This window comes from Malania oleifera, chromosome 10, assembly GCF_029873635.1.
Source record: "Malania oleifera isolate guangnan ecotype guangnan chromosome 10, ASM2987363v1, whole genome shotgun sequence".
Taxonomy (NCBI): domain Eukaryota; kingdom Viridiplantae; phylum Streptophyta; class Magnoliopsida; order Santalales; family Ximeniaceae; genus Malania; species Malania oleifera.
The window spans coordinates 31,445,504-31,517,592 of NC_080426.1; the positions used below are offsets into that span (position 1 = coordinate 31,445,504).

The following is a 72,089-nucleotide window of genomic DNA, read 5'->3' on the forward strand; positions in this document are numbered from 1 at the left end:
AAGCTCACTTCTTGATGTCTCATGAGTAGTGTTCATCATATGGGCCAATTATAAACTTTTTTTCTCAATTACAGATAATAATTTTCATTATTTATTTCTATTTTTCTAGTTAACCGACAATTAGGTTTGATTATTGAATTAACAAAATTACACCTTTATATTTTTTAGGGTGTTTTACCATGAGCAGATTGTATCCATTGGGCAAATATAGGTTCGATCAAGATTTGTTTCTTCGGAGTCCCAAAGGCAAGCATGACATCATTATGAACATAAAGTCCCAAGGTATGGAACCCCTGAAAGAGACCTAAAAGAATTGAGGAGACCATTCGGGAACATTAGGTTTAGTTATTGAATTAACAGAAACATACCTTTATAACTTTCTCGATTTCCAAAATTTCTATAAAAAAAATTTAAAACAATTTACAACTCTTCAAGAAACAATAAAGAAGACCACAAAATTAGATGAGGGAAGATGGTCTCTTATTCTTCATAAAAAAACAAACAAATAAATAAGTAAAACAAGCCAAGCCAAATATTGTGTAATTGGAGACTTGAAGATTCTATGTATATGTAAGACAAGGCAAGGAAATGTATTGGATACTTTCCACCAGTTTCAAACTCACATAATTGAGCACTGTAGGCAAGAGAATAGGTCAACTGTTGGCAACTTGGCATAGGGATGTGGTTTTAATTTTTTTTCCAAAAAAAATAAATATTAATTAACTCATGTGGAAAAATTGGGTTGTGCAATAGAAACCAAGAGACTGGATGGATGGTTGAAGTCAAGGGAGGCTTGGTTATAATTAATCTAAAATTGTCTGGGCATGCCTAATCATTCTTAATGACTCAGCAGAAATGGACATTCCCAATTGACAAGTCATTCACCATTTATTTATGGCATAATAAAAATATAAACCATGACACAACCATTGGAGTAGTACTGCATCACACTCTCATATTAATTTAATTATCTCATTTCTCTCTCTCTCTCTCTCTCTCTCTCTCTCTTGTTGGATAGGTCATAGGAGATTAAATTACTCCATGTCCTAGGATGATGCATTTTTAGTATGGATTTTTTTTTTTTTCCTGCATGTGGGTTGGGAGGGGTGTGTGGTTCTGTTGCAATGCATTATCAAGAAATTATTTCTCATATTTTTCTAATGCACCTCCCATCCCAGCTTACTTTGATATGTCAATATGGTGTGAGTCATGATTTTGAACCATTTATGACTTGACATGTTGATACATGAATAAGCATAAATTATTTTTTTTTATGATCTAAAACTCCTATTTAAACCGATCCTCCGAATCCATCTAGGTAATATTAAACTGGGCAATGAAATCACTCTTATTGTACAAATCACAAATGGGAAATCAAACTTAGAACCTTGGGATCTTTAAGGTCCATCTTCGTCCTTACCATGTAAGTTATAGTTTTTAATCATTCTTATTTTGACACAATGATATATGCGAGTTGTTTTTCAGTTGCTGTTTTTCAGTTGTTGTTTGTATCTTAGGTAAAAGATAAATTAGTAAGCCTTACAATCAAAAAAATCATATGTGGGCTACCAAGAAATTTCTAGTGTATGTATGCCTAATTGACTTAACTAATGTGATTACTTCAAAGAATTTTTTTGAATCACTTCGCTGTCATGTTGTCATAAATAACTTGTGATTTTTTTGTTCTTTTATTGATTAGTATCTTCAATCTTTTACTAAGAAAAAGTACTCTAAAAATAAACTTCTGTAGAACTTTTTTAGAGATAAATTGTTCGGTGCTAAATATTGATGGGAAAAGTTATATAGGAGACATGTCCCTCTATAAACAGGTCCCTCTACGTGTTTGTGTCTGCTTCCTAAACTCTAAACATGTTGAAAATGAATCTCTTTTTACATGTCTGATATTAATGAATGTAAAATCAATTTGTCACATATTTAATAAGTAAACTACAAGTACACGGATTTGGAGGTCACCGATTCAAGGCGTGGAAATAATCTTTTATAAAAATATAAGGTAAGGTTGTGTACTATAAACCTATTGTGGTTCGTCCCTTTCTTGGACTCCACATATGTAGGAATTTTGTACATCGGGCTACTCTTTATTTTTTCTTTTACAAGTACACGGACACATAAAAGGATAGTCCCCTATATAATTTGTTCAAAGAGGAAGGAGAGAGAGAGAGAGAGTTCAACTTTTGACAATTATTTCTAAACCTTGCAGTATTTGGATAGAAAGGCAAAAGACACTTCTCATTGATTTTTTTTTTAGCCAAAGAAAGAAATGCTGATGGGCCTAAAAAAGGAAGTGTAATTTATTGGAGCATTAGGGTGGCTCAAACCAAGGACCTCCTAAAAAGGGGTGTGTGTGTTTAAGCAAATCCTACTCGGCCATGGTAGCGAAAAAGCAGCCAACCACAGGGGCAAAAACCCTAATAAACCCTCGCAAAGCTCCAAAATTCTATATTTTATCGTCAGCATCATTTAGATATTTTTGGAGCATTTAGGCTTGTTTAGAACTCGGAACATAGTAGGGAAAAATGTAATATATTTATATTTGGTTACCAAGAAAAGTGAGAGAGAAAATAAATAATACATAAGATCTATAAATAAAATTTTGATTTTACACATCATTAACATTTAGTTTTTCTTAATTTTTAGTCATGACAAACTTTTATTTTTGATGATATTTAATAAAGAAGGAAAATATAAGGAAAAATAAATTTCTTCTTTATTTTTCTTTCCTTTTTTTTTTTTTTTTTATTACATAGACACTCTAGCCATGAACGAGCCCTTCGGACCCCTTGGTACGGTACCAAACTTACAGATCAACGTCCTCCGCCCCCAGATCTCGCTGATCAAGGTAAAGTCCGGATGCGGACACAACTTCTGTGCATCAGTTGGACGTTCGGCCAACTCGACTCTCGGGACACATTTTCATCACCATCCACAGTTCCCGCTAGCTCACAGAAAACTCTCATCATCCACGGTCTCCGCTAGCTCACAAAGCGAACTCTCACCATCCATGGCCCCGTTAGCTCACAAAATAAACTCTCACCATCTATAAGTACCGCTGACTTCATAAGTGTATCTACCTGGAATTAAACCCCCGATACTCCTTCTTACTTACTGATGCCTTTCTGCCGCGCCATGCTGTGGGGGATTTTCTTTTCTTTTCTTTTCTTTTCCTTTCCTTTCCTTGAGTAAAATTTTTTATCCAAACAGATCGTTAAGGAAATTGCTTGCAACTACTAGAAAAAATAGTTATATGATAAAGTACTTGTCTAAAATTGTATGGATTACTTTTTGTAAGTACTATTTTTTTCTTAGAAAAAATATTTTTTACAAGATATTTTTTTAAAATAATAATAATAATTTATAAAATTACTTTTTAAACTATGTACTTATTTTATTGTAAACCAAACACTTGTTTTTGACACAAGGCTTCTAAGAATGTATTTTTCTGAAAAAAAAAATATTTATTTTTTTAAAACATTCTAAACAAGGATTAGAACTTGAAAAAATTGAGAAAGGAAAAAAGAAAATATGAAACATTTTATTTTTTTCATGTTTAGTTAAGAAAATGAAAATAAAAATATACTAAATTAATGAATAAAAATTTAATTTTACATTTAACATTTTATTTTATTTTTAATTACATAAAAATATTTCTATATTTAATAATATTTGATATAGAGAAGAAACACAATATAAAATAAGTTTTTTTTCCTTTTCTTTCTTACCTTGTCTTTTTTTTCCAAACTAAATCTTTAATTCTTACAAACTTTTAACTATAGAGCATTCTTTATTCGCTTGCTAAGTAAGAAGCAAAGTGTTTCAAAAATCAAATGCTTTGAAGGATGTATATAATTTTTAAAATTTTAACAAAGATTTGTGAGTTTGTAACAAAACTCAGATTCGATTTTGAAGAAAATTAGTTTCTTTTACCTTTATGAAGTTCTAAATTTCACTTTATAACCTTAGGAATACATCCAAAATCCAAATGCAATAACAAAAAACAAAAGACTTTCAATCTTGATAGAACCCTTATTTCTTTTTACCCAAATAGCATTTTTTTTTAAAGCAAAAAAAAAAATTTAATTTCTCCACATCCCATCTCTTGTTCCTACTAATGAAACCACCACTTGGGGTTGGGAGGCTAATCAATAGTATTTTAAATATTAGATCTAAAGATTTGAAGATTGGTTTATTTTAAACTGAACTTAAGACTAAAAAATTATACTTTTTGAGAAGGGATTTTAGCTAATAGGCGTGTTATCATGTTAAAAGGTTATGAGATGTCCTTTCTCGGCCAATCTTAATTAAGTCAAAACGAAAAAATTTTAATAGAACGCAAATGGTTGAGGGAAACTTGGGTTGTTTTTCAATTTCCCCTCGAACATCGTCTCCTTTGTAACTGAGATTTTTCGCAAGGCTTTTTTTAGACAATCTCTTCTAATTGTTTTCGAACAACCTTTTTTTTTTGTTTTTTTCTCACTTCTTTGTGGCTTTACCAAGTTTTTTTTTTTTCTCTTTTTTAAAAAATTACAAGGGAAGAGTAGAGAGAAAATTATCTTAAAATTAGAGTATTGTTTTTTATTAAGGATATTTTAATCTTTTAAATGACTAATATGTAATTATCAACTCTTAACAGATAACAACTCGAGGATAGGATAAGAGTACCCTTTGTGCTATGCCTGCTAAGCCTCCAAGATACGTAGCCCTAACAATTTAAAATTTCCTCCAAGACTTTCAATTGAATTTCTATTTGTTGTATTATTTAAATTTTATTAAAAAAATAAAAATAAAATAAGGGAAAAAATGTTGGAATCCCAGTTGTCTTACCCCTCCAATATATAGAAGGAAATGAGACAGGAAGAGAGGGCCATTTCTTTTTTGGACTAGCTAGTAATATTCTTTTTAATCAAATAATTATTGCTTTCTAACAATTCTCAAAACTATAATTTTAACATTATAATTCTATTGTTGAATATTATTTGTAAAGCAACAATAATCATTAACAAAAAATGTTAAATAAGAGATGACGTGAAAATATAATGAGACATTAAAGTCCTCAAAATGAAGTCCAATACTTAAAAGTTCGGGGTTTTCATCCATATTAGAGATGTCGGAGAATTCAACAGCAGGAAGTGTTTTCACGCCATCAATCGGCATCGACTCATCCCAATCTACCTAAGTTTTGAGAGAAATGAGAGTAGAAAATGAAAAGGATAACTCCTATATTGTTTGTAAGACCCTCAATTGATTAAAAATAATAAGAAAACAAGATAAAAACAAGCCAAGTCCAGACAAGTCAAACTTAAACATGCTCAAACTTATTTATTAATTTTTTAACTAAGCCTGAACTCAAGTTGAGTTGAAACCACGCTTAAATAAACTTACATCTATCGAGTCTTTAACCAAACCAGCTACTAATGGTTTGATCCTTTCAAAAATCTCTCGCTATAAGAAAACCGTAAGTTTTTAGAGTCTTGCTTAAGAGAAGATGAAAATGAACTCTTACTCATATTGTCAAGCCAACCTATTGCACATTAACTCTATTCCTAAGTTATGAAATTTATGTTAAGCAAGCTGAAGCCCAGATAATCCTTACTTTTAAGCTGACTACAATCTACGAAACCTAATTCAACTGTGCTAAACAAGCTCTGAAATGAATCTAACACAACTCATCAAACAAGTTAAAATATTCAAATTTACGCTGAAAATCGCTGGTTTATATATAAACATCTTGGTTTGTTTGCAACCTTTATCATGGACCCTAAATTTTTCAGTTGAAAAAATTAGCTGTCAAGACCATTTGCATTTGGAGACATGCCAATTTGAAACTCTAAAATATATATATTGGAAACTATAAATAATAAAGCTACTTTCTCTAGCCTGATTATGAAAGTGAAAAATAAAATAAAATTGATATGCATAATAAATTAATAAGCAAAACTTTAATTTAATACATCATTAACATTAGCTTTTAATTTTTAATCATATTGGTAAATTACAATACTTCTACATATAATATTATTTGACAGGGATTAAAAAGCAATAAAAAAAAATTTCTTACCTTCCTCGTCATCCTCTCTCCTCAACACAGCCTAAAACCAATTTGAAATCTAAACAGGAATAAAGATCCACATTTTATATTCAACCAGCTACATAAGAATCAAAGAGAAGAAAAAACTCTGGAATTTTTCATAATTTAAATGTAAATCAGAAACTTCCTGGAAAATTTCATTCATAAATTCAACACGCCCAACACAGCCTAAAACCAATTTGAAATCTAAACAGGAATAAAGATACACATTTTATATTCAACCAGCTACCATAAGAATCAAAGAGAAGAAAAAACTCTGGAATTTTTCATAATTTAAATGTAAATCAGAAACTTCCTGGAAAATTTCATTCATAAATTCAACACCCCCCACCCCCCCCCCCCAAAAAAAAAAAATCCCTCTTCCAGTAGGAGTTATATAGCGAAAAATCCAAGAATTCAATGATCAAATCATATTAATGGGTCATTCATTTGAACAGAGACTTCGGACCAAACAGAGCCTTCGGTCTTCTGAGTTGCGAATCTGAGAAGTTTTTTATGAACAAACAGTCGAACCTCTGCGAATCTTTGGCAAGAAAAATGGCCCAAGACTTGTTATTCAGCAACCATCATAGCAACATCCATGTGACTGCCAATCAACTGGCTCTAATTATCCATCTTAGCTGCCAAAACCATGAGTACATAATCCCGATTGCGCAATAGATAGAAATAAACATTAGGGGTACAAAGGGCAGCCTGTCGCCAAGAAGGAAGGGGTGCAGAACCTGACCCCATATCTCAACCACCAAAAGACCCAACAAATAGCTCTTCCCAACCCAACCAAGAACAAACCTTTCTTCCGTGTTAGCGGCAGCAGAACTTTCTTTCAATCCCAACGTATTACCCCTTTTCTGCAGAGGTGTATTTTCTTTAACTGCTGACCTGCTGCAGAAATATGCCGAGAAACCAAACCACATTAGAGTGGAGTGTAACAGCAGCAACAGCACTTTTATTGGATATTCCTGGGCTTCAAATAGAAGCGGGAAGAGCGAATAGCAAGACACTGCATGAGAAAACACAAGATAAACAGTCAAAATGCAACCATGAAAAAAATAACTTCATTTCATTCAATTCCCAAAATGGGATTGTGCATGCTTCGATAACAAAATGCTCCTAATCTTAGGGTGCCCAACACCCATGCTTGAATTGCTCAGTTGGAAGAAAAATCCTTGCTACTATAAATCATAATGTTGAGACAGATACAAGGATTATTCCTATAAAAATATGTTATTTGGGAGCTGCAAACGTGCCATAGCATAATAATACAACCTAGGCACAAATTCATCATATCAAGTTATCAACTCTATCTGCGATGACTTCTTCTATGCTAAATGGTTTTTCCGATATGCAGTGGCACATATTTAGAATGTACAAATATCTTACAACTATCTCCTGCACATATACAGCTAGAATACAGTGTTCTAGACCCTCCAGCATTTCTAACATTGTTGCCCCTATTACTGTTTTAGTTAGGAGTAAACTCTGTATGTTAGGTGGAGGAGGCTGTTAATCTTGAGGCTTAAAAAATAAAGTACCTAGAGTTTGTTGTTCCAAAAAATTACACATTTTGGCACCCCCATTTGGGAACTGCTTCCCACATAATACATTATTTAAGAAAATTTTGGAAGAAAAAAAACCTGAAAATCAGCTTCCATTTGCGAGAATTAGAATTAAAATATTGTCAAGAGTTTTCTTCCGCTTGTCGTTTGTATGATACTGCATTTTCTCAATTGAATAATTGATCCTTCCATTTGAAAGGAAGGACTACACCCTCATCAATCATGGTCCAGGAGACTGGGGGGATTAACCTCGATCATCTGATAGGGAATAGTAACAGGAACGAAGAAATCAGCAATATCCAACAATGGTATCGGCTTCCTCAATGTATGCTGTACAAATAAGGATGCAAAAGCATAGCAAAGATTATGTTTCAAATTCTTCTAGGATCTTTCCAACCAAAACATCTCTAGCATCTTCACAACAACGAACTTTACCAGAAAGGAAACATTCCCGCTATGTTTGGATCACCAATAGATAAGAAAACAAATGATGGTTTCTTTTCATAAGGAAAAAAAAGGAGAGAGAGTTTTCCCTCCTTTTGTTTAGATAATTAGAAAGAAACAAAGAAAAAGGAGTGATTCCTCGCCTACGATATTTGGATAACAGAAGAGAAGATTATTTGAGCATTGCTGTGCTAAATTGACCTTTTTATTTTGTTCTCTCCCCTCTTTGCTTGAAATATTTGATGGGGTATATTGGTAATTTTAAAAAATCATTATAAGCTAGTCTTTTTTTCCTCCAAATGTATCCACTCTCACAGAGATTCAAAAAGCGTGTTATGAAGAGTTATAATTTCCTTCCGCTTCTCCTTGATTCTATCCATTTATTTTATGAAATCTAAAACATCGGGTTGGAGGGGAAAATTTTGATTTCTTTTTCTTCCCTCCAAAGCACCCAATCCAAACAAAATCAGTGTTGGTAGACCAAACTCCATTCTGAAGAAGATTCCATCCTCATGCTTCAGCTTCACCAACAACTCAGATTTCAAAGAATTATGAACAGCAGGCCTTCCAAATTGCTACAATAGTTTCACATTCTGACAAATGCTGCAGAGAGTAAATTCCTTGAGATAGAAGCATGGTGATAAAACTATTGTTCCATTTGGTCCAGATATCATAAAGTGCAGCAGTAAAAGCAGATCTACTACTCAGACTAGTTTAGTTCGTAGCAATTATACATCAAGTACTTTAACCCCTATTAGGAAGGACATCTCTGTTGAGCTGGGGCCTGAACGAAGTTTTCCAACTCCATCATCAACAAAAGCTATCAAATTAGAGAGCAGTGTTCAGGAAGATTTTGAAAATATAGCCATTAAGAAGCTGCTCTCCAAATGCCATATCATCAGCTATCTACATTAATTAAACACAAAATAACAAAACTACTTCTCCACTAAATTATTCTTCTTTCACTTTTCAAACAGTTCCAGTGCAATATTTTTGTTTAAAGTATTCAATAAAAAGATAAAAGATTTTAACCATTTACTCCATTAAGTTTAAATAAAGGTTTTATGAAGGCTGTCCATCTTGGAAATCTTCCTCCATTCTTTGATTTGGAGCTGGCAGTGTTAAAATAAAAAAAAGTTTTAACAACAAAGGAGCTAAGTGACACCAAGCATTATGATATATTTATATATATATATATATATATATATATATCATAGCTTAATTGAGGAAACAAAACATTATAACTAAGGAAAAGATTCAAAAATGGTAGAAAGGGGGTTACTAAGATTGTTTCACATCTATAATTCATTGGTGCTGATTTGACTTGAGTTGACAAGTTAAAAATAGGAATTCTGCTCAAAAAATACTGAGTTAGAAATTCAGGCCATCTTGTTGAAAACTAAATTAACCCAAGCAATTGACAAAGAATTGGAAATGGACCAATAAAAGAAAATTGCACATAATAAGCAGGAAGAAACTTAAGGCAACAAAAAATTGGGGGAAAAGTTTTAGCAGTGCAATATCCTAAATAAGACCAAGAGAGTAGGTGGTAACCCATATAGCTATTTTAAAATATGACATAGATGGGAATAAATTTACCTATTGACACCAAAAGGTAATGCTTTGCATCCTCCAAACTGTGCATCGCAACAATTGCAAGGGGGATCACAAAGTGGAGTGATGCCTTCTCGTGAACATGCCACCCAAATAAAAAACCACATGTGTAAGCATAGGCTATCCATCTAGTGAACATCTCAGGTTGCGGATTCCTCCAAGCTTTACTAAGACAAGGAGATATGGCAAGCAGGACCATCACGAAGGTTGTCAATGGCGTAACCTGCCATTTCATCATTTAAACCATATAGTATTTAGCTTTCTCCCAATTTTTTCCTGAATAAAAAAAATCGAGAAATTTTGGCAGTGGGTTTTATCAATCAATAAGCAACCCACTCCGTTATAGTACAATCCATGAACTCATTCACCTATAACCTTCAGCACAGTAACTAAACTCCAAATCAAGCATGGCCCAAAAAGACACATACTGTACATATAATTTTTGTCACAGCACTACATCATAGCACCATGCTTGACACCATACAGCTGGTTTGAAGCTGGCTTATGAATCATCCAAAGTGCATCGTGAACCTATTGGGAACACTGTCGATCAATAAGCAGCTTAGCTTGATCAATGCTGTTGGAAATAGGTTAATAAAAGGGCCACAGTAATCAGGTTCATCATGCAACATTGACAAATTCATCAGATTGATTACCTGAGGAAGTATGGCAAAAGGAGAGGAATCACCGACTAGTCCACCAGTGAATGAAGCTGCTGGTGCCTGAATGCCAAAACCTAGGGTTCTAAGCAAGACTGCAATCCCTTTATCCAATACAATATAAAATACCCAAAAATTTGGAGCCCAATATGCATGGCAAAGTCCCCTGCCAAAAGGAAACATGCGACGGATGACAACTTGTATCTGCAAAAGTGAAATTGAATTTTAATGCACAATACAACAGATATAACTGACAGCAAGATTGAACTATTGATATGGAATGGCCAGAGTAGAGAGAACAAGAAGGGAGGAAAAAGAACGAGCAAAGATGGGGTGCATAAGAGAGAGAAAGACTGGGGAAACCATAGTTTCTCCATTTGATTCCAAAATAACCTAACTGATTAATACTTTAATAGTAACACATTAAACTAATTTATAGACAAAACTAGAATTAAGAAAATCACACTAAACTAGTCCCTTGCTGATTAAATTAAAAACTTCTAGGACTCACAAATTAAAAATAACTCCCAATATTAAAAAATCCTAACTAATTCCCTAAAAATAGACCAAACGGGCTTAGAGCCCAACAAACCCTTGACAACATCTTCAAAATCAGTCCCCCAAATCCATTGTCCAGTCAAACTTCTCATCCTACAACTAATCTCCCATAATTTAAAATAAAAAATAAAAAAACCAACCACATGTTTTGAAGTGAGAGAGTCTAAGAAAGCATGAGCAATTGAACTTGGGCTCTTCAAAATATGACATTCTGTTGATGCAACAAACATTTTCCCTTTGAAGCAATAAAGACATAAAAGATCTCAACTGGAAGTCTGGTAGTTGGCAACAGAACACATCAAAACATCGAATTCAATAATAGGAATGCCCTAGAGACTTTCAATGTCCTTGATCGCATGTAAATCCTTGATCCTTGCCTGTAGTTTGTTGAAGTTAGAAAATTTTCATTCTTCAACTTACTTCGACGACTCCTCTAGCATGTGGGGCACGATGTAGCTCTTAGCAACCTTGACCATCAGTTTGGCAAATCAGAGGATGGAGAGTATGATGTCAGCAGAGAGCAACTAACACCAGCAAAATGCACAATCAAGAGTGGGCAAAAGCATTTTCCAGGTGGTGCATAACTGTATGTGAGGTATTTGCCAGTGGTGAGCTTCACAGTCCCAGCCGATTGGTGGTTTCAACTTTTGATGGTGGTGGCAACTTGCATGATGGTAGCTTGGAAGTGTGGAAAAGGAAAATGGGGATTGCAAGTTGAGATTTTCACAGTTTTTGAAAAAATAAAAACAAAAATCTGAACCCTGTAAGTAGTTATGGTGAAATGGCCCTGCAGAGACTCTTAGCAGTTAGCACAGTGGAGGGTGGGAAATTACAAGAAAAGATAGTAAGTCTAATTCATATGAGGGGAAGATTGGATGGGAGTTTGTGTTTGATGGTAATAACTCTGATAAAATTGTTTACAACTCAGTGATAAGAAGAAAAACAGGGAAAAGACGAACCAGTGAAGAGGAAGATGGAAGGGAATAAAGGTGTTCTAAAATTTACATAGAATGGCTATAGAGGGAGAAGAAGAGGAAAAAGAACAATGAGAAAAGACAGGATGTATGCGAGAGAGCAAGAGAGAGAGGAAATAAAAACCTATCCCTTATAATTAAATAAAAACACCTAGTACTCAAAAATTTAGAAATGAACTCCCACATAAACATAACTGACTAATTAATTAAGCATGATCATAAAGGGTTTAGAACTCAACAAACTCTTGATACATCCAAAGATGGTCAAATCAATACATCAATTTCTGGCTTCCCCTCCTATATCAATTATAGGTGTCACCAAGTGCATGTGGCATAAAAAATAATCCCACATATATTCTGCATTAATATAAGAGCATGGATACGAATGCATGTTTAAGACATGGAAACAAGATTTTCACATTGTAACTCCTCATAATATGAAAGGGGTGCAGTTATATATGTCTTTTTTAACAAATTAATTATGTTCACATTTATCTTAACCAGATATAACTATGTATGCATGCAATAGAACTGTTTTGAAGAAATGGCTTCTAGTTCACGCACTGTTGAATTGTGGAAAAGTGACATATTCAATCAGTAGGAGAGGGGGCTTTAGACTTTGGGAGGAACTCCAAGAATGTGCAGGCTGGTGTTCACCATTTGAAGGAAGCTGCAGGCTTTGAAAATGCTGTATTTGACAAAGGGACTTCGGCAATTATCCCATACAGATTATGCATATAATGAGTTTGACATCAATTCTCATTGAGTCTTGGGAAAATCTCACTTCGCATTTGTACAGACAGCTGAAGGGGTTTCTAAGCCTTTGAAAGGCATTAATCCTATTCCAGGCAGTGAGCCTAAATTACTGAGTATATCTCTGTGCCTGAAAGAGAGCTAATTGGGAAGAAGGTATTACCAATTTGTCCTTTAGGGATGAGATAGACAGATTCTCAAGCCCTCTTGAATAGGATTGGTATCACATTGGGTGGTCAATGGTTCACTGAATGACAGGTTTCTTTTCTTTTTTACCAGCGCTGCTTGAAGCTTGGGAGAGAACAGCTTTGGTTTAGACCAGTTTTTAGGTTCCAATTTTGAGAGGAGTTGGGTGCTGTGTATGGGTTGTGTTATCCTAGGCAAATGGAGGAGACTTCAAAGTAGTTAGGTTTCAGGGGGAGGGATGGGAGATTTCTTCAAGCATGCAATTGTTTTATATGATAGGTACACTGATGCCACTAAGGATATGTACAATAGGGTAATGACTAACGTTAGGGCTGCAAGTGGAAACTCCCACAATTTTCAAATCACAATAGGAGAACCTCAAGGATCTGCCTTGAGCCCTTATCTTTTTGCATTAGTGATGAATGAACACTTGCATATCCAAAATGAGGTTCCATAGTGTATATTGCTTGCATATGATTCCTCATGGTAGGAGGAATATTGAAGAGAAGATTAAACTTGATGATCAAGAAAATATAGCACCAATAAATACCTTAGATGTACTATGCAAGTTGAAGGAAAAATTGAAAAAATGTAATATATAAAGTATTAGGTAAAATGAAGAAGTGCTTTAGACGTGTCACGTGATCCTATAGAGTACCCTTAAAATTAAAAGAAAAATTCTATTGGATGGCTCTAACCAGCTATGAAATATGGATCAAAATGTTAGGCAATTGAGAACATCATATCCAAAAAGTAAAAGTTGTCGAGAAAATGCTAAGGTGGATGAGTGGTATAACGTCAAAAGATGAATTAAGAAATGAATATATTTGTAGTAAGTTAGGTATAGCATCCATACAAGATAAGACAAGGCAGAGGCGGATAAGATGGGCACCAGCCTCGTAGGCCAAATGGTGCACCTACAAGGAGGAGCAAGCTAGTTACTGTAAAATGGCAGTAGAAGGCGCAAGGGTAGACCTAAAATAACTTGGGATGAGATGGTAAGGATCTCACAACCCTCAAATTGCCAAAGAAAATTGCCCAAAAGCATGTAAATTAGCAAAAAATGATTCATGTAGCCAACCCCACCTAGTGGGTCTTAAGGCACGTTTTTTTTGTGTTTGTTGAATGTATTTTTTTAATAGATTCATTAGAGAGTGAGAGCTGTGATTATCCTTTGCAAAATGATATGTTCACTTGGTCAATAGAGGGGGAATAGGCGGTGGCTAGTCAATTAGATTACTTGGCAAGGAGTGGGACAATGAGTTCCCTGATCTCAGTCAAAAGTTCAAGCCAAACCTGTTTTCAGATCAATTCCTGTTTGGTTGGAGACTAGAAAGGTTAATTTGGGCTCATACTCTGTTTTAGACACAAAAGAGGTAGAATACGAGCTTCAAGTAAAGGACAGAGCTAAGCGAACTTGTTTACAGATTGAATTGTAGAGTGTTATATTGAAAGGGATCAGGAGTTGGAAGCAGAAAACCATGTTTAATTTTTTCATGGGGTGGCTAATAGGCAAACAAGACGTAATTATATAAGATTGAAATGGAGTTAATAAAATAGGAGGCTCTGATTTTCAGAAAATCTGTATGGTGAGGAGGATTTAGATAGGCCAATGATCGAGAGGTTGGACTGGACTCCTATTTCTACATCACAGACATCTCAGTTGGACAGGCTTCTTCAAGTGGAGGTCAGGACAGTGGTGTTTAGTTTAGAACTTTAGAGAGGTATGAAGCTCCAGAGTTGGATGGATTTAGCATTGATTTTTTTTCAGGAGTGCTTGGGATGTGATGAAGGAGGACTTCATGAGGGTTTCTATGAGTTTTATGGAAATGGAAAGGTGGATTCTGGAGTGGTAACTATTTCAGTTGCTAATGAGGTGCTGGAGGATGTTTATCATAGAAAGCAGAAAAGCATTGTACTCGAATTGGACTTTGAGAAAGCTTTTATGATTGAGTGAGTTGAGAGTTTTTGGACAATGTGCTCAGAAAAGGGTTTGGGTTTAGGTGGAGGATTTGGATAAGAGGGTCTTTATCTAATGCTTATTTATCAGCAATAATCAATGGACAGCCAAAAAGTGGTTTAGGTTGAATAACAGAAGAGGCAGGGAAGTGGGTGGTGTTAAGGCAAGGGGATCCTCCATCCCTATTGTCCTTGTGCGGATGCATTGAGTAGGATGATAGGACTGTAGACAGGATAGTGAGGGGCATTAAGGTGTGGACGGAGGAGGTGGTAGTTTCTCATTTGCAGTTCACTGATGACACCATTATTTTTCTAGATGACCATGTTGAGTATGTTGTAAACGCTCTCACTATCGCACAGATTTTTATTAGAATTAAATTGGGAAATAGTGGAACTGGGGCTATTAATTTTTAGCTCCAATTGGGTTTTGGAGCTGACCACCTTAGTTGCTACTGGTGTTTTAGAGTGGTAATTGCATATATAGGAGTTCCCTTTGAGAGGGAAGCCTCGCTCTTAGCTTTTTGTGGAATCCTACGGTTACTAAGATAGCTACACGGTTGGATGGGTGGAAAAGTGCTTCACTCTCACACACCATTCCTTTTATATTTTTTTATCTTTATTTAGGATTCCAGAAGGGGTAATTCAAATGCTTGGGAGGATTATGAAGGAATTTTCTTTGGTCAAGTGTAGGGGAGAGGAGAGGTCATTTGGTTAAGGGGGAGGTGGCGTGAGGCCTAAGGAGGAGGGAGGCTGCATCTTGATAATTTATGCCTTTTTGGCTAAATGGTGGTGGCAGTCTCCCTTTTAGGTAAATTCCCTTTGCCAGAGTTACAACAATAAGTTTGGTTTACAGGAGAATGGGCAGGATCTAATTTGGATCTTAGATGTTCTTTAGAGAGTCCTTGGGGGTTCATTTCATAGGTTTACCCTTTATTTATTCATCTATCAAGTTTAAATTGTGTAGGAGTAACCATATTCAGTTTCAAGAAGATGTCTGGGTAGGGGGTGTTGCATCGTCTTTTCCTTTGCTTGTTCATATCATCTTTCTTCTCGTCATATAATGTGATTTCGCCATTTCTTATTCATGATGGTTTCTCTTTTTCTTGGGATTTCATTTTAGAAGGGATTTGAATGATAAAGAGTTGGAGGAATTTTATTCTTTGCTTATTGTGTTGTGGCCTGGAGGATGGTTACATCTCCCGTAAGAGTGATGGTTGACATTGGTGTCTGAAGTTTGGATTTCTCAGGTGATTATTCATGTAAGTATTTTTTTCCCCTTCATCTGGTTAAGGCTAATGTGTCTTTTCCACTTTATCAGTGCACATATGAGGCCAAAGTCTCTTTTAAGATAAAGGCATTTATTTGGCTGCTGGCCCTTAATAGAGTTAACACCAACAATCTGCTGCAGAGTAGGAGGCCCCCTAAGGTTTTCTCACCAGAGATGTGTCTAATGTGTGAGAGTAGCTCAGAGGGTGCTCCTCATTTGTTTTTTTCCTATACTTCCATTTGCTTGAGCTTCGTGGAATACACTATTTGGACTTCTTGGTAAAGTGGAGGCATGTCCCAAGTCGGGGGAGGAGCTCAAGTATTTCTTTTGTTGGTTTTGGAAAAGTAAGGATGTTGGGATGTTGTGCGTGCTCTTCATGCTGTTTATTGTTTACTGGGGAATTTGGTTGGGACAGTCATCGGACTTCTTTGGGAAAGGATGCAGTATTTGGGTTCTCTTTGAGCTTATAATGCAGGCTGTCTTAATGGCTGTTGTTTTGAGGATGTTAACTGTGACTGGGTGGCATTATTGAGATTATGCTGGTTTTTCATTTTTTTTTTTATCTCTCTCTTTATGTTTGAGAACTCCTTGTTCTCCTTTCCTTTCATATTTTTCTCCTTGCTATCTTGGATAAAGTTTCTTTTTCTATCCCAAAAAAAAGGGAAAAATATAACTGTTTTGGAAGCTCCAATAATAAATATATGACAAGTTCTTTTAACAAAAAGTATAATATTCTTAGACTACTGCAAACCTTTTAAACAAACAACGGCAATCAACTCATGTTTGACAAAACAAGTGGAAATGTACCCATATACAGTAAACATGATGCACGCTATAATTCTCTTCGGATAAGTCCTGAGCTAAAGAACACTACTACTAAGGCAATCGAAGCAAAATATGCAGTAAGCTTCAGATAAGCTCACAGTTTAGAGAACTACGTGCAATTACCTAACAAGAAACATATTCATCAATCATGAAACAAATGAAAAACTCTCCCAGCAGATATAAACCTTCAATAAAACTAGAAGATGCGTACATTACCTGCCCATGATACACAAATGGTCCAAATGCCACTGCAAGAACTGCCACTACCACTGATCCCATCATCAAAACCCGCCCAAAACCCCTACATAATCCTTCCTTCCAACAATAATGTCTCAACAAATACACAAAATACACTGGTGCTGCCACTGCAAACAAATGCTTGAAACACAACAAGACTGCAAAAACAAACCCCCCCATCAAGTCCCTCCCTCCCTCCAAACACGATATTGAAATCAACAAAAAACCTAAAAGGAATCCATTATATTGGAAATGCATGTGGTCAACAATCATGAGGGCTGGGGACCAGACAACCAAAACCCATATCATAAATCGCTTTCTGAAGTTCAAATTTTTTGTCAAACAATAAACACCACAAAAGAGAATGAGATCTGAGACAATAACACTTATTCTTTGGAAGTATACAACTGTGCTTGAGTTATAGTTGAGTCCCTTGTGAAGATCAACTATCTGGGGGTCAATGAAACTAGCAAAAATGGAAAGGAAGCGTTCAAAATAAGCAAAGAATGGAGGGTAGTCAAGGGTCCATGGGCTGGTCTCATCAAGGTACCAGTGGGAGAGAGGGAGGGAATGGGTCAGAGCAAGCCAATTGCGATGCACTTCAAAGTCTGTGCTATGATAGGAGGGGATGAGAAGGAGCTTGATGCATGTGGCTAGGAGGGCAAACCAAGCAAGCTCTAATATTGGTTTAGGGTTATGAGGGGTTTCTTTGAGTTTGTCTTTGGTTTCCTCCATGAAGTTAAAAGAATATGGAGCAAATGTCATTAAATTAGATGGCGCTCTTTTGGAATTTTTGTGAACATTGCAGAGAGGGAAATATCTACACCAGTACAAGATAGCCGCCACATCAGTCTAAAATAGGAAATTCCACGACTTTTGACTTCCTAATCTTGAAACCACCACTAGCCACTATGTTTCTATTGCCAATGACCGAGGAGTTCTTCCCTTGGAGCAAGAAAGTAGTTGCAATTTTTTCGACCAGATGATATCATAGACTCCAACATTGAAAAAAGGCATAACAAAGCTGTTAGTAAGAAAAAGACAAATGTCAGTCTTTATCTCAAATCCAAATCCACCCTCCAATGAGGTTGTCTACAATACTTATAAAAATATAAATAAATAAATAAATAAAAGGTACTCTCCCATTCAAATTTGGTACACGTGAAGAAAAAAGACAAAACAGATAAAAAATTGTCACAGGATGAGTTTTCGTTGTGGGTTGCATGTGGAGAAGCAAGCCTAAAACCCATAAATAATTTTTCAAACATCAAGCCCAAATAGACCTTTCAATAAGCTTGTCTACAGTAGCATAAAATAAAATTAAATAAATAAAGGTCTCCTCCCAGTGCAAACTTTATGCACATGGAGAAGCAAGAGTAAATACCATAAAAATTGCAGCAGGTTGTAAGCCCAAACCCACTAAATATAAATATTCTTTTTTGAATCTAAAGCAAAATCCACCTTCTAATGAGCTTATCTACAATAGCATAAAAAGAAAATTAAATACAAAGGTATCTTCCCAATGCAAATTTGATTCGTCTAGAGAAGCAAGACAAAATACCATAAAATTTGTGATAGGATGTGCTCTCTGTGTACATTGAGATTGGCAAATAAATTGTATTAGAATACCACTTTACCTAAAAGCTTAAGCTATTAGGTTGTGAACCAACAATGTATATCAAAATCTAACACTCCCCTGCACGTGCAGCCTGACAGCACGCGGAGAGATAAACATATGATAGGGAACACAACAATTTTTGTAAGCACCACACAATAACAGGCAATAAGACTAGAATCCAGGATCTCCTGGTAACCAGCTCTGATACCATGTTAGAATACCACTTTACCTAAAAGCTTAAGCTATTAGATTGTGGGCCAATAATGTATATCAAGCTTTAACAGAGAGCATTAAAGATTTCACTTGTTTTTTGTATATTGATTTGCCATCAGCTTGCCATTTTCTCCAAGCCTACTACATGAACTCTTATTGGAAAGCTACTTCATAAAAAGAATTTAAATTATCTTTAGAGCATATTAGAAAATAAAAAACAAAACAAAAAAGAAAAGGCTAGCCAACATTAAATTAATTTAATATTTTTAAGACAATCAACTGAACTGCAAAATGCATGATCTTGTGCATAGTATAATTGTGCTTTTTCTTTCCTCTGTTGTCTTTTGAGGTAGCCAAGAGTGACTATCAAAGTTAGCAACAATAGTTTAACCAGTTATTCATAAAATTACACCCAGTTACAAAGGGCTTTTCTATTTCACATCAGCGGTGTTATTTATCAACAAGTTGCTTTCAGTTAACTGAATTATGGTAACCTTCAATTAAATGGCAAAAAAAAAAAAACATTTTTTTCATTCGTGAAAGCAAAATTACATAAATTTACATAACTAAATGTTCTCATAAATTTATGAACTGTAGAAAAGGCTATCCTAGAGCAAGTCAACAACAAGAACCAAGCCTTAAGTCTCACAATTTGAGATCAACTAAATGAATCCTTGTGTAGCATCACAATTTAGGACAATATCCTTAGAAAGTTTGATTGTTGTTTCTCATCTCAAACTAAGTTATGCTAGGCCTACCCCTTCCTCTCCTACAGCCTCCAATAAGAACCAAATCAACCCTCCTCACTTCATCATTATCTGGTCTATGTTTCAAACCCCAAACCATTTACTTGCCGTTCCCTTATCTTGTACAAGCGCTATGCCTACCCAACCACAAATGTGTTCATCCCACACATCTTTTAGGATCACAACAATCATCTATCTTAGCATTTTCATTTCTGCAACATTTATTCTTATTAAGGAAGAAGAGAAGAGTTACAAACTAATGGAGGACAATAAGTCCTCCGGAAAAAAAAATAAAGAAAAAATAATTTAAAACTAGCATAAACTAATTAAGAAATCCCCCCTTTAATCCTAGCCATCATAATTCACAGATCGCCGAATAGTAGTCAATTCCCACTGGCTTTATTTACATTCCTGGCACCACCATCCAAATGATCTCCACTTCCTCCAGGACCAGACAGCCATAACCCCATTTAAGCCAAAAGATATTTAGCTTTTACATCCTTCCAGTCCACTTTCTCCACAGAAAAAGGCAAAACACCATTCTGCTGCTCTTTTCCCAGACCAATTTCCTGAAAAAGAGGAATTCCCTCTCTAACTCCTCCACCAAAGATGGGGGCACAAACTGGTCACCAAGTATATCAGATGAACCAGAAAAATACCCTTCTTGTTCCCGAATTTCATCCATGATAACAGATCATCAATGGAAACTCACTAGCCACATCACTTTTATCATCCAACATATCCCCCCATTGCATTTTCTCCTTACCATTAAAAATATTTTCTTGAATCCCTATCCTAACCACTAACATCCACTTGCCCCTACCTACAATTATTAATTCCCTCATCTCTACTTTGGTCCCAACAATATTAAGATCAATCTAGGCATCATCTCCACAGCCTGTCTTAGCCTTCATGCACACACCTTCGGCAACATTAGGCGAGAGGATAATCAGGGGTCACTCTCCCAACACTCCCACTTATAACACCCACTATAGAATCAGAAACATCATCCGAATTCAGCGAACTACCGCATCCATTCCTGCCTTTTACCAAGACTTGCCTTATGTTACCCACGGTTCCATTAACTTGCAATGAAGATGTAGCCACCCCTCCTCCAATTGCAATTCAACCGTTCCAGGAAGATTTGAGACACTCTTCATTTGGGAAGCTTGAGGAGCCCGCCCATTAGAGAGGCTGCATCTCCACCCATTTACATTTTTATCCAGAAAATGGGCCTGAATATTTTGAGAGGTAATAGGCTGCAAGAACTTTGGGCCATTGTGCTTCAGGCAAGCCGAAGAAAGCCCATTACCTACATCAATGTCCCTTTAATACCCAAGATGTGGCCCAAATGCAGAGTCATATTATGATGCCTGGAATAATCAATTTTAAGCCCACACCATTTCCATTTAACTCCTCAAGCTGACTATTCACAAGGCCCAGCCCCTTCCATCCATCTTCTTCACACCCCCATTCTCAGAAAACCTAGTCACCTCTGGCATCAATTCCCTACACCCTGAAATGCTGATGCTGCATTTGGGAGCTCGGATTTCAAGCCTTGAATTTGGATTGTGTGGATTTGAGCAAAATACAGTAGAAAAAAATATTGAGTTTCATCCAAATCAACACAACGCCAAACCCAAGGCTTGAAATCTATGCTCCCAAACACTACCTAAGGATCAACAAGATGAATGTCCAGGCATCACGATATGCCTCACATTCCACAACGATCATAAATTTGATTCCTTCCTGTTGTTACAACCTTGTTCCAAGAACAAGCATTCCTCTGAACCCCCTCACCAACCTCGCCTTTACCATAATCAGTTGCTATTGCTGGAAATTCCTTTGCCCCCACTCCATTCCCAAATAAATTCCTCCCCGTCCCTCCCTTTAGCCCCACCAGAAACCAAAATTGAAAATATTTTCCCCTTCCATCCCAACTCTCATCTCCCAAACTTCCCAATTTTTCCAAACAAATATATAGCCAATACTTGACACTTCCAACCCTCATGCTTCAAGAACCTCTTCCCAATCTTCTCAAAAACTGACTAAATTCTCTCCAAAAAACCTCTAACCATTTGACCTAGTAGGCTAAATTTTTCATTATGCATATGAACTTTATTTTTTCTTAAATGCCTGGTTGTAATCACATGCGACTCAAGAATCATAGTAACAGCTGGCAATCAGAACCCAGATTATCTTTTTATTGTTTTGGTGGAGGAAATTACCTGCTCCTCAAAGCAATTCACTATTGATGATCAAGCAAAACATCAAGTCCTAATGGAGATAAAATACCAAAAAAACCAAAAAGGTTTTGCTCCGAAAAGCACAAAGTATATTGTACAAGTGCTAACTAAATGACAAATGAAATGAAGAATGGTCACTTTAGGATTAAAATAGAGATCCTTGTTAAAATAGGCGTGTTAGAGCAGTACTCTACAATATACACACAATAGACTTTTGCAAAAGTTTAGACCCATAGGCATAAACTTCATACTTTTTCACTTTGTGCATTTAATTTTTATTTCATTATCATCACTGCAGGTATTGATTGGAGAAGAATAATATGGACGATTTGCATGATAAAATTACGGTTTTTTTTTTTGGGAAGTAAAAGTAATAGCATTAGATATGTGAAGGCTAAAGCCAAATGCCTTAACTACATGGTACATGGTATAATGCTCCTTTGAGGCATTCTTACTGTGCTTGAGGTTTATGAAGAAGACTTACACAAGTTAATACAATGTACGACTTTTCTATATGGATTTTTCTATGTAGTTTTTCTATCAACAGTGCATAGTACAAAAGTACAAGCATTATGTGCATAAAGTGCATCATGTACATAGAGTGGAGTTGCTGTAATGGGTTTTTGCATATTATTAACAGTTGAATAAGCTAACAAAGCCTCAATCTCTTGTCTGTCCATTGATAGGTATGGATGGTACACAAGCAAACCAAGGACACTTCAATGTTCTTCTGCAAAAATAGCTAAATTTCAGAAAGTTTTGTACTATCATTGCTTTCAAGATATTGGAATGCATCATGTCCAAGTTATTGTAGTTAAAAGCGCGCCTCCTAGGTGCAAGGCGCAGTGAGGCGAAGAGGCTTGCGCCTCATACCAGGTGGGGCGAGGCAACCTGCAAGAGGCGACCCTAGGTGAGACAAGGCGCAGTGGGGCGCCAGGCGCAGTGAGGGGCGCCTTGTGAATTTTTAGTCATTTAAAGGAGAGAAATAGCCCAAGCCAGACCCGTATCCCTCATTCGACTAGAACGAACAGAGCCCTAGCCCCTTTCGACCCTTCGAAGCCCTTCGTGAGATCGTTTGCGAGCCTTTGAACCAGCCGGAAGCCTTCGCGACTTCGTCTTCAAGCTTCGAACCAGGAACGTGAGTTCATCTTTGACATTTTGAAGAAGCACGACCCTGCGCGACTTCGCTTCAAACCAGCCAGAGCCCTCGTGAGTTCGTATGCCTGCCTTCAAAGGAGCTGTGAGTTCGTCTGACTGCCTTCGAACACAACGTGAGTTCATCACGTCGTCTTCGACATTTCGAACCAGCTGCGAGATCGTCTTTAAGCCTTCGAACCTTTGTAAGTCTTCTTCTTCTTCTGCTGCTTGTGTCCTGCTGCCTGCTGCTTCTCTTCTTCTTCTTCTTCTTCTTCTTCTGCTGCCGCTGCTGCTGCTTGCGTCCTGCTGCCTGCTGCTTCTCTTCTTCTTCTTCTTCTTCTTCTTCCTGCTGCCTGCTTGCTGCATGCTGCTGACTGCTGCCTGCTCTTCTTCTTCTTCTTCTTCTTCTTCTTTATATGTAAGCTTATAAATTAAATATTTAGTTTAATTAATGTAAGCTTATAAATTATAACTAATACATAATATTTATTCTTTTTACTGAAATTTAGCTACTGTTTTTTAATTTGTAATATTTAGTTTAATTAATGTAAGTTCATAAATTATAACTAATACATAATAATGATAATATTTATTCTTTTTATTGAAATTTAGCTACTGTTTTTTAATTTGTTTGGAAATGCATTATATAAGTCTTAAATTTTAAATGGGTTATTGTCTAGATTAGGCTATTAGCTACTAATACAAAATGAGTTATTGCCTAATTTGCCGGAAATATATGATGCATTGTTTTTTCAGTTAGGAACCTACGATACGGGATACCAAGTCGAAAATCTTAAATGGATTCTAGTTCTGGATGTGAGGCCTCGCAAAGAAAGATCCCGCATGGAAGTATGCACATTTGGAGGATCAGAAAAATGGAAATAATTTGACTTGCAAGTTTTGTGGTAAAGTCACAAGGGGAGGAATATTTCAGGCAAAACAACACATTGACGGAGGATTTCGAAATGTGAAAGAATGCTCTAAGTGCCCTGCTCATGTACGTGAGGAGATTAAAGAGTATATGTTGAAGAAAGATATGGAAAAGGAGGAAAATGAGTTATTGCCCGACTTTGATAGTATAGATCATTACGGTGAAGATGAAGAAGATGAAGTTCAAGAAATTGACATTCGTGGCAAGAGAGTGCTTACTGGTGATGGAAGTAAAAGATCATACCAATCCAACTTGAAGAAACCAAAACAGAAGGGGCCTATAGACTTGTTTTTTACTCCCGATCCAAAGAAAGCGATTCAAGCTAAGAAAGAAGGGAAGATGAAGCAAACATCAATAAATGAGGCGTGCAAGAAAGAACTAAGAAAAAAGGCAATGGGAGATTTTGCTAGGTGGATGTATGATGCTGGAATACCATTTAATGTTGTACGTCTGAGCAGCTTTCCAGTCGCACTTGAATCGATTGGACAATATGATCCTGGAATAAAGCCACTTAGCTATCATGAGTGAGAGTTCCTTACCTAAAGGAGGAAGTTAGTCGAATGAAAGAGTTGTTGAAGGTCCATAACGAGGAATGGGCAAAATATGGCTGCTCAATTATGTCTGATGGTTGGAGAGATTCGGTTGCTAATAAGGACATAATAAACTTCTTAGTGAACTCTCCAAGGGGATCAGTATTCATCAAGTCTATTGATGTTTCTAATCTTGTCAAGAATGCAGATAGAATGTACAGATTACTTGATGAGATGGTAGAGGAAATTGGAGAATCAAATGTGATTCAAGTAGTAACTGACAATGCATCAAACTATGTTACAGCAGGTAAGAACTTATTTCTGGAACTACTTTCTATAGTGTATATATTGTTTATTTTAATATTTTAATGGCTTCATTCCTTGATTTTTGAACAGGGAGATTGTTGGAAGCAAAGAGGCCACATTTATATTGGACACCGTGTGCTGCTCATTGCATTGATTTAATTTTGGAGGATATTGGGAAAATGCCTTCAATTCATGCAACTATGAAAAGGGCAATTTTTTTGAATGGCTATTTCTATAACCGTGTTGGCGTTGTGAACTTGATGAGACAGTTCACTGGAGGAAAAGAGTTACTAAGACCTGCAGTTACAAGATTTGCAATTGCCTTCATCACCCTTCGTTCAATCCACCTTCAAAAGAACAACTTGAGGAAAATGTTTACTTTTGAAGATTGGAATACTACTAAATGGGCAAAGGAGGCAGCTGGCAAAAGAGCAGCTACTATTGTTTTGAAGCCTACTTATTGGAGTACCATTGTCTATGCTCATAAGTTAACAGGTCCACTTGTTCGTGTACTCCGTTTGGTTGATGGGGAAAAGAAACCTGCAATGGGATACAATTATGAAGCAATGGATAGGGCTAAGGAAGCCATAGCTAAGGCTTTTGGTGAGAGAGAGGATAAATTCAAGGAGGCATTTGAAATTATTGAAACGAGGTGGGGATGCCAACTTCATCAACCGTTGCATGCAGCTGCACACTACTTGAATCCGAAATTTTTCTATTCAAACCCCAACATTTTGCAAGATGAAAAAATTATGACGGGTTTGTACAAATGTATTACAAGGTTACTGCTAACTATTGAAATGCAAGATAAAATTTCAAATGAGTTGGAAAAATACAATGCTGCTAGTAGCGTCTTTGGTATTAGTTTGGCAGTGAGACAAAGGAAGACAAAAGCACCAGGTAAAGTGGCATTTGTACTACCTCTTTCTTTTTGAAAATTATTTTTGCTATTTACCTAGTAGGTATTCATTTAAAATTTATTTTATAATAGCGCAATGGTGGATGGCATATGGATCAACAACTCCAAACTTGCAAAAGTTTGCTGTGAAAATTCTTAGCCTCACATGTAGTGCTACCGGCTGCGAAAGAAATTGGAGCATATTCCAACATGTAAGTCATTAGTATATCATGGATTAATTATTAAAGAACAAGAACTACCAATCTACTACTTTTTAGAATCATTATTAACCATATTACTTTAAACTTTTTGCTGCTTCATAGCAAAAGGAGAAATAGGCTAGCCCAGCTGTGAAATATAATCGAACTCTGAGGCATCGATACGACAAACGTGACACCATTGATCCCATCCTCCTAAAGGACATTGATGATAGTAATGAGTGGTTGATTGGTAGGATGGATGGCGATTCTGATGAGGATGATGAACTTGTGTTTGAAGATGATAATTTGACTTGGGATTCTGTTGCTAGAGCTGCTGGACTAAATAACCCCCCACATCACACTAGATCAAGAATAAGTACAAATATGCCATCATCGTCTGGAGGAAGAGGAAGAGCTTCATCTAGTAGTGCAACCAGTGCTAGGGGTCGAACCACAATGTTGGAACTTGTAGATGAGGATGAAATCCAAGTGGATAGTGCAGAGGGGACGGAAGAGGAAAAAGATGTTGGAGAAAACAGTTTTGATGATGAAGAGGAAGATGATGATATCTTCGCCGACTTAGTTGATGATGAGTGATGATTGAGGAGGATTTTTAGATTTTATACTTTGAAATCTTTTATTGTACTCTTTTCTTTTGATGTTGAACTATGTTGAATTGTTGATGCTTTTGAGCTTCGTCTTGGCAATTTTATTAAATTTCTAATTTTATTATTGAATGTTTTGGCATTTTAAATTCTAATATTACTAGATATTCATAGGTTCATATATAAATTACCCCAAATAGACATTTTACAGCATTTTAATAATTGTGCGCCTCACCTTCGTAAAGCACGCGCCTTCGCCTCGGCTTCAAAGACCCTTTGCGCCTCGGCTCGCCTCGCGCCTCTGACTACTGACAGTCCAACTCTTGGCAAAAATCAAGACAAAAATATTCCAAGGCCACTCCTTTTCTAGGGTCAACCTTGTTATCCATAAACTCGGACATCTTATGGCCCTAAACAAGTTGTCGACAACACTGTTTCCAACCATTATCAACCAAGCAAACCAACTACTTGAGCAACTAAAAGGAAGAACTGAGTTCATATTCCATCCGGGTTTTCTTTTATTCTTCATACTTTTTTGAATATATTTAATTTATTTTACAATGCATTTATGAATAGAAAAGGCATATTAAATAGCAAACATTGTTGTAATCTATAATGGTTATTTTAAATTAATTTCTTTGCTCTCCATGGAGAAGGGAGGAAAGTTCTGATAAGATGGGATTTTGGAAAAAGCTGAATTCTATGGTCTTTGATGGAAGAACCTTTTCAAATTTATGGGCACCACTTGCAACCAAAACTCACCACTATATCTTCCACAATCTAACCCTGAAGCAATCTCACTACACTGGGCAAAAGTGGGGAAGAAAAAAATAGTAAATTGGAATTTTTCAATAGATAGACATAAATTTATTTATAGTTGAATAGATAACCAATTGGGTATCATCAACACCAAACTATTTGGCTAAACCTGATTATAAAGTGCATATATCTAAATGGATTTTTCAAATTGTCCACATCAAATAGCAATGAATCGAACAACTCAGCTTATTGACAAAGGCTATTTCCAGTAGATAACAAAGACATTCTGTTAGTCTTTGTCAATAAGCCATACACATAAAATAGAGAGCTTCTTGGTTCAAAATGACACTGACACTGCAATATGAAACCCAAAAAAGAATTTCCATAACAACAACAATAAGCCTTAAGTCCCACTAGGTGGGGTCGGCTACTTGAATTCTTTTTCTCAAATTCACCTAATTGAGAACATTTTCCTCTACTAGATTAAGGGCTTTTGAATCACTTCTCACCATTCCAAGTAATTTTAGGCGTACCCGTCCCTTTTCATGCCAAAAACAATAACTTACTCACTCCTCCTCACAAATGTTCTACTAGGTCTGCATTTCAAATGTCCAAACCATCTAAATCGCCCCTTCCTTATCTTGTCTTCGACTGATGCTATGCCTAAATTATTGCATATATGCTCATTTCTTAGTTTATCTTTTAATGTTATACCACTCATCCACCTTAATATTCATATTTCAGCAACTTTTACTTTTTGTACATATTGTTTTTTAGTTGTCTAACATTCTAAACCATAAAACATAGTCGGCATTATAGCCATCTTATAAAACATTAGTGTTAATTTTAAATATATTCTACGATCGCACAACACACTTGGCACACACCTCCATTTTACCTAACCTGCTTTAATTTTATGTATTCTTCTACAATTTCCCCTTCCACTTGCATAATAAATCAAGATATTGAAATCTATTAGTGCTAATAATTTCTTAATTATTAAGTTTAATCTTCTACTTTCATCAATTAATATCATCTGCAAACAACATACACCGAGGGATCTCGTTTTAGATATTTCTAGTAGGTTCATCAATCACTAAAGTAAATAAATAAATACTCAAAGTAGAACCTTGATGTACACCTAATATGATTGGAAAATCTCTAGATTCCCCTTCTACAATCCTAACGTTAGTCACTACTCTATCATAATATCCTTACTGATCTTAGTATATCTACTGCAAACACCCTTCTTTTCTAAGACCCACCAAAGAACTTCCCTAAGTACTCTTATCATATGCTTTCTCTACGTTCATAAAAACCACATGCAAGTCCCTCTTCTTTTCCCTAAACTTTTTATGTAATCCTATTAAAAGATATTCAGCTTTTGTTGTTGATCTCCTAGGTATAAAATCAAGTTGATTCCCTAAAATCCTCGTTTTTAATCTTATTCTTTGTTCAATTACTTTTTCCCATAATTTCAGCGTATCACTCATAACCTTTATTCCACAATAATTATTACACTTTTGAATATTACCTTTGTTTTTGTATAAAGGTATTAATGTGTTTTTTCCTCCATTCTTCCGACAGTTTCTTGGTTTTTATTAAAATGATGAAAAAATTTGTTAACCAAATATTTCCTTTAACACCTAACCATTTCCAAACTTCAATTGGTATGTTATCTGGTCCTATAGATTTCTCACTTTGCATCTTTTTTAATGCCATTTTACTTTAAGAACTCTAATTTTTTGAATAAATCTCCTATTTTTAGTCTTCTCCTCGTTTTTCACTTCTAAGTTCAATCTTTCATTTTGGTTTTCATTAAACAACTTATGAAAGTATCTTCACCACCTCTCTTTTATGTTTTCTTCTCTAGTTAAGACATTATCAGTCTCGTCTTTTATACAATATACATTTTACATCACCTAAATCTTTACATTTTCTTTCTTTAGCTCTGGCAAGTTAATTTATAAATGTCTCTTTCTTCTTATTTTATATCTAGTCTAGCATATAAAGTATCATAAGCTCTATGTTTAGCTTCACAAGCAATTTTTTTTTGCATTTTTCCTTTCCTCTACTTTTCAAGATTTTTTATATTTCTACAACTTTACCACATTTTATACACATTTCTTTTTTTCTTAATGACTTTTTGGACTTCTTGATCCCACCACCAACTTGCTTTACCATTGAGTATTTTCCTTTGGACTCACCTAAAATCTCTTTTGCAATCCTTACAACGGAGTTAGCCATTCTATTCCAAACAGTGTTTGCATCTATCATAGTCACTACTATCCAACCACACTCTTTGATAATTTCATCTTTAAATTTTACTATATTTACACCCTTCAAGCTCCACCATCTAGTCCTCTTATGTTGATTTATGTTACTCTTTCTCTTCCATTTTTTAGAATGTATATCTACTACTAGGATTATATGTTGTGCAGTCAAACTTTCGCCTGAGAAAATTTTACAATCCTTACAAGATAGATGAACCCTACTCCTGGTTAAGAATAAATTTATTTAACTTTTAACATGCCCCGTTCCTAGTTAAAAAGAATTTTGACAAACAACTTCTTATCAAATACCAACCACCACTGAATCTGTATATTATTGCATCAAAACTTGAGAAGTTATATCCAGACAAAAAAAAATGAAGTATTACATCATGGTTAGAGTTGGAAAACGCCTAATAAGCACCAATACAGACACATAACACACGCACAGCACAGTATCAACATGAAGATATGGCAATTTTTAAAAGTTTAAGATACTCTGTGCATGCGTACAAACATACATGCATATATATACCTCTGTGTGTGTGCGCGTGTAATTTTAGATGACCAATATCAATGTAATTTGAATCAAAATGGAACGCAAGCATCGTTTATACACATTCAACAAATAAATTCCAATTACAGTTACACATTCATTAGCTACCTCCTTATTAGATGATAATCAAAGTTAGCAACATTGGTCCAACAACAAAAATAACAACAAAAAGACCAAATAGATAATGTAACATTATCAGTTCATCACAAAGTGAAGGAAGAGAGCCTCGAAGCAGGCTAAAAGCAAGCCATCGCTCCTCGGGCATCAGCCATCTGGTTCACCCATCAAATATTTCTTTCAAAAAGCATGAAAAGGAAAAAAAAAAATCAGAGGGAGAGAGGGCGTCAGGCAGAGAGCCGAGAGGCTCGGTTGCAGGTTCACATGGCTGATGCGTAATCAGTGATGGATTATTGGCATACATTAAAAAAAAAATATGCTAAGAGTGGCTGATGCCCGATCGGGGCGGAGAAAATGGGAGGAGGGAAGACATACCGCTGTACCAGCTGGGAAGTACCAGAAGCATAGAACCGAAGAAGAAAAATCTTCCTCGGTGAATAACAGCTTCTGGTCTGTCGCTGCTGCGGCAACTCCTCTGATCGTCGCTGGTCTGACGAAGCAAGGGGCACCTGAGAGAGGACCGAGAAGAAGCGCGCAGCTGTGCACAGTCAGAGCCTCGCCGTGCGCTAGGGCTTAAGCGCCTCTGCGATTGTTGAGTGTTGACTCGACCCTCAGAAATATTTTTATGCATATAATTGCTAATTTTATTTCTAGAAATATTTTTATTTATTTGCATTATACAGCATAAAAATTCTAATAAAATATTGTCATTCTAATAAAATAACAATTATATTAATATAGTTGACTTATATATAAATAATATACGAAGAGTAATCAAGTCTATAATAAAAATTATATATAATAAAAATATAGACCTAGTTAAATTTATATGCTAAAAATAATAATATTAAATCATTCAATTAAAAATCTCCAAATTTAAGTTATTATATCATAATATTATTACATAATAATTTATTTTTATTAATAACTTATATTGACAATTTCCATTTGCCTAAGGCACCTTATAACTAAAATAAAGTTAAGGTTCGCTAGATTTATGAGTTAGGTACCTACTCTTTTTTTTTTTGTTTTTTTATTACATAGGAACTTTTACCACCAACAAGCCTTTCGGACCCCCTGGTGCGGCACCAAACCTATGGATCCGCGTCCTTCGCCCCCAGGTCTCATTGATCAGGGTAAAGTCTAAAATACGGACACGGCTTCTGTGCATCAGTTGAATGTTCGGTCAACCTGACCTCCGAGACACATTTCCATTACCATCCATGGTCCCTACTGACTCACAAAAACTCATAGAGAACTCTCACCATCTACGATCCTCGCTGGCTCACAAAGCGAACTCTCATTATCCACGGACTCCACTGGCTCATAGAGTAAACTCTCATTATCTATAGGTACCGCTGACTTCGTTAGTGTATCTACTTGAAATTGAACCCCCGATGTTTTTTCTTACTTGCTGATGTCTTTCCACCCCGTCATGCCCGTAAGGGCGTTAGGTACCTACTTTGATAGTGTTTTTAAGGTGTGTTTTAGTCCATTTATAAACTGGACTGTAGGATTTATATTCCAAATGATATGTCCCACATGAATGATGTGGGTCCCACATATAGGGAATGTGTCCCATATGATAAGGATATGAATTAATTGTTGTATGGGTTAACTAAAAGGTTAGCTTATTTAATATGAGAAATTAATTGTGTAAGTATAAAGAGATTCTTATACATAAATATGATAGATATATATGTATATAATATATATATATATAAAATATATATATTAGCTACTATTATGAGTGTAGCTATAAGGGCATAGGAAGAAAAGAATTGTTCTCTCTCTGCCTCTACTTCTCTCATCATCAGGAGATCCCATAGATCTGGTGAAGGAAGGAAAGAGAAAAAGGAGAAGTGGGAGAAACGATTTCTTCGGATTCTCCGGGTGTTCTTCTTGATAGGTTCGATATGGCCGATTCCAATATGTAAAGTTTATAGTTCATGATTTATTTATTTTCCGCATAAAGTAATCGATGTGAAGTCATGATAATTGAAGATCCTTGGTTGCAATATATTTATGAAATTTTTCTAACACGTGGTATCAGAGCCAAGGTTTGAAATTATCATGATTTTTCTTTCATGATAAAGATCGTTTCTTTTAACCCCTTACAATCCTGTTATAGGATTGTGTGAAAATTTGTGTTCATGATATTTTCTGGAATCGAACTGAAGAATTCATATGATAAATGATTCCTGAAAATATATGTGATATTTGATGGATTTATGAGGTTTTTTGTTGGTTTGAAAATTTTCTTACATGTAGATCGTTGACGGTTTTCCCCTATATAGTGATATTAAAGTAGGGCTGCTAATTAATATGCATGCATAAGTTAGAGAATTTTACATGAAAGTAAGTTAGTAAAATTCTTATATTAGGGAATTGATTATTTGTTGTATATTATGGATTGGTATTTTGAAATGAACTCTGAGATGAATATGAAACATGGCATAGATAACCAGTTTTTTTTTAAATGTATGGGCTGCCAGTTTTTTTAAATATATGGGCTGCCAGTTTTTTAATATATGGGCTATCAGTTTTTTAAATGTATGGGCTGCCAATTTTTTTTAATATATGGGTTACCAGTTTTTTTTTAATATATGGGCTGCAAATTTTTAAATGTATGAACTGCCAATTTTTTTTTAATATATGGGCTACCAGTTTTTTAAATGTATGGGCTACCAATTTTTTAATATATGGGCTGCCAATTTTTTAAATGTATGGGCTGCCAGTTTTTTTTAATATATGGGCTGCCAATTTTTTAAATGTATGGGCTGCCAGTTTTCTAATACATGGGCTGTCAGTTTTTTAAATGTATGGACTGTTAGTTTTTTAATATATGGGCTGTCAATTTTTAAATCTATGGGCTGCCAGTTTTTGAATATATGGGCTGTCAGTTTTTAAACGTACGAGCTGCAGTTTTTTTTAATATACGAGCTGCAATGTTTTTAATTCATGGGCTGCCAGATTTTACATAAAATAAAATAAAATATTAATCCAAGTAAAATTGTCATTGTGAGAAATTAATTATCTGCTTTAAACTTGGATTAATTTTGCTGAGTATGGAGTCAATCAATGTTTATATTATGATTGGCTTGTTATCACCAAAGTGATTTCGTTAAGAAAAATTATGAACATTGTATTGAGAAATAATTATGATAAAATTATTACAGAATGATTATTTGAATATTATGGCTGGCCCAAAAGTGCACCAACTTTCAAATAATTATTGATTTAATTAGGATAATTAATGAATAATAGTGAGATTGGGATGCCTGCCCAAAGGTGATAGACCAATCAAACTTTATAAAGGTTATCAATTATGTGTTGATGAATGAAAATTACCAGTAAGTGTAAGGATTAGTATATTGCATAAGTTGATCCAAAGATTGAACGCAATTTACTAATGAAATGTTCTAAACTCAAAGCATTAATGTAGTGAGTATTTTGTGTTATTGCAGTGTCTGTTCCTATTTCATTGCATTCGTTGGCTTTTTCTATTCCAGTCTTTAATGGGACAAATTTCTCTGACTGGAATGAACAGATTCAGTTTCACCTTGGTGTTCTAGATCTGGACTTAGCTCTGCGAATGGATAAACCGGCTGCTATTACTGAAACCAGGAGTTCGGAACAGCAAGCTTTGTATAAGTCATGGAAAAGGTCGAACAAATTAAGTATGATGTTTATGCAAATATATATAGCAAATAATATTCAATCAACACTCCCTCAACTAGATAACGCAAAGGAATATCTTAAGGCAGTGGAAGATAGATTTCGTTCAGCTGATAAGTCCCTTGCAGGAAGGTTGATGGCTGAACTAACCACAATGAAATTTGATGGCAGCAAAGGAATGAACAAACATGTCCTAGAAATGTCTAATCTGGCTGCTATACTTAATACTTTGGGAATGAATGTTAATGAAAACTTTCTTGTTCAATTTATTGTGAACTCTTTGCCTCCTCAGTACGGGCCTTTTCATATTCACTATAACACAATTAAAGAAAAATGGAATGTGAATGAATTGGCAAGCATATTAGTTCAAGAAGAGGCAAGACTCAAACAACAGGGACAACATTCAGTAAATGTCATAAGTCACGCAGCTGGAAGTAAAGGAAAGAAAATAAAGAAAGGTTTAAAGAAATATCCATTGAAGGTGGCGAGTACTTCGTATGGTGATGAGGCTCGCAGGAAGGAACATTATGGTCCCAAGTGTTACTTTTGTCATGATTATGGGCATTTAAAGAAAAATTGCCCGAAACGCAAAGCATGGTTCGAAAAGAAAGGTAAGCCTTTAGCTTATGTATGTTTCGAATCAAACATGACACAAGTTCCTTCTAACACTTGGTGGATTGACTCTGGTTCTACTGTTCATGTTTCCAATTTGATGTAGGGATACCTTACGATCCAGAGCGTAAAGGAAAATGAACACATGATAGTCTTGTGGAATGAATCAAGTGTCAGTTATGGGCGTTGGAACTGTTCGGTTGTATCTTGAATCGGGTCATTGTTTAGACCTGTTTGATACTTTGTATGTTCCAAATATTTCTAGGAACTTAATTTCCATGTCTAGATTAGATAATGACGGTTATGGTTTGTATTTTGAACATAAAGGTTTCTGTATTATGAAATGTGACTTATGTGTTGGCTCTGGTATTTTGTATGAGGGGTTGTATACATTTAATCTTAATGAAAAGTTTGCTGAAACACTCCTCACTCTGCATCATAATATTGGAATTAAGCGTAGTAGAATAAACGAGAATTCCTCTTCCTTGTGGCATAAAAGACTGGGTCATATATCCAGGGAAAGAATGGAGAGATTGGTAAAGGATGGGGTTCTCACGAACCTTGATTTTATTGATTTTCGATGTATGTATTAATTGCATTAAAGGAAAGCAAACTAAACATACAAAGAAAGGAGCCACAAGAAGTAAGAATCTACTGGAAATTGTTCATAGTTATGTATGTGGGCCTTTTGTGTAACAACCCGAATTTTTAAATGAAATTTAAATAATAAAGAAAGGAAAATTTGAAAAAGGGAAAAGAAATGAAGCTGCCAAGCTTCGTCAACGAACACAGGGTCTCGTTAACGAGAAAATACCGAGAGGGGTTCTGAGGCAGCCTGAATTTCGTCGACGAATACAGGGTCTCATCGACGAAATTTGTGAAGGACTCGTCGACGAACACAGGGTCTCGTCGACGAATTCCGCCGCCTAGAAAATATGAAAAATCCGATTTTTATTTCATTTTTCACGCTCCTCTCTCTCCTCTTCGGCTCTCTCACTCTCTCTCTTCGATTTTGGGCTAGTTTTATGCCGGATCGAAGATCTGAGGTTACCACGACGCTCCTGGCGAAGTTCCCTGCAAGTTTGCCAAAACGGATCGTCGGAAAAACGAAGTTGGAAATCATCCCAAAGTTGAGGTAAGACTTTTTAAGCCAAATTAGACTTTGAGGTAGTTATAGAAATTGACGTACGCATGAAAATACTGATGATTAATACTAGGAGTTTTGAGTTTTAGGGTATTGAGTAGGAAATCCTACGGGGGTCAGGCTAGGAAATTTGAGGGGCTTTCTCAGTAGCCAGGTAAGGGAGTAAACTAAAGCAGTTCTTTTCCATGTAAACTATTATTGATTATGAGAAGATTTATTTTCAGAAAAAGCATATGATATATTTGTTTATTATGAATGTAATGTATGATTTGGAAAATACTGTTATGATGCTTAAAGTGTATATATGTATGTATGAGATGTCCTGAAATCACGATTTTAAAATATGAAGTATGACTTTTAATAGAGCATGTGTGGCATGAATATTATTTTAGGTGAAATGAGATAAGATAGGAATGCTTTTACGAGTAAAACACATTTTCAGGTATTATGAAATGATGAGTTATATTGTGATGGTTTTGACGATCGTATGATAAACGATGTATTTTCAGAATGTATACACCTGAAACAATTTTGGCGCGAGGCCGTATTTTATGTTATCGGCACGAAGCCGTATTTATGTTTTTGGTGCGAGGCTATATTTATTATGATTTTGGCACGAGGTCATATGTATGATTTCGGCGCGAGGCCATATCTATGTTTCCGACACAGGGCCATAATGATGTTATGTATGATCATGTATTATATGTTATTACAACCAGGATGTTAGTTTAGTTTAGACTGGGAGCTCGGTACTGTAGCTATGGGTTGATTTTGGCACGAGGCCTTATTAGTGCTACTGTCCCACGAGGGGATGGAAGATGGATAGTCGATGAGACTTTCAGTAGAGTGTAGACATCCATCTGGCAGTCTGGACCAGGGTGCGGCGGGTCCATCGTACTTACAGACATATTTGATTCGGTAGTGGTCGGCCAGCCATTGTCGGGTCCCGCCTTCGGGCTACACAACCCGTCATGGGGGGTAATACATGACATTAGCTAGCCATTCATCCAGGGTTGATTTTCAGTATTACGAGTTATTACAGATGTTTATGTATGTATGTTATGATTTATTAACGAAAATGAAAATACATGATTATCCAGTATGATATTATGATTATTCATAGAGTTATGAAATGTACTATATACGTATAAGCACTTTAAATATTCATGTTGCCACACATCTATATTTAGTTTACTTTCCCTTACTGAGAAGTGTCTTACCCCCATCATTATTAAATTTTCAGGAGCCCCTGAGAGACCGGTGGGTCAGGGCTGCCGTTGAGTTAGAAAGATTACCCCGTGAGGAGGGTAAGATTTTTGTACTAGGGTTAGAGTTATTTTGTGTGACCCTAGAGATATTTTGATGTATATGGATATGTACAAAAGTACAGTATTATTATATTATAAAAGCTCTGGTATTATGTTTTATGGATGGATGTATGGATTTTTATGTTTACTGCTGCGTAGGTTTTCCGCTATGTATGACTGATGTCCCCGCTAACTACGGGTTCGGGTTGACGATTTATTTATTATGTTGTATATTATTGAGGGACGTTACATTTTGACTCACCATCTTTAGGCGGAGAAAAGTATTTTATCACCTTTATTGATGATTTTTCACGATATGGCTATATCCATTGGTTGCATGAAAAGTCTCAAGCAATAGATGCTTTAAAGGCATATGTTGCTGAAGTGGAGCGACAATTAGATAGGAAAGTGAAAATCATTAGATCTGATAGAGGTGGTGAGTATTATGGTATGTATGATGGCATAAAACAATGTCCAAGACCATTTTCTAAATTCCTAGAACAACATGGTATTTTGCTTAATACACAATGCCTGGTATGCCTCAGCAGAATGGTGTGGTTGAAAGGCGGAATCGTACTCTTATAGAAATGGTTAGGAGTATGTTGAGTAATTCCTCAGTACCCATTTCATTATGGATGGAAGCCCTTAAAACAGCAGTGTGTGTGCTAAATTGGGTTCCTAGTAAGGTAGTTCAGAAACTCCTTTTGAACCGTGGACGGAAAGGAAACCGAGTTTAAGACACTTTCATGTTTGGGGTTGTCCAGCAGAGATTAGAATCTATAATCCAAATGAAAGGAAATTGGATTCAAGGACTGTGAGTGGGTATTTTATTGGATACCCAGAAAAGTCTAAAGGGTATAGGTTTTATTGTCCTAATCATAGTATGAGAATAGTTGAATCTGGTAATGCAAAGTCCCTTGAAAATGGTGAAATCAGTGGGAGTGATATATCGCGAAATGTGGTCATTAAAGAAATTCAGGTTCCTATATCGATATCTAGACCTTTAACAGACATTGTTGTTCCTTTAGTTGTTGAAAGGCATGATAACACTGAACAACAGTCTAATGATGTATCACTTGGTAATGAAAATGTCACCATCGAGCCAATTGCAGAACAATCACAAGAAATAGCATTAAGGAGATCTCAAATAGTAAGGAAACCAACTATTTCTGATGATTATTCAGTATATCTGCAAGAGGTTGATTATGATTTAGGAACTAGTAAGGATCCAGTTATGTTTTCACAAGCCATTGAAAGTGATGATTTTGAAAAGTGGATCAATGCCATAAATGATGAGTTGAAATCTATGGAACAGAATAAAGTATGTGACATCATTGATTTGCCTGAAGGGTTTAAAACAATTGGGTGTAAATGGGTTTTTAAGACCAAACAAGTCTGTAATGGCAACATTAAACGATATAAATCTAAACTTGTAGCAAAGGGTTTCACTCAGAGGGAAGGTGTTGATTATAAAGAGATGTTTTCTCCTGTGTCTAAAAAGGACTCTTTTAGAATCATTATGACTTTGGTGTCTCATTTTGATTTAGAGTTACGCCAAATGGATGTGAAAACTACTTTTTTAAATGGGAATTTAGATGAAGAGGTATATATGGATCTTCCTGAAAGTTTAATGATTAAAGGAAAAGAGCACATGGTTTGCAAATTAAAAAAATCAATATATGGACTTAAACAAGCTTCCAGGCAATGGTATTTTAAATTTCATGATACCATCACGATCTTTGGTTTTAAAGAAAACACTATGTATTGGTATATATATCTAAAGGTCAGTGGGAGCAAGTTTATCTTTCTGATTCTATATCTTGATGATATTTTACTTGCCAGTAATGATCTCGGCTTATTGAATGATACCAAGAGATTTCTTTCTATGAACTTTGAAATGAAAGATATGGGTGAGGCAACTTATGTGATTGGAATTGAAATATTCCGGGACAGATCACTTGGACTGTTAAGGTTGTCTCAGAAAGGATATATTAATATAGTTCTAGAAAGATTTCATATGGTTGATTGTAAACCAACTCTTGCTCTTATTTGTAAAGGGGACAAGTTCAGTCTAAAAGATTGTCCACATAATGAATTTGAAAATAAAAGTATGGAAAATGTTCCTTTTGCATCTATTGTTAGGAGTTTGATGTATGTGTAGACTTGTACGAGACCAGATATTAGTTTTGCAGTTGGGATGCTCGGGAGGTACCAAAGTAATCCTGGAATGGAGCATTGGAAAGCTGCAAAGAAAGTCTTGAGGTACTTAAAAGGAACCAAACACTGTATGCTCACATATAGGAGAACAGATCAGTTGGAGGTGGTTGGCTACTCTGACTCAGATTTTGCTGGATACGTTGATAGTCGTAAGTTAACATATGGCTATTTGTTCCTGTTAGCTGGAGGAGCAATATCATGGAAGAGCGCCAAACAGACTATCATAGCAGCATCTACTATGGAAGCTGAATTTGTGGCGTGCTTTGAGGCCACGATTCAAGCTTTGTGGTTGCAGAACTTTATCTCAGGACTTGAGATTGTCGACAGTATAGCCAGGCCGTTGAGAATTTATTGTGATAATTCCGCAGCAGTCTTTTTCTCCAAAAACGACAAATACTCTAATGGCACTGAGCATATGGAGTTCAAGTATTTGGCCGTTAAGGAGGAAGTTCGGAAACAGATAGTACTTATAGAACATATAAGGACTGAACTCATGATAGCAGATCCTTTAACGAAAGGATTGACACCAAAGGTATTTAAAGAACATGCTGATCACATAGGTCTTTGTTGTAATCCTTGATGTATAATACTGGATCTTTATGTTTTGTTTTATAATATGTATAATGATATCAATAAAAGTGTTTCTGAACATTATTTATGTTTACCATAAATCACATGATTATAGAGATGGTTCACTGTTAAATAGAAATGATCTTTGACAAAGATATTAAAAGGACAGTATGGTAACTTCCTATTATAGATTATAGTTAAGTGGTCTATTAGTTTTGTGGTACATGGAAGGGAAAATGTCGCTCTAATGATATTTACCGCCATGACTCGTACTAATGGGTTGCTTGATTATGATCTTATGTTAATCTCATTGAAAAGTATAAATAAGCTAATGTTTTGTGCACAATATGGATATTTGTTAATCCATATTAATATCATTCATATGAGTCAAGTGAGAGAATGTAGGATTTATATCCCAAAGGATATGTCCCACATGAATGATGTGGGTCCCACATATAGGTAATGTGTCCCATATGATAAGGATATAAATTAATTGTTGTATGGGTTAACTAAAAGGTTAGCTCATTTAATATGAGAAATTAATGGTGGAAGTATGAAGAGATTCCTATACATAAATATTATAGATATATATGTATATAATATATATATATATATATATAAAAATAAAATATATTAGCTACTATTATGGGTGTAACTATAAAGGCATAGGAAGAAAGGAATTGTCCTCTCTCTGCCTCTACTTCTCTAATCATCAGGAGATCCCATAGATCTGGTGAAAGAAGGAAAGAGAAAGAGGAGAAGCGGGAGAAACGATTTCTTCGGATTCTCCGGGTGTTCTTCTCGATAGGTTCGATATGGCTGATTTCGGTATGTAAAGTTTACAGTTTATGATTTATTTATTTTCCGCATAAAGTAATTGATGTGAAATCATGATAATTGAAGATCCTTGGTTGCAATATATTCATGAAAATTTTCTAACACGGACTACTGAAAACACATAATTTGAATATCGTATAAAACATTGCAGCCTCAAATTCACGACACTTGTCAAATTCAGGCAAGGTTTAAAAAACATGGGAAGAGGCTAAAGATACACGTGCTCATGCTCAAGCTAACCAATATAAATTGAAAATTGAGCATATTAAAATGAAAAAAAAAACATATTAAAATGCACATGCTCAAATTCAAGCAAGGTTCCAAAAAATTGGAAAGATGCTAAAGATACACAAACTCATGCTCAAACTAAGGCAATATAAATTGAGATAAAAAAAATATTAAACTAAAAACATATTAAGATGGACATGCTCAAATTTGTATATTGTTAACCTCAATAAAGACATAGATCACATTAAAACTTTATATACATTATTGACCCACAACCTAATGCCTTAAACTTTTAGGTAAAATAGTAATTGAATATGGCATCGGAGCTTATTACCAAAATGTCCTGACTTATAGTCTTGCTGCTTGCGTTTATTGTGTGATGTTTAAATAAAAAATTTTTATTTCCTATTACGAGTGTTATTTAACATGTATTTATCTCTCCACATGCTATTGAGTTACTCATACAGAAGAGTGTTGAAACTTGATATACATTATTTGCTTATAATCTAATAGTTTATGCTTTTAGGTAAAATGATAATCCAACATATCAAAATAAAATCACCATCTGCAATAGAAAAACAAAAAACATGTTTCATAGATGCATTTCTACGTAGAAATAGATAGTATTTAATAGTTTTAAAAAAAAGGAACACACACACACACACAACACGCATAACCAAAAGTTTGATAAGTCAACTTTGGTGCCAATTGGAAATATATACCAATGCATTTCGGGGAAAACTATTTTTGTCAGAAAGTTTCGCAATTAAATTTAGTGCAATATGAAAATAGCTACAAATATTATTTTCAATTTATCAAATGGTGCACAATTTAGAGGTTTCAAAAATTTTATTTACCTCCCCTTAAAATGCCATACATCTTCCCTCGAGGTTTGCCAAAAATGCAAATCTGAAACATTTCCTTGTATTTTGTGAAAAAAATAAGTCTTTTGAGGAAAAAATTGTGTCGTTTTGACAAATCTCAGGAAAGGTGCTTGAAATTCTTAAAATTTAAGGCAAGTCTTTGCGATTTTTGAAACCTCAAGGGAGGTCAGTGTCTTTTTACCAAATCTCAAGATAGATAAATATTTTTTACCCTTAATAATAATTACTATTATAAAAATAATAAATCATAACAATCAAACAAGAACAAATTATTATAAAAATAAGGAAAAAAAAAATACTTACACGCATCATCTAATGCGAATATCCTTTGAATTTCTAAAAGTGACACTTACATTCCTTAAACTGTTTTCATGACTATAAGAAGATCATTCATTAATAAAAATATTATTTAAGTCAAAATTTAACCAATATGATAACAAATGTGACATTTACATTCCTTAAATTATCTTTATGAGGGTAAGAAGATCATTCCATTAACCCAAAAAAAAAAAGAAAAAAGGGTAAGGATTAATTTGATAATGTTTTTTTTAAGAAAAAAACACCAAAAGAGAAAATTTCTTTACAATATTAAAGAAATAAAGAGACAAAACTAAAATTTAAAATTACGATTGGTACACAAAATACATACTTATAGGAATAGACTAAAGGTTATTGTCCAATTTACAGAGTTAATTGCTGATTAGCAAACACCGCCTATATTGCATCTGAAAATTTCAAGCAATGGTTATTTCAAGGAATTGAGTTATCAGCACAACTTTCAAACGCACGCAGTCTTTTGTTCACTCGACGCTCGTGTCGCAGTCCGACCCTCCCCCTCCCTCATTCCCACACTATCTCCGACCCTGCGAGCCGAGCGATCCAACCATGTTGCGCCACGCCACGCGCCTCCTGACCCGACCCTCGGCCACAGCCGCTGCCGCCAGGGCTCGGCCATTCTCCACCGCCGGCGTGCCTGCAGTTCCGGTAGGCGACTCAGCGTTCCTGGAGTCTTGGAAGAAAGTGATCCCGAACATGGACCCGCCCAAGACCCCGCAGGTCTTCATGCAGCCTCGGCCGCCCACTCCGTCCTCGATTCCTTCCAAGCTCACCGTGAACTTTGTTCTTCCTTACGCTTCCGAACTTTCAGCTAAAGAGGTCAGTTTGAAGGAACCCTTCTGGTTGGGTGAGCTGTTTCTATGTTAATTTATGTGTGTCTTGTTTGAATTTGTTGCTAATGACGAGGTTTAGCTGATTGAATCCTCTTTCTTCGTTGATTCCTTGTTACTTCCCCCTCCCCCCTCTATTTGGGCATTGTTTGGATTTGTTGATGCGGGTGGTTTTAGGTTGAGTTTCTTTCGTGACTGTTTCATTTCGATGATCTGTCATCCGGGTTCTGCTTGGATTTGTTGTTTATGGTTTCAAAATACTATTGAGAAATGCCGATTAATTGCTTCTTGATGGGAAGTGAAAACGCTATGTGCTTGACAGCTTGACCTTGGGATTTGATAAGCCCATGTATTTGAGTATTTGTTTGTTAAATTCGGGACTGCTCATTTTATTTATTTTTTATTTGGATATTTATTATGGTTCTAGAAGGAGCTAAAGGTCTTTCGGTATGGTCGTGGATCTATATATACCTTATTTAGTGCTACCAGTGAACCATGCTACAAAATTTGCTGACGGGACCATGCACATTACTTGTTAATGGGAGTCATTTTGAAGAAATGGTTTAAATGAAGAACAATTCGGTTTCTAGTAATTGGGGAATAAGTCTAGTACTTGGTACGAGAAAAGACCATTTTGAAATATATTTTATTATGTGGATATGCTGCTCATTTTGTCATTCTTGATATTTATTGAGATATGCTAAAGTCAGGGAGTACAAGATGTCTGTTTTTTGGGTATCCAAAATTTTCAAAGGGATGCAAATTATTTGATGTAGTGAAACTCATCATTGAGAGCAAGCATGCAAGGTTTATCGAAAGATAGATATTACTATGATGAATAGTCTCATGAAAAAACAAGTTGTGAAGAACTTAATGGTTCATTTTCCTATTAATTTATTTTTATTTATGTTCAAGAAACTGAAACTTCTTCATGGAAAAGAAAGGATTATCTTGAACCTTCGAGCAAGGGGAGCAGAAAAAGGAGAACTAGTTCAGTACTTTTTTCTATGAAGTTTTTAACATTTTCTGGTAAATCATTTCAAAGATTAGATTGAACAAAGACATCTTAGATCCTCAATCTTGTGATGAAGCTATCGCTAATGTATACATTGATAAGTTGAAATTATCCGTGGAAGAAGAAATTATTTTAGTGCATTAAAATGAAATTTTAGTTCAAGTCGATGCATCTAAACAAATAAAACCTATGAAATGTAAATGGATATAAAAAAAAAAAAAAGATTTTTGATGGAAATGTTAAAAGGTTCAAGGTTAGACTGGTGGGAAAATTTTTACTTAGCATGGAATTAATTAGAACTTTTTCACCAATCAGCGAGATTCATTCAATTTGAACTATTTTGTCCTTGGTTGCTTATTATGACTCAAAAGTTGTTTCAGATGGATGTGAAGACAACCCTTTTTTTTTTTCAATGGTAATTTTGATGAAGATGTTTGCATGGAATAGACTTTAGATAGATCGATATATAGTTTAAAACAGGCATTTAGGTTGTGGAACATCAAATTTTATGGAAGTTGTGATTTATGCATATACAAGCAATCTAAATGATCATTTGTTTTTTGTCAAGACAATGGGAGCCAAGATTGCTTATCTATGTTTTTGCCAAGACAGTGGTAGCATAGATTGCTTATCTGACTTCATATGTCAATGGCATTTTTTGGTAGATAATGACATGGCCTTTTTGATTGAAATATATCTTAAGATATTCTCACACATTTGAGATGAAGGATCTTGGCTAATCTTCAAACATCGTCCGGATCGAAGTTATCCAAGATAGAACGTGGAGAAACCCAGCTTGTCACAAGAAAAGTATTTGATACAATCTTGCACTGGTTTAAGATGGATTGTTCTTTTGAGAAGCTTCTGTACAATGGAATAAAGGAAGTAAATAATGCAAGTTGTCCAAGTTCGTTAAAATACAAACTTGATGAATCTAAGCACCCATATGCTTGAGTAGCGAGTCTTATATGTATGCTTTAGTTTGTACGGGGCCAGATCCTGCTTTTGCTATTGATGTTCTCAGTAGATTTTAGTCTAATACTTGGAAAATTGAAAAGATCATTGTGAAGGAGTCAAGCACATGTTGCAATAGTTGAAGCAACCTAAAGTGCCTTTTGTTTGATCTCATTAGGCTCTAAATAGAAGTAAATATCTTATAGGTTAGATTGTTAGAAAATTGGTGAATCTGAGTTGTTTGGTAAAGTTTCTTAATAGCATTATTTGTCTATATTATCTCCTCTCTCTCTCTCTCTCTCTCCCTCTCTCTCTCTCTCTCTCTCTCTCTCTCTCTTCCCCCACCCCCCTCTTCAAAAGCTCCCTGTCTTGGATGATCCCCAGCTCTGACTAAAATAATGGCCTCTACACTCAGGGTTCTTGTTGGTGTGGTTTGTGGCCGTGTTGGGTGGGGTTTGGATCCTAGACTTTCATATTTCTGCTTGATCTTTTGTGCTTAGGTTCTGGTAGTGATATCTTCCCTCGTTATCTTTGATCATTTTTCTGTTTTGTCTCTCTTCAACTTTGATCTTTGGCAATGATGACCATGGTGGTTGGATAGGTGGATTGCAAAAGCAGCATATGTGGGTTTTATTTTTGATGATGGCATTCCTCTGTCCCCTGGTGATGTTTTGTGTTTGGATCAACTTGCTGGTGGGTGGATTGATTGAAGTGGTAGTGATCTAGTTTGAGACCGTAATTGAGATTCTGATGCATTTTCTTTTCTCATTTTTTGGATTTTAAAATTTTTTAAAAAGAAGAACCCTCTATGCAATTTTTTCTATGTTTTTTTTTTTTGGGTAATCTGCATTATTTTTTTAGTTATGTAGTTTTTTTTGCATGTTATCTGTAAATTTTACTAGTGAATGAACAATTTTCTGTTGCTTTACTCAAATTTCATCAAAACATGTTGTCATTGATTAAACTCCAGCAGAACAATTGATCGACATGGGGCCAATTGGTGTTTTTGTTGTTATGATCATGTTTGCTGGGGAGTCACATGGAATCTGCAAGTACTTTACCTGTTTTGATGAAGCTGCTCAACCATTATTTATTGCCATATCAAACACTAAACTTGTCATAAATACTCTCTTGACTTGTTTCAAATTGTAAACAAACTTTTTTCATATTTTCTTTTGTTTGATCCATATTTCTTAAAAATGCTTTTAGGTTTTTGGAAAACTACCTGTTTGATGAAATTGCTCAACCGTTATTTATTGCCATATCAAACACAAAACTTGTCGTAAATATGCTCTTGCCTTGTTTCAAATTGTAAACATAGTTTCTTTTGTTTGATCTATATTTTTTAAAAATGCTTTTAGGTTTTTGGACAACCATATGAGCACACAATATTCAAAGGGTTAAAATTGTAAGAACATACATACTCAAATGTTTAAACATATCACTAACCAAACAACAAGAACTGTTTAGGTTCAAACTGGATCTAAATCTGATGATTCTGATTGCGATTCATAGCTTGAATAACTTTACCAAAAGACACCTAAATCTTTTGCCTTGACATATCAAGTTAGTGACTTGCAGATTCTGATTATCAAGGTTGTACAGGTACATGGAGATCTGCCTCTGTATTTCTTTTTAATGTTTGATGGTAATGCAATATTTTGGATGACTAAGAAACATGATTAGCGTTGCCTAATCCACAACAGATGCTGAATTTGTGGCACTTAATTCAGCCACGAAGGAGACTATTTATCTCCAATGTTTTGAAAACCGGACTGGTCAATCTGGCTGAACTGGGACCCGTCTCCCTATCCAGTCTGGTTTTTATTAGATTTTGAATGAGTAAAAAATCCATTAAAATCTGGAAAAAACTGGAAAAACCAGATGAGTCCTCCAGAAAATTTCTGTGATATGTTGGAGCAATATGGAGAGAGAGAGAGAGAGAGAGAGTATGATCAAGGGGAAGCCAATCTTGGTTAACATCTTGAAAACAGCTACCCTTAAAACAACCTACACTATAAGCCCAAACAGAAGCCAAATACGGAATTATGTCCCAAAGAAGATCCCTTGACAGTTTCTTTCTGGAAAAAAAATTCTAGCATTCCTTTTCAACAAATTTCCCAAAGAACAGCAGAAATAGCATGCCCCCATAGCTTCCCAAATCCCAACATCCTTCCTCTTCCCTAAACCAACAACAGAAATACTTAAAAGCAAGCCTTAAAACAACCTGCACTATCAGCCCAAAGAGAAGCCACATACAGAATTTGACAACTTCCCTCTAGAAAAAAATTCTAGCATTCCTTTCCAACCAATTCCCCAAGTACTGCCCAAATAGCTACCTCCAGATCTTCCCAAATCCCAACATCCTTCCTCTTCCCTAAATCAACCACAAAAATACTTAAAAGCTCCTCCAACAATTTCAGGCAAGCCTATAAATCACTGAGAATTCCAAATAGAATGTTCCACAATCCCCAAGCAAATGAGCACTGTAAAAACAAAGCTATTTCCACACCTGAGACACATGTCTGGAGGCAAAGCTTTAGAAGGCCTTCTACTCTGCAGCATGCTGTTGATGTTAACTCTATAAAGGGCCAACAACCAAACAGAAGCCTTAATCTTAGAAGGAATTTTAGCATTCCATATTCCCCAAGAAAAGAGGAAATGACATGAGTCTTAACTAAATGAGAGAAGAACGATTTACATGAATAATCCTTGAAGAATCCAAATTACAAATTCTAATATCACTCCTATTGGAGATATGGCAACCCTCCAACACAATAAGCAAAGAAAAAGGCTCTTCAAACTGTCTATCATTTGAGACCATCCTAAAATGAAACTCCCAAGAAAAGGAGTCCCTCTCGAGAATGAAAGGAAATCACATTAGCACGGCGAGAAGAAGACAATGTAAATGAGGAAAGGAACAATGCATTGTAACTTTACCCACCCCAAAATCTTCCCAAACCAAATACAATTTCCACTACCCAAATGAAAATAAGAGGAGGAAAGAGTAAACATGAGATATTGACCTCCAATGACTCTCCGAGGAACTACTAAAATTCACTTTTGCATCCCACCCATTATGTTGCAAACCAAGTTTACTTATAGCTTTGTGCTAAAGGGAATTTACCTTCATGAGAAAATGCCAAAAGCATCCCAAATTAAACCAGCAGTAATTCAGCAATAGCAACAGCCACAAATGTTAGTAACATAAATATTAGATTACCACTTTACCTATAAGCTTAAGATGCTAGGTTGTGGTTAACACTCCCCCACATGTGCAGTCCAATTGCATGTAGAGAGATAAAAACGCTGAATAACATCAATTACATTACATAAGATAATTTTGAACATCACACAAGAAATGTGGACAATGAGACTAGAACCCAAGACCTCTTGGCAACCATAGCTCTGATAAAATGCACTTCACTAAAAACTTAAGCTGTTAGGTTGTGGACCAACGATATATATCAAGCTTTAACTATACCAATTTCCCATATTACATAATTTATAAAATTCTCATACCACATACTTGACAAATTGCCCAATCACTGTATACCCAAAAATTCTTCAAAATCATTCATTGGAAGAAATGATTTCTGAAAGTGATTTTCTTGCTCCCTTCAGCCAGGCTGGGTTTTGGAGCATACCTCACCCATAGCACCAAATAAGGTATGTATGAAGATCCAAGAACATACCAAGAGCCCTTACCTTCTCAATTTCAAGAACCACTATATCCAAATGAAAGTTCATGAAGGAAACAGGTACTCAATTGCATGATCTTATCAACCTCAATATTAATGAACTGGATAGATGCTGGTCAACTCAGAATTAGATATCCAAGCCCAAGTACAGAGTCTTTTTCACTTACAAGACAAAACAATTAATTTGTGATTTATAATGCTTTGAAACCATAAATCCAACAATCTTCCACTTAGTTTCAAACGTGTGTAAATATATTTGAAAAAGCAAAGGCTATGCAAATAGGTATCATCTTAAATCTTATGGTACATATATGCATAGTTAATCCAAGGCTGCATTAAATATAGTAATAAACTTAAACGTTGTAATCAATCATGACAGTCACACAATTTCTCACCATTCCATATCATACTCAAAACCTAGGAACTTGGGTAAAGACCCATTCCTGCAAGTATTAATCACCAAGGAAATCTGACCTATACATTCTATAGGCCTGAGCATCTTGAGGTCCAACATATATTCCTCATTGAGGCCCTGTTGCACACACTGCTAGGACACACAAACAAGGAAGCTGGACCTCATGGCATTATCTGCTAATGCTCTAAATAATCACTAGTCCTATAATAATTTCTTGCTTTTTTAACATATCTCTGACTTATTGCTGCTTCCCTTCAATGTATTTTCCTTTGGAATGGCATTTGCAAGTGCTATGAAGAGCAATCACTAAACCATTGTCACAAAGAATCACAATTCACAATGGACTGTAACACACAGGTAACAAATGGAAGATAATTAATAAACTTTTTGAGGTAAACAATGTTTGTCAAACCAGACTGGCTAGTGAACCGGATGGCTATTCAGTTCCTTGTTCAGGCACTCCAACTGGTTTGATTGGTCTGGTTCAATCTGTCAGTATGATTTATATGATAGTCTTTAAATTTAATTAAAGCTTTACAATGGAATGCCCAAAGATTATGGTCTGCTGGTCAAAATATCTCTGTCTTAAGTTTTGTTGGTTCCGGCTCCAGGATCGAATCCCAAAGGGTCCTTAGCTGTTTCACATTTCCAACTTCCAAGACAATAACTCAATTTTAATTTTTTTCAATTACCTCTCTTTTGATACTATTATAATATATATTATTTATTTATATTTCTTGAGTGCTGTGCATACCCACTTTCTCCCTTCCATTTCTCTTCTCAGTTTTCCTGAAAATGTCTCTCCTCTCCCTCTCTTTTTCTCTCTCTCGTTATATGAGTTAAAGCTTGCAGAATCACAACCCAAATAGAGTTGTGCACTGCCCGAAACACTCAGAACCTGATGAATTGATCTTTGCTGCTCTTGAATGAGGATGGCTTTGCTGCTCTTCGTTCACACTTGAGTAGTTGAGTGTACATAACTACATATGGCAATCTCTCTCTCTCTCTCTCTCTCTCTCTGTAACAATAGGGATTTGATACAGTGGACTCTGTCACGTTTGATTTGATTTCTGTTAAATTCTGATATTTTTTTACATTCCTATGTGAAATCCCATTTCTGTTGAAGGTTTATTATATTTTTGGTTTGGATATTTTCAGTTGCAGAACTTATTTTGTTGCTGTCGAGATTATATTATTATTGGAAACTTTCCACCACAGAATCACAGTTCTTTTATTCAGAAACCTGCCATTTGGCGGCTACAAACCTAGAGGAGAACAAAAGCAAAAGAAATTTGAAGCCTTATCGTTTTCTGTTTATTGATGCATAAGGCTCTATAATTTTTGCTTGAATGGATGTGAACTACATGTGAACTATGAACTCAGTTGGATGTTTATGTGTGAAATACAGGTTAATTTCCTGGCCCTTTTAAGGTATTTTTTACACGTCATTGGGCAGTTTTTATGGAGCCCTTTTTACATAAGAATTATTTGCATTGTGCTACACAAGCTGGTAGAATTGTAGGATATTTTGTTCTCCATAAATAAACAACTGAGCTTATTTTGGTGCCCATGACATTGTGATTGGATGGTATCCGTGGAAATGTGAGATGCAGTTCATCCACTCTTGGCTGCTTTGTTACGATTCTGATCAATCGGCAGTTTTCATTTTGATTGCTTCGATAAGTTCTCTTTCTAAGAGTCGAGGGAAAAGCCTGTAGGGTTGTTCTTGACAATGTAGTAGATCTCATAGATATAATGGTCCCCCCATGGTTTTAAATCGCGGTAGCGGGTAGCGTAACGTAACGGTAACGGGTGTAATGGGAAGCAGGAGTAGCGGATGTTACATAACGAGAAGCGGGTGTAACAGCCGTGAATTTTTTTGAAGCACGCACAACCTTGTGCATATTAGTGTACTTGCATGTTTTAAGCTTTTAGCTATTCTTAGAAAGGGTTTTAGTGTATTTTGGACCCTTTAGTTCGAGTAACTAAGTTATTTGGTAAGGACAAAAAGTTTACATTTGTTTTAAACCATCATTGATAGAAAATTACGTGTGTGCGCGTATTTATACTTCTCATTGTTCTTATCTGTGATAAATTCTTATGTGTGCTTAATGAATTAATAAAATAAAATACATTATACACTCCATTAATCTATTAGTCACATAAAACATACGAATAATATAAATATAAAATAGTTAGAAAAGAAAGAACGTTGAAGTTGAAAAATAAAGAACATAAATATCACATTACTAATATTATTAAAAAAAAAATTTCCTAACAAGTTAGTATTTTGAAATTGTTAATTAATGCATCTATTGTGAGTATTTGAAGAAATAGTAAATTTTGTATCATTGTCATCCTCATTATAATCTTTTCCCCCTCTTGCCACTTGGTATATTGAAAATGATATATGAAAGAAAGAGAAAAAGTGAGAAGAAAAAGTAAAAAATAAAATATTTTTTTGGTGTAACAGTCCTGTAGCGGTTACGTAACGGTCGTAGCAGCCTTTACATAACGGTCGCGGTCCGTAACGGCTGCTACGGTCGTGATTTTTCTTCCCACCGATTTCACGGTGTGTAACGGTATCGGTAACCCAAAAAACCTTTACGTAACGGCGTTACGTAACGGTCGCGGCCTTTATTTAAAACCATGGGTCCCCCCTGCCCACCCTCTTGCCAGTATTTTATTTTGGTATTTATACAAGAAGGTTTTCTTTTCTATTTTGAAAAACTTTATGGTATTTTAACAAAAATATCCATGTTTAATGTTCAATTGGTTGACTTAAATTTGGTTTATTTGTGTTGCATGATGTTAGAAGAGGGAATTTATTTTCTTGACAAAATCTAGGGAAGTTTTTCTTGACAAAACAAGAAACTTAGAACTGTTTTTCTCCATTGATTCTGTGGGCTAATGTTTTCAGATCCAGGGTAATTACCTGGATGTTAAGAAGTTGGAAAATTTTCCAGCAGTCTAAAGTGTTCTTGATGATAGACTTTTTGTAGAATTTACTTGTTGTCACTGAAGTGTCATTATTGGCACACGTTGAAGTTTCCATGGTTTTTTGTCTACGTTTTAATAAAATGGTTCCTAAACTGCTACTTTATTCTTGGTTTTTTTCCCCTTATATTTTTTGCTCTCTTCTGCTAAATTTTTAGTATGCATGGGAAGATGCCCACTTGCCCTTGCTAGCACCAATTTATTGTAAATACTATTGATTTAAAGGAATTGATAATAAATATATGATCTTATATTCCTTATCAAATTTCTAGAATGCATGTTCACTGCACTAATAATTTATTATGGCGTGGTATACAGATCTAAGTTCCAATATGGATCTAAAAACCACTGCTCACAGGGATATTAAAGGGGATTGGAAGGCTGCTTTGATGTAATTTTTTATTCTTTTTGCCTTCTTTTTTTGGAGGATATCTCATCCTCCTTCCAGGCTTCTGTTGTTATTATTTCTTCTCTTAATATATTTGTTTTGTTATCCCAAAAAAAAAAAAACGCTTCTGCTTGAATAAAATGCATCACCAAAGTCTTTAATTTCTGATATGGGCAACCTGAATTTATGGAATTATATATAAGGCTCATTGGGTCTATAACTCAAAGATTTTGTCTACACTGGTATCACTTTGTTTCCTTGGTAATGATATCCTAGAATCTTGAAGATATCTCTTTAGTAAAAATACCCTAAATAAAGAGACTAAAATACCAGAAAAATTAGGAAAGTTAAACTAAAACATCTCTTGTTTGCATGTTACATCTGTGTGTGTGTGTGTGGAAGTTTGAGGGTTTTAAACCTTAGAAACCCTTCCGTGTACATTTCTTTTGTATTTGTCAGAAATCCTTCCTAGTGCATTGCTTGGCTATGTATGTACAATTGCTTTTCGTCCTGTGTGTTTTAATACACCTGCCAACACTACACAAAAAAAGAAAAAGAAAAAATGAACGCAAATTATTTCTTGTAAGTGCTTCCTTCCAACTTCCAAATTAACATATAAGCCTCACCACCTAATTAGCATGAGCATCTGGTTTATGGTGTGGATTGGTAAACAAGGAGGGCTTGTGTTTTTGGTTCTTTTACTTTTGTATCATTGCATTCCATTTGAACTGAGTCCCTTCATTGCCAATGAATTGAATGATAGTGAATTAGTGATAGCAGGTTTAAAATGATCTCACAATTTGCCCTGGGTTGATGTATCTCCTCTAATGAAAACTGACAAGGATGATGGTCTTAAAGTGACCAAGTGATTGCTTTGGGCCCCACGGGGGCAACAAACTTTGAATTTTCATACAGAAAGCAAGTTTATGAGTTAGGGAAAGGCTGTGCAGCTTAATCGCTGTTTACTGAATGTTGAATAATTGGTTTGGAACCAATAGGTATTTTTACTAACTGAATTTTTCTTTAGCTGCTGTAGAAAAGTATCTTTGACCTATTTGGCAGTTGACTGGTTAGGGTTAGTTTTATTTTCTAGAATCATATGTTCTGTGACCGAGGTATTCTCAAGGCCAACTGAGAGTCAAAAACCATATATATGTATGTACACATATATTTCCGAAGCTGATACTGCAACTTCAGGATCATGTAATGTGTTAGTTGTTTTGCTTAAGGTTTGCATAATTTTATTTTATTTTATTTATTCTTTTTGAAGGAATTGGCACATGGTGGAGAGCAGAGGCTGCTGGATAGAATGAGTTTGGATGCACTTTTATTATATATTTTAACTATTTTCTTTAATAGAAAAAGCATTATTGAAAGAGAGGAATGCTTACTGAATTTCTGTGTCTTGTGTCTTGTCTTTATGGTTTGTGGATTTGTGTAGATCATAAGTTGTTTCAAAATTCAAAATTCAAATGTTTTAACCCATCTCACTTCAACCTATAATCTAAATGTTGGCATATACTAGTTCTATTAATGAGGATATTATTGTTTTGTTTTTGTTTTCCATTTAATAGCAGAAAGTATTTTATTGAGGGAGTTAGAGAAGAATGCAAACGAAGCGAGGACAAGGAGTCTTATAGACTAACAAAACAAAATGAACAGAAAAAAATAAGATAACGCATACTAGTTAAGACAACTTATTACGTCTTCTTCATTCCCTTCCTATCATAATTAAGTGTACTTGTGGTTATCCTGCTCTCTTTGATCCTTCTTCTTGCTTTGGCAGTTGTAAAGACATCCTACACAATTGATCTTGGGTCTTATCAGCCTTTTTTTTGTTGTCGTCTTTGTAGACCAATCCTTCTTGTGGTATGTGAATTCCCCAGATAAATGCTAAAAAATTTGAGCAAGTGAAAGAGTGATGAAGTAAAATTTGAAACTGGCTTAAATTCTTAAAAAAGGGGGAAAAAAAAAACAACCAAGCAGAAGAATGATGACCTTGATAAAATAAAAGTTATAACCATCCAAAATCATGTTGTGATAGAGGGAAGATTTTATGGTTGTTTGTCTTACTTTTTCATTTTGCACGATTGCAGGTTGACATGGCCATCATACCAGCGACAACTGGGCAGATGGGTGTTTTACCTGGACATGTAGCGACAATTGCAGAGCTGAAACCCGGGGTTTTATCAGTGCATGAAGGGAATGAGGTGACAAAGTATTTTATTAGCAGTGGCTTTGCATTTATCCATGCAAACTCATATGCTGATATAATTGCCGTTGAGGCTGTGCCAATTGATCAAATTGACCCGGGCCTGGTCCAAAAGGGGCTTGCGGAGTTCACCCAGAAGCTGAGCTCGGCCTCTACTGAGTTGGAGAAAGCTGAAGCCCAAATTGGAGTGGATGTGCATAGTGCTCTTAATTCTGCCCTCACAGGTTAAATTGTTAAGTTTCTGCATCCCTTCCTGATTTATTTTTATTTGAAAATTTGTTGGCTGACTGTTGGATTCTTTTTTAGAGGAAGGAGCTTTGAATACTTTGTTTTTGTATTCTCATGTTTCATGTGGGGATGGAAGATTGCCTATGCATATAATTTGTCATGTTAGTTTTCAAAAAAAAAACAAATGCTGAGAAGAAATTAAACCTGTAAAAACACACTTCCAGTGTGTTTTATCTTCTGTGTTTCTTGTATGATGCTCTCTGTGAAGATGAGAAGAGGCTCACCCCATTTTAACATAGAGTTTGGAAGTATGAATTTTAGGTCTTGAATTTGAATTTATGTTAATTTAAATAAAATATAATATAAATTTATATCATATATATATATATTCACATTCAAATTCAAGAATCTGAAACTCAAATTTCCAGATGCAGGATAAGAATTATGTTTTGCCCTATTGCTTTTGGGCATGGGGCCTGTGTTTTGTGCACAAAAGTCCCGTTTGGGTAAAAGGAAAAAACTCTACCCTGTCATGCACAACAAGCTGTGGCAGCCTATAGTTGCATTGACAGTTTTACACTACGACGTTGACACAAAGCAACCTTTTTTTAAAAAAAAGAAAAAGAATATGCATGAATAATTATGTATTAGCATCCCATATAAAATTTAGCCTAAAGTCATACTAGATTGCTCGGTCGTTCAACAAATAATACATTTTAAACTCTTTTTTCAATGCCCTGTCATAAAGGTCACCCATGCCATGGCATGTCAGCTTGCTTCGCACCCATTTCAATTATTGCACTTATAAAAATAGATGTTACTATACAAAAATTAACTTAATCATAATTTGAAAATTTAGTTTTAACTACATTATTACTCCGTTTGATTTGTGGAATGAAATGGAATAAGAAAGGAATGGAGCGAAAATTGATTGCATTTCATTTCGATGTACTCAAATGTATTGTGAGAGTTCAAGAAGAACCCTTTAATAAATAAACATAATTTCAATTAGAAAGCAATATGATGGTACCCAATTTTTTGATTCTTCTAATAGGTATGTTACTTATCAAGGTTCCCTAGTTAATTTTTCTCTATTCTAATCCATTGATTGATTCAATATTTTGTACTAATTGTGTTCTATATTAGTGTTCAAAGTTCGAGACTTTGGAAGAATGGAAGGGGCATAAAATAAAAAATGAATTATTTCTTGTTGTATATAGGCTTTTGGTCTTCACCAATTAACAATCCCCAAATTTTTCCTCACACTTAAAATAAACAAATAAATAAAATCTTGCACTAACAGTTAGAAAGTGAACTTTAAGTAAATCCTAGTTAATAGTAGGCTTCTTTTAGACGACTTTCCTATCGTACAAAAATTTATTGACAAAATTTGGGTATCACGATAGTTCAACGGTGTAAATTAGGAATGGTATCGACATTAATCTCTCCTTTTAAAAGTTGCATGAATATTTATATGTTGACATCTTATATAAAATTGGTGTAAAGTAAGATTAGGTTGTGTAAACATTCAACATATTAGAAAAAATTATTGATACCCTGGCACAGAGGTCACACATGCCCTGGCTTGACAACTTGTATCACAAGTTCGATTTCAATTATTCTTATATATATATATATATATAGAATGACATGATTAGACAAACCTAACTTGATCATGTTTCTTAGTTGAGCTAATCAAAATTAAGAAACCATTATTTAAAATAGTTGACATTAATGAGTGTTGGGCCACATGTGTCTCCCTAAAAAAAGTAAAAATTGAAAAAAAAGAAAGAAAGAAAGAAAGAAAGAACGAAAGTTGTGGGGGAGGTTTTTTTTTAGCTCATAGATGTGTACGCTAGACTTGAAATACATAATAAGAGAGACTTATCTGTCATCTCGTATATCTTCTAGTTGCTTACAAGATTCAAATTTGAAATCCGTAATATAAAAATCCTAAATTTTAACCTTTGAAATACTCACCTTAATTAAGGATGTTTGGGACCGTCAAATTCATGATTCCAAGGTCTTGTGTCGATGCTTATCATTAGACTACTTCATTTTCCTTACACATTCATATAAAATAACCTTAATTACAATTTTTTAGTCTCTCATACACTGATTTAGATATGTGATTACGACTTATTTACTATGGCAAATGACGTCCATAAGACCATAAGGAACATTTAAATGATTAAATAATTACGTTCGATACTTCTACGTTGGAGGTTTTAAGTTTAAATTTTGGTAATAGTGAGTACGGACATAAGATGGAAGATAAACTACCTTTATTATCGAGTTTAGGTCCAATTTTAGCCTTAAATTGAGGCCCAAAAAAACAAAAATTAATGTTGGATAAACATTGAAAATAAAAAGCCACGGACTTACCCGAAGACACGCAAAAAGTACACCCACTCTCTTATTTTATTAAAGAAATCTAGAAGAAAAGTTATAGTTATAAGAGATCGATGATAAGATCAACTGACTATAGGACACGTCATTAGCATATATTTCATAAATCTTATTATCCTATGGAATGAATTATGCTAACACGTTTTGTCTTCCCTACTATAAATTGGGGCACACTATTTAGGTGAGTTTGTCTATTTTTTCTTTGGCCTAAATTTTTTTTTTTCAAAATAAAAGTTTGGTTTAACGTGTTCGATAATCAACTTTTTAAACTTTAAAAAATCAACTTTTACCATTTTGAAAAGTTTTTGAAAATTATGGTTTTGAAAATTTTAAAAGCTTGAAGTTACCCTTTTTTGCCAACAAATTATTTTATTCCTTCATTGTCCTTAATTTTTTTTCATTGGGGCTCTTGGCAAACCCATATGGCTGCGGTGGACCTGTACACCGTTGATCTCGCTGACCATCAGGGTCGCGGTCTTCCCAAATCAGGCAATCAGAATCAGTTTATTATTTTTTTTCTTCGCTGTCCCCTTGCAATTATTGGGTGCTTCGCTGGTGCAGCTGACTAGGACGCACGTGTCCTCAGCACCCGACACGTAATCGCTCCGGCATGTTCACGTCGACGAGGGCCCCGGGTCCTCCTCGGATGGTTATGATTTGTCCTCGTGCGCGGGGCCCACGTCTACTCAGCTCTTAGTCCGTTCTTTCTTGTTCTTTTATTATTGCACCTGTGAGGCCCGCACCCGCTTGGCTGTTTGCGGCGACGGATTTGACGTGTCCGGTCCCACGTTTGGCCCATGGGTGACGTGGGTCCAGATCGGCGTTCGAGGGTACATAGAATTTAGAGTTGCCCTGGTTTTGGCACAAAAATACAACAATGCCCTCACAGTTCATTTTCTCACGTGGATTAATTTGTCCTTTAGTCAGTGGCTTTTTTGTAGCTTTAAGGAAGATAGAGGGGTAGATTTGGAACATTGATGGATATAGATTTTATTTTATTTTCTCATGGGTCCCAAAGTTTCTACGAACTTCATTTTTGTCCCCATCAAACTGAAATATTTATTTATTAATGTCATTACCATATTTGTTAATTTTTTACTTTTATTTTCAGGGTCCACTCTCTTATGCTTATCATTTCTAATGTTTCATTTATGTCAAGATATGACATTTAAAAAAAAAAAAAATTCATTTTTCAAATCAATAAAAAATAAAATAATTCTATTTTTACCACAAAGTGGTGAAAATAAATTTTAATTTCCATCAAAGAAAATAATTTTGTTCATTTTTTAAAATTATAAACTTTTGTAAAATAAGCATAGTGAATTTAGATTACCTTACATCATACATCTTAAGTCTTAAAAATTTATATTTAATTTAATTTTTATTCAATGTATAAGTTAAAGATAAATGTTTCAAGTTCAAATGTTGTTGAGGATGTAGAGTTAATTATATTGATAACTTCTTAAATTAAATTTTAATTTAATATTAAGTCAAAGGTATGTATGAAAGAGTATTAAATGTACGTTTTGTAGTTTTTATAATTAACTCTTAAATGCTTGCTTAATTAAGAAGAATAAAATGGACTCTGTATAAATTTGTATACACGTATTTTTAAGTAGGTTGATCTAAGTGCTAGTATAGCTCATAGTATGCTAATGTAGGTCATAGTATTACCCTAAGTGCTAATATAGTTTACAGTATGTTAACAGTTCATAGTATTTCGATTTCTACCATAAATTTATTATGTGCACACGTACATACACATGCCTAAATTCTTTTTTCATAATTTTTAATTATGAAATAATTCAACAATGTGGTACCTAGTAAGCTACCCGCATATAATTTTGAGGAGCATTTGTCAAACTCTTGATTAATGTTTAGGGGTGCTTATGTAATTTTATTTTAATAATGCCCCATTCTCACAAAATAGCGTTTCTATTCAGGCTTTTCTAATATAGGAACAAAGGAATAAATTTTACTCAAGGCTTTTAAACTTAAGAGTCCAGATTCATGGGATTGAATTTGCGGTGATTAGTATTGATTTATTTACTTTTAGGTCTTCTGTTTTGAAAATTTTTTGTAAGTGTATATTTCTGCAGTCAAAATTTATGAATGATATTGATTAGTAATCTAATATAAACATTTATACGGATGCTGATAAAATTAAGTTTTAAGTACTAAATACTAAATTCAAATATGATTTTGTAAAGTCATTTTGAATTGAACCTGAACCAATCATTAAATCAAAAAATTGAATTATTTTAACTATTTGGTATCTAATATCTAAATGTGTTGGTATTCAAATTTAACCTTCTTAATTCCTAAGAGTATAAATATTTAGAAAAATTAATAAGCAATTGCATAAGCTAAATTTAGTTACATAAGTAATATTTTATTATCAAATATTTAATTGGTAATTATAAAAAAATAATTGATCATTGTATAAAATTAAGATTTGTTATTTTAATTTTAATCACGTATTAGTTTTTTTTTTTTTTGTCATTTCATTTTTATATGGAATATAATTAGAAAAGAGACCTCCCAATCTAAATCAAATAGGTTTCTATGTCTAGGTTTATAATAGAAATTTAAAGAAAATTCAAAACTACTACTAAACGATTTGATGTTTGAGGGTTTACTTAATTAGTAAACCTGTTCAGATATAACCTCTATTTAGAGTTTATTCGGATCAAAAGAAACACTCCTTTAAAAAAAGTAAACCCATATACACTCATTTAAACATTTGGTTGGGGGTTAGGGGTTTAGGTTGAAACAAGGTAAATAGTTCAAGCCTAGATTTTATTGGCATGACTCATCTTGGCCTTTGATTAGAATAGTCATCTTTTATAAGAGTTTTAATGATACAATATGAATAAATGAGAGCTCAAGAGATAGATAAAACAACAAAAACATATAGATTTAACGTGATTCGACAGTATGCCTATATCAACATGAGCGAGCGGCGGCTGAATTTTATTATTATAGAAAGTGGGTTACATCATATATATCTATACTAACATTAGCCGTATAGAAATATTAGAAAAACTTCTCAAATATTCCTGTATCATACTGTGGGGGCGTTGACCTTGTACCGCCAACCCATTAATTGTTCCACCAATAAAATAATAAATTATAAGTCTAAATTGAACCACATACTACAACAATAATAAAGAGATTCATTTTGGTCCATTTTTCCATTTTATAATTAATATTAATAAATTCTAACATTTTTTAAAACATTTTCTATTACCTCGTCTTAATTTTTTTTTTATATCAATTTACTTTTTAGGTTTCATTATTATTTTTAACTTCAAAATGTAGCGTCTAAAGTGAAATCCAACTCATGGTAAAAGGCCATAGAATTTTGTGGTAAAATTGAAATAATCAAAGATTGGGGTACCAGTATGCAAAATCAGAGAACCTTCGGGAGAGAGATGCATGCACTTGAAGCAAATGGATTTTTTATAGTCCCATGGATTCTGGGAAACTGCCAGCGGTATTAAATTATTTAAATAGCCTTCACAACAAGTTGCAATCTGGTACTCCATGGACCACAGTAGATAGCTACACCCAAAGAATCATGCCTCTACTTTGTCGTGTACAGTAATGATCTGCCACATGTAAGAATCTGATTGGAGCTAGATGGTCCATGGGCCTGACCCATGCTTCAAGTCCTCTGGTGTGACATGGCCAACCTCTCTTTATAAAACCTCTGCCCATCTCTCTCCCCATTCACTCCACCTCCCCTCATTACCTACACCTCCTGCTCAATCTGCACACCCGGTGCATTCTAGCAATCTCCAGCCGGACGAGCAAGGCGCTCATTTCACCATGAGGAAGGGCTATGGTTCTTCACCCAGATCGAACAGGCTATCCTACGTCGGGTGGGAAGAGCACCCCCAACCCCATTTTCTTGAAGCATGTTTTCTTTGCCAGAAGCCACTGGGAAACAACAGTGACATCTTCATGTACAGGTGAGCTGAGTTCTCGTATTTCGCAGCTGATCAGAAATTCAATACACCCATATGCTAATTTTTCATATGCTTCACAAAAATCTCGGGTTTTTTTTTTTTTTTTTGGGAATTTGTCTGCTCCGTGGTCCAAGAAATTGGGAAATTTGTAAATGAAGCTTCGTGAATAGCAGAAGAGCCCTTTACTTTCTAGGGCAAAATTTTGACTTTTCACTTTTCAGTCTGAGTCTGAGTATCAGTCTTTCTGTTATTGGGGTCATTCTATTTCATTGCGTTCTTCAGAGATCAATGGCTTTTTGTGATACCCAGATGTGTTATTTCATATCTGCTCGATTTCTAAGCACCCAAGTCATTTGCTGAATTTATTGAATCATTATTTTCAAGAATTGCACAGATCTCTTGCTCGCTTTAATGTTTTTTGTGATGGGTTTGATTGTTATATGAATGATCAATGGTGATGGGTGTATTATGCAGAGGGAACACTCCATTCTGCAGCAAAGAATGCAGGCAAGAGCAGATAGAGAAAGATGAGGAAAGAGAGAAGAGCTGGAGCTTGTCTTCTTCCAAGAGACCTCACAGAACAGCGGACTCCAAGAAGAGTTCTCCCAGTAAGACTGTGCAGACGGGCACAGTTGCTGTGGCATAGTCTTCAGCAGCAGCAGCAGCAGCAGTAGCTTGTCTGTGAACTTCTCAAGAACTCTGAAGCAGAGAATCAGAGAATCAGAGAGGGATGTGTGAATGAAGGGCTTGGGTGATGAGTCCCATTTGTAAAAACAGGGGTGGGGGCATGACCCATCATAGATTTTGATTTTGATTTTTGTTTTTGTTTTTAGTTTGCTTTGTTCTGTTTTCTGGGTTTTGGTTTTTGTTCTGGCTGGGTGTTTTTAAGGAAGAGCATCCTTCAATGGGATGCTTTTGTGTGTATGAAACTTCTGAGGCACTAAGAAATCAAATAGATTTCATTCATGGTGTTTTTTTTTTCCCTTAAATGAATAAATCTTTTGAAGTTCTTCCTCTATGCATAAACGCACCCACTGCCTTCTCTGAATGTGTACTGAATAAAAAATTGCCAGTCTTCTGCGAGGTGATTTCTACATTTATCAATCAACAAGTGAAGCTAGAACAAAATTTGATTTTTTTTAAAAAAATTTTAAATTATGAAGTAAATTTTTTACTTTTAATTGCATTTGATATATATAGAAAATAAATGAAAATAAATAAAAATAAATTTTTTTGGATTTTTTTTTTCTTTTTTTACTCCAACAAAGTTCTTGATTCCAACCAAATTATATTATTTTTAAATAAAAAATAAAGTGACATTTTATAATTTTGAAAAAAAATTAAAAATACAAATGATTTTTTACAATTGAATATACCATTGACAATTCTAATGTAATCGTAGACTCATTTACATTTTTCCAAACTTCGTATCATCATATGACAATGAGTAATAGTTTTATTATTATTATTATTTTTATTTTTTTGCATATACCGTAAGATTGAGAATCAAACTCACGAGAAAAATAGTTAATAATATATAAACAGAGTAAATGATTAATTAATTAACAACGAAGTAATTCAAATCAAGCTAAAAAATTATAAATATTCTCCCGTACTTCTTTATTCATAAAACTCAAATCATACTCCTATATATAAAAATGTGGAAGAAAAGATTATATAAGACAAGCAAAAAATGTTATCAAACAATTAAAAGAAAAACATATTATGTTTGTTTGAAAATGGATCAAAGCAAGGTCACTTCGGTTCATTTAATAATTACACGTTTGTAATATAGAAAAAAATAAAATTAAAAAAAATAAAATAAAATTTATTATTTAATTTTATTATATTTTTTATTTAATATTTATAATTTAAGCATAACACTGATTGAAAATAAGATAAAATATAGACAATTTAAATAATTTGAATATTTAAAATGCAAACCTAATAAAATAGATGTGAAGAGTAGTGAGTTAATTATTATTTTTGATATAAAAAATAATAAGGGTAAGTTTAAAATAACTTGAATACAGAGGAAGAGGAAGGATTTAACAACTTTTAATTAATTGAACAAAATTCTCTTTATGGGACTTGGGCTTCTTGTTGTTTTGTGTTGTATTTCCATTTAAATTTTCATTACACTCTTTTCTTGCCTCATTTCGGCAGCCAAACATGGCCTAAGATCACGAGTTTTTTCCCGTTTTAACTTTTTTTTTAAAAAATATATTAAATAATACCTCATTCTGGGAAGTATTTCCCAGAATGACTCTGACGTAATCTCGCTAGTCCAAGTAGCGATTTTTAACCAAATTTCGCTACTTCAAGTAACGAGATTTACACGTGTCATCGGAGTTTATTTTTCGTAAAGCACAAATCTCGCTACTCCAAGTAGCGATTTTTAACCAAATCTCGCTACTTGGAGTAGCGAGATTTACCACGTGTCACTGCAGATTATTTTTTGTAAAACACAAATCTAATTATGTGTTATAAAAAAATATTATTTAATATCTATATTTTAAAAAATGATAAAAAAAGAAAAAACTCGGTTCCTTGTGCTGTGGTGTTTTTTGGTTCGTTGAATGGATTGTCTCGGGTGGACAGCCCCAAAAATGATAAATAAAGATGCAGTCATCAATTCTCCCGAGAGGCCGCGAGTAAATATTAATGACAAAGGACGCATTTTTTATACTAATACTTGTACTTGCTCCGCTATTCAGCCCAAGCCTGGCTGAGGAAGAGTTACGAGGCGTAAAACAAAAAAAATATGCAGATTGGCCCGTGCATACTATATTGAATATAATGATTCCATCATTCATGATAAGATCAATAATAAGATAAATAAGTGTTGGAATATTGCTTCAAGAATTGAACAGTTGGAACTGAAATCCAAAGTTACGCAAGTTAAATTAGAAGAAGAGAAGATTAGTTAATTAGTTAGCCTGATTAGTTAGTTTTCTTTATTCTTGATTCTTGTATTATATAAATACAAACATATACTCTGTATTTGAAGCAGATAATAGAGAAGAATTTTTCAACTTATGTAAAAACTTCACATGGTATCAGAGCACTTGCTTCCCTTCCGCAATTTTTTTTAATTTTCAAGAAACCATGAAAGCTCTGTTTTTAGCCACACTGCGCCTCCAAATTCTGAGCAGTACGAATATTCAGAAAAATTCTGACGCTGATCAAGAGAAGCTGATAGATTAGTATTCTGTATCGGCATTATTCTGGTATCAAATTGCAAAGCCTCAAGTGAATTGCTTTTATCTCTGGTCTTTACAAAGAAAAATTCGTTGATCTGCAAATTTTTTATATTTCTTGGAGAAATTCCATATATGACTTCTGCTGATAATTCTACTAGTTCTCAAAATTGTCATCGTATGATCAATCTTTCTGATGATTCATCCAGTCCATATTACTTACATCCAAGTGATAATCTTGGTGCATTACTGGTTTCTGAAATTTTTAGTGGTAATAATTACATTGCATGGAGTCGGTCAATCACCATTGCTCTAACAGTTAAAAATAAGGTAGCATTCATTGATGGCTTGATTCTTGCTCCTTCTATAAATCAGTGTTCTCTCCATACTACATGACTGCGTGCAAACAATCTAGTTCTTTCATGGTTAATGAATTCCATTTCCAAGGAAATAAATAATAGTCTTCTCTATGTTACATCTGCTGTTGATCTTTGGAATGAGCTGAAAACAAGATACTTACGAAGTGATGGTCCCAGAGTTTTTCATCTTGAAAAATCTCATAGTTCCATTACTCAGGGTTGTTTATCAATTACTGAATATTTTAATTCATTCAAATTATTATGGGATGAATATATTAACTACCGACCATTCCCTACATGTAGCTGTGGTAAAATGGCAACTTGTACCTGCAACCTGTTTGATTTTTTGTTGGTTAGACAGCAATCTGATTATGTGTTGAAATTTTTGATTGGTCTGAATGATTTCTATGCTCCAATTCGAAGTCAATTGCTTATGATTTCGCCATTACCAAGTATGGCGAAAGTATTTTCTTTACTACTTCAAGAGGAAAGTCAAAGACAACTAAATAATGTTGTCAGCAGTGAAACTCATGCTTTGATTGCCAAACAAAACATTCAGCCATCTGGTTTTTTGAAATTCTCAAAGGATAAACAGAAGAGATTTTCTCTATACTGTACACATTTGTTGATACAATGGGCATACAATAGAAAAATGTTTTCATCTTCATGGTTTTCCTCCTGGCTGGACTGGACCAAAAGGAAAAAGGAAGCCACCTACTGCACATGCTGCCATGACAACTCCTGAGCTTTCTCTTCAACAGAGTAATGAGGATCCAAAGTTTTCTTTTACTTATGAGGAATTCAATAAATTGCTAGCACTTGCAAATTCTACTTCATCTCCAATATCTCATCAAACATCTTCTCCGGCTGTTAACATTGTTACTTCTCAATTTTCTGGTAACCCTTCAAATTCTTGTTATTTAGTTTCTTCATCTCTGCAGAATGTACATTCATGGATTCTAGATACAGGTGCAACGGATCACATGATATGTTCACCTTCATTATATTCTTCTCCACCTACACCAATCAACACTTCCATAAATTTGCCAAATGGAAACTCTTTTCCAGCTTCACACATTGGCAGTATTTGCATTTCAAATATACTGTCTTCACATAATGTGTTGTGTGTTCTCAGTTTTTCATTCAATCTGTTGTCTGTTTCTAAACTAACAAAACAATCTAACATTTGTGTTTCTTTCTTTAACTCATATTGCCTTCTACAGGACCAATTAACAAAGAAGATGATTGGGACCAATAAACTCATACTGCCTTCTTTAACTCATATTGAGAAACATGGACTGTACCATTTATCTCAAGTTCCTTCAAAGGCTGCTACTCACAATCAAGCCAAGTTTCATTCTTCATCTTTGGCTTCAACCATTACCCAAAATCAATTAGATACCTGGCACTACAGACTTGGTCATGTTTCCAACTCAAGGTTACCTTATCTTAAACAGCTGGAGTCATCCATATCTTTTAATACCACATATGTTTGTGATGTATGTCATTTAGCAAAACAAAGAAAACTCTCATTTCCTGTATCTTAGTCTAGTTCAAAGAACAAATTTGATTTGATCCATTGTGATATATGGGGACCATTCAATGTTGTTTCCTATTCTGGTTTCAAGTTGAGCATATCCATCCACGCACCTGTGCAAATAAAACATTCTTCCAATACAGTTGATACCAGTATGTTCACAACATTACATTCACGAGAATCGTATACATTAAACCTATCAAAATAGTATACTAATTTCGGTAGAGTCCTGTTTACAAATTGAGCATATCCATCCACGCACCTGTGCAAATAAAACATTCTTGAAATACAGTTGATACCAGTATGTTCACAACATTACATTCACGAGAATCGTATACATTAAACCTATCAAAATAGTATACTAATTTCGGTAGAGTCCTGTTTACAAATTGAGCATATCCATCCACGCACCTATGCAAATAAAACATTCTTCCAATATAGTTGATACCAGTATGTTCACAACATTACATTCACGAGAATCGTATACATTAAACCTATCAAAATAGTATACTAATTTTGGCAGAGTCCTGTTTACAAATTGAGCATATCCATCCATGCACCTATGCAAATAAAACATTCTTGAAATACAGTTGATACCAGTATGTTCACAACATTACATTCACGAGAATCGTATACATTAAACCTATCAAAATAGTATACTAATTTTGGCAGAGTCCTGTTTACAAATTGAGCATATCCATCCACGCACCTGTGCAAATAAAACATTCTTGAAATATAGTTGATACCAGTATGTTCACAACATTACATTCACGAGAATCGTATACATTAAACCTATCAAAATAGTATACTAATTTCGGCAGAGTCCTGTTTACAAATTGAGCATATCCATCCACGCACCTGTGCAAATAAAACATTCTTCCAATACAGTTGATACCAGTATGTTCACAACATTACATTCACGAGAATCGTATACATTAAACCTATCAAAATAGTATACTAATTTTGGCAGAGTCCTGTTTACAAATTGAGCATATCCATCCACGCACCTGTGCAAATAAAACATTCTTGAAATACAGTTGATACCAGTATGTTCACAACATTACATTCACGAGAATCGTATACATTAAACCTATCAAAATAGTATACTAATTTCGGCAGAGTCCTGTTTACAAATTGAGCATATCCATCCACGCACCTGTGCAAATAAAACATTCTTGAAATACAGTTGATACCAGTATGTTCACAACATTACATTCACGAGAATCGTATACATTAAACCTATCAAAATAATATACTAATTTCGGCAGAGTCCTGTTTACAAATTGAGCATATCCATCCACGCACCTGTGCAAATAAAACATTCTTGAAATACAGTTGATACCAGTATGTTCAGAACGTTACATTCATCAGATTCGTATACATTGAACATATCAAATTAGTACACTAAATTATACCTGCTTGTCACTTTACCTATTGCTGCTCTATAGATTCAGAATTAAGTAAATTACATTATGTACAAATGATACTCCAAACAATTACATTATGTACAAATGATACTCCAAACAAGTTGAAATAAAGGAGAAATGATATATTCTATACAAATAGATGCTGTACAAATGAAGTCATTAGTAAATACATTATGCCCAAATGAATAATGAAAAAATACATTATGTACAAATGAAGCTGTAAACATATATCTGATGTACAAATCAAATTATGAACTAATTCACAACTGCATATATCGGCTACTCGGTACCGCATGGAGGTCGTCTCCGGTGTCGGGGTGGCTGCCGTCTGTGTCTACCCTCACCTAGCTGCTCCTCCGCGTCTGGCGTCCGGTCACGTCGAGGGGCTACATGTCTGTCGTCTCCGCCCATACGTACTGGATAATCCCTCTCTAGGTGAAGCCGACGGGGAGCTATGTCGTATGTAGTCTCTGGACGAGTCCGAGCTGGCAAGCCGGGTGCGTCCACCTCCTCCGCATCGAGAGGGTTGTCTAGTAAGTACGACATCGATGGCGTCGCGGCAGAGTCAGATCGATAATCCGCCGGTCTACTGGAGGGTCCCGCAAAATCAGCAGCGGACGGCCCAAACACATACTCCTCATGTACAATGGTGGTGAGAAGGTCGGACTCGATGGACGGCTGGAGGTAGCTGCTCGAGCCCCTCGTACTGGAGCTGCTCGACCACCTCATGGAGCCGGCGTCCGGCGTGGGGTAGGGATCCGTCGCCCGTCCTCGTAGACAATGTCCAAACCAACTCTCGCTAAATCGCTCACAACGGGGTCTGATGATAGCGACTCCACCTGGTGTAATACGTCAGCCTGCATCATGCGAAAATAGTGTTTAAAACATTGAACTACTAATCATCACGGTAACAAATTAGGTAAACGTTTGAGTAAGCGTACGAGGCTCATGTAGACCGCCGCAGTCCTATCTACGAAGCGACGTGTAATCGACCTGTACCACGCGTAATATGGATCCTCCGGACGCATCGGGCCATCTGCCCGGACTCCCTCGACAATGTAGTCGCGCCTATGTACCCACATACTCACGTACATGGCATGCTTCGCTGCCCAATCTGTGTTCCCCCGACCGCGACCATCAATCTCGTGCAAGTCCTCCCCACGTACATCGGCCCCTGAGGTATAGAAGCGACCAGGAATGCCCTGTCGAAAGCCAAACTGGCGCATCACTCGGTCTGGGAGATGCCACTCGACAATATGAAAACATATGAGTGGCACTCGGGCAACCCAGAGGTCCGACCCAACTGCATAACCAGGTGGTAGGTCGGCAACAATGTCATCCGTGTAGGGCGCCCATACAAACTGCGCGTAGACATATAGTAAATATCAGAGGTGGGACGGGAATATATGCAAATCTTGAAATAGCCCTAAATACACATAACGGAGACTACCTCGTGCTCCCGGTGCATGTCCAGCTCGAATCTGTACCAGGGCAGCGTGTGTTGCGCAACATTAGGCGCCAACAACTGATCCCTCCACCTGTACACAATAGAACGTACGTTAGCAAGGTCTAATCACTACTACGTACTACAACTGAAGCAAATTATTTTCAGTTGAGTTACTAACCTCCACGCGAGTGGAGCTGGGTCAATCGGTCGTCCGTCCTCATCCCTCTGAATAAGACGTCGGACACCGCGGCGCGTAGGAGCTAACGACGTGAATCTCTCCCACGCCCAAACCTGTAATAAGTGGAGTGCTCCTCCGATCTGTGAGTGCGACACGTTAGCGGCGCGGCACATCTCCCGGTATAGCCAAGCTAACGTCGCAGCACTCCAACTATAATGGCGTATCTCTGCTCGCTCCGCGAGCAGTGGAAGGAACATCAAGTGTGCGTAACTCCCCGATAGGTCGCAGAACAGCGTCCCACATATCAATTGTAGCATGTGGGCACGTGCGTGACACGCTATAGTCTGATCATCAGCATCAGCCGGAAGCTGGCGAAACATCTCCCCCTCTAGAAACCGCATGCGAATGCGGGCACCAACAAGCTCATTGTCTGGGGGCACCACTCCTAACAATCTCTCGCACATGCGGCAAAGTCCTCCCCCTTAACCGACGCCTCCATCCTGTACTAGTCCAGCTGTACGACCAGTGATGGGCAACCCATCAATCGGTAGCCCGAACAACACCGCGACATCCTATAATATGATAGTCGCCTCCCCGTGCGGCAAGTGGAAAGTGTGTGTCTCTGGCCTCCATCGCTCGACCAACGTGGTCACAAGATGCCAATCTAACTGGATATGGTCAATCTGATATATCCCATAAAAACCCGCGTCACGTATCCAATCAATAATGCGAGGGTCTGCGCCTATCCTATCCTGTACGCTCTGACTGCCCCCTCGGCAATATAAGACGTTAGCATGCGAATCGGTCCATGCCCGACTGGACCGGTGCCGATCGCCCATACACAGTACAGTAGTATCGGACGGCCCTGGATCGATCCTGCAAACAAGCCAGAATATTGAAAGCATTAACATAGAAAGCATAAGAATTGAGTATCTGTCCCCGGTGCTTTGTATGGTGGAAACGAACAAAAATCTCAAGGGTTATCCTATATGTGTACAAATGAAAATTTCTCACCAAGTTTTCATCTGAACATACACGATTCTCGATTGATGGACACAGTGACTTAATTGCTCAGAGACAAATTGAGCATGGAGCATTCGCGTGTTCACCGAGAAATTAAAGCGGTCTGAGGATTTAACATTTGGAAACAAATTTTTCATAAGGAATTAGCAGGTGAAAACTTGTCGTCACGCGAGGAGTAAGAGTACGCAAATCCCGGATCACCTATAAGTTATAGGTCAGTGCGAAGGTCCAGCAGCATCCCCAGGTTGGGTCCTTCTCGGACATCTTGTGCGGTTATGTCCTTCTTGACGGCATATGCTACACGTGATATGTTTCCGACCTTCCCGAGCATCCATCTCGTTATGTATACGTGAGCTCCTAGGCCGACCTTTATGTCTAGCGTATGTAGGATTTGCGTGCAAGTTTGGCAACGAGCAAGTTAGCCAATATGCCTCATGCATGATTGGATAAAATTTTGCAGCATATGTTGCGTAGTGCTCGGCAGTGCTCCAATATGGCTCAACAAACTGGCTCACATTTAGTCGTGTCTCGGCACAAGCTGCAAGAAGGTGCGAGCAGGGATAGTGTAAAGATTGCCACTTCCCGCAGGAGCATTCGCGCCTCTGGATGCTCAAAGTTTGGACATTGTTTCCTTTATGGGGTCCCCGCTGCGCGGTCGTGATGCTAAAAGTACCCCTAGATCGGTTGAACGTCGTGACTCGTTGTCCGATCGCCTTCAACTTCCTTCTTTCCATCGCTAGCAATATATGCGGAGTTAACGTATTTCCTCCAGATATTGCGTTACGAGCAGACTCCCGTCGGCTATTAAAGTAATGGGCAATGCGATAAAATGTTAGTTGCACGAGAGCCGTAATGGGAAGGCTACGTGCGCCTTTTAGGACGGCGTTGAAACATTCGACCAGGTTGGTGGTCATGTTTCCATACCTCTTTCCACCGTCGTGGCACTGAGTCCACATATGAGGAGGGATCTAATCGAAGAACGACTTGGCTGGCTCTCCACCCTCGTCGAATATCCTCTCCATCCAGGTGTCAAATTTTCTCACCTGATGCTCCCTTCCGGCTCGCTCAGCCATTTGTTTCATATTGACACTCCGCACTTTCGTATTAAAGTTGCTTACGACATGTCGAAGGCAAAATCGGTGGTGCGCACGTGGTGGTTGCCAATCAGGATTGTGCTGCACCGCAGCGATAATCCCTGGATGTTGATCTGATATGAGGCAAATGTTGTCCCTGTCGGTAATCAAACGCAAAGAACACAGAAACCAATTCCATGTGTCGAGGCTTTCCTCTTGCACAATAGCGAATGCAAGGGGAAATATTTGCCTATTTGCATCGGGGCACGTCGCAATAAGGAGTTTGCCCTTGTACTTACCGTACAAGTGTGTCCCGTCCACACATATAACGGGAGGGCAGTGACGAAAACCCTGAATAGATGCTGCAAATGACCAAAATACGGATACGAAGGTTGCGCTGTTAGTGCTACCTGGAACCAGAGTTGACCTCCACCTCACTGTACTCCTAGGATTGTACGCGCGCATCGCTTCCATCCACTTCGGTAACGTTTCATACGATTTCTCCCAATCACCGAAGACTTGGGCTATTGCCTTCTGTTTGCCCAACCAAACCTTCTTATAAGATATTGAATACCCGAATCGACGATCAATGAACTCCTTCAATGTAGCGATCGACGTCGACGTATCGCCCCTGATCATAGT

At 35.7% G+C, this 72,089-nt stretch overlaps 3 protein-coding genes across 3 annotated transcripts; 2 read left to right on the forward strand and 1 right to left on the reverse strand.

Moving 5' to 3' along the window:
• Positions 1-6,284: 6,284 nt before the first annotated feature.
• LOC131166420 (probable dolichyl pyrophosphate Glc1Man9GlcNAc2 alpha-1,3-glucosyltransferase) lies at positions 6,285-30,891 on the reverse strand. Its single transcript, XM_058124955.1, has 5 exons — positions 30,646-30,891; positions 17,118-18,162; positions 10,377-10,583; positions 9,706-9,943; positions 6,285-7,106 (listed from the first exon to the last, which is right to left on the reverse strand). The coding sequence occupies exons 2-5, from the start codon at positions 17,901-17,903 to the stop codon at positions 6,700-6,702; spliced, it is 1,638 nt and encodes a 545-aa protein (XP_057980938.1). The 5' UTR covers positions 17,904-18,162; positions 30,646-30,891; the 3' UTR covers positions 6,285-6,699.
• An 11,534-nt stretch (positions 30,892-42,425) lies between these two features.
• Positions 42,426-55,061, forward strand: LOC131165699 (ATP synthase subunit delta', mitochondrial-like). Its single transcript, XM_058123703.1, has 2 exons — positions 42,426-42,902; positions 54,480-55,061. The coding sequence occupies exons 1-2, from the start codon at positions 42,633-42,635 to the stop codon at positions 54,822-54,824; spliced, it is 615 nt and encodes a 204-aa protein (XP_057979686.1). The 5' UTR covers positions 42,426-42,632; the 3' UTR covers positions 54,825-55,061.
• A 5,707-nt stretch (positions 55,062-60,768) lies between these two features.
• LOC131165700 (FCS-Like Zinc finger 3) lies at positions 60,769-62,221 on the forward strand. Its single transcript, XM_058123704.1, has 2 exons — positions 60,769-61,206; positions 61,678-62,221. Exons 1-2 carry the CDS (start codon positions 60,875-60,877, stop codon positions 61,847-61,849), a joined length of 504 nt encoding a protein of 167 aa, XP_057979687.1. The 5' UTR covers positions 60,769-60,874; the 3' UTR covers positions 61,850-62,221.
• Positions 62,222-72,089: the final 9,868 nt, after the last annotated feature.

What these genes read in the sequence shown, in the direction of transcription:
- LOC131166420 (XM_058124955.1), bottom strand. Translation starts at nt 17,903, where the DNA reads ATGACATTTGCTCCATATTCTTTTAACTTCATGGAGGAAACCAAAGAC. An exon ending in CATTTGTGTATCATGGGCAG is followed by an intron (nt 10,584 to 17,117) that starts GTAATGTACGCA and finishes TCACTTTTGCAG; the next exon opens with ATACAAGTTGTCATCCGTCG. An exon ending in TTACCTTTTGGTGTCAATAG is followed by an intron (nt 7,107 to 9,705) that starts GTAAATTTATTC and finishes TTTCTCATGCAG; the next exon opens with TGTCTTGCTATTCGCTCTTC.
- LOC131165699 (XM_058123703.1), top strand. Translation starts at nt 42,633, where the DNA reads ATGTTGCGCCACGCCACGCGCCTCCTGACCCGACCCTCGGCCACAGCC. An exon ending in CCGAACTTTCAGCTAAAGAG is followed by an intron (nt 42,903 to 54,479) that starts GTCAGTTTGAAG and finishes GCACGATTGCAG; the next exon opens with GTTGACATGGCCATCATACC.
- LOC131165700 (XM_058123704.1), top strand. Translation starts at nt 60,875, where the DNA reads ATGGTCCATGGGCCTGACCCATGCTTCAAGTCCTCTGGTGTGACATGG. An exon ending in AGTGACATCTTCATGTACAG is followed by an intron (nt 61,207 to 61,677) that starts GTGAGCTGAGTT and finishes TGTATTATGCAG; the next exon opens with AGGGAACACTCCATTCTGCA.